Source organism: Nicotiana tabacum, chromosome 10 (genome assembly GCF_000715075.1).
Source record: "Nicotiana tabacum cultivar K326 chromosome 10, ASM71507v2, whole genome shotgun sequence".
Classification (NCBI taxonomy): domain Eukaryota; kingdom Viridiplantae; phylum Streptophyta; class Magnoliopsida; order Solanales; family Solanaceae; genus Nicotiana; species Nicotiana tabacum.
This window is the reverse complement of record NC_134089.1, coordinates 40,266,140-40,338,228: the sequence shown is the minus strand read 5'-3', so window position 1 is coordinate 40,338,228 and position 72,089 is coordinate 40,266,140. Positions and strand designations below refer to the sequence as shown.

General features: G+C 37.4%; 1 protein-coding gene across 1 annotated transcript; it reads right to left on the bottom strand.

The window, feature by feature from the left end:
* Positions 1-28,058: 28,058 nt before the first annotated feature.
* LOC107807441 (uncharacterized) lies at positions 28,059-54,973 on the bottom strand. The gene is made up of 24 exons (XM_075222811.1): positions 54,593-54,973; positions 54,365-54,474; positions 52,960-53,032; positions 52,704-52,765; positions 50,720-50,861; positions 49,704-49,922; positions 49,465-49,531; positions 46,585-46,984; positions 45,478-45,625; positions 45,232-45,392; positions 43,291-43,390; positions 41,750-41,824; positions 41,488-41,622; positions 40,815-40,904; positions 40,134-40,310; positions 39,949-40,053; positions 39,715-39,873; positions 39,180-39,224; positions 38,847-39,068; positions 30,145-30,251; positions 29,977-30,033; positions 29,824-29,884; positions 29,497-29,739; positions 28,059-28,615 (listed from the first exon to the last, which is right to left on the bottom strand). Exons 1-23 carry the CDS (start codon positions 54,731-54,733, stop codon positions 29,578-29,580), a joined length of 3,018 nt encoding a protein of 1,005 aa, XP_075078912.1. The 5' UTR covers positions 54,734-54,973; the 3' UTR covers positions 28,059-28,615; positions 29,497-29,577.
* Positions 54,974-72,089: the final 17,116 nt, after the last annotated feature.

Below are 72,089 nucleotides of genomic sequence, written 5' to 3'. Positions count from 1 at the left end.
AAGACTTAAAAATGATTTTTATTGATTAATGGTTAATTCGGGAGTTGTGTCGGCTGGCCTAGTTTCACGATAAGCGCCATCATGATCGGGTCGGTTTTAGGGTCGTGACAAGTTGGTATCATAGCCTAGGTTACATAGGTCTCACGAGTCATGAGCAGGTTTAGTAGAGTCTCGCGGATCGATACAGAGACGCTTGTATTTATCCTCGGGAGGCTGCAGAACCTTTAGGAAAAACTTCACATCCTTGAATTCTCACCGTGCATCCTTGATTCAACTTGAAATGTAACTCTTTGAATTCCTTCCACGCATTTGTATACGCGCATGAGCACTCGGTATCGGTTGTGCATTAATGGCTTGTGATTCCCTGATCGAGGGGCGAGATGTGATTTTTGTGTGTTGATGTTGGGCCAGTCTGGAGGACTTGAGGCCGGGTTTTGCTTGTAGCTGGAGCACTGAGGTGTTTATTGTGTGAGCATGTGCTTTTTGAATTTATATGTTCGATAGTGTCCCTATTAGTGGAAGTGATGGCTGGATGACTATGTGATGAGTATGATGTGACTACGAGATGTATTCATATGATTTGGAAGCAACGAGAAGGGAGTGCTTGAGGATAGAAGAACTATTTGGTGCTTGATTTCCATCTTGACTTGATGTATAGCCCCGAGTTATAGGTGTGTGAAGAATCTTTTCATGTTGTTTAGTTGGGGAGTGGAGTAGATTACATGTTACGATATGAGTTCAGACTTATGAAGATTAAATGATTATGTAATGTTTATGACGGTGGAAGGGTATGACGAGCTATTAGTTTGAGGCGAAGCAGTTGGATTACCTCCTTCAAAATGTTCTGAAGTTTGTGTGAGCCTTACGTTGTTTGTTGGGAGATCTCTTTTACCAGTGAAATATATGTATGCAATTTGAATTTAGGTCGCTTAAGAGAGTGGGCTTGACTGTTGCGAGGGTGAATGCGAGATTCGCAGAAGATTTGAAGTACGAGATTGTCTGTGTTGCACGAGCTTATGAAGTATGGAGTTTAATCTCACTATGGTATTATGGCAGTAATTGAGTATATGCATTATGAGTTATTGTGTGTTTTGATCTATGGCTTTGAGCAAAGTAGGGGAGTCTGCTATTGATTAGTTGATTACACGGTTATATTCTATGTTGGTTCCAGTTTGAGGCGTACTGGTGAATCAATTATGGCTTACGGAGGTTGAGACCGATTATGGCTCGAGTAAAGGAAATTTTAATAAAGGTTATGTTATGCTTTATGGGTGTATGAGAATCACAGAATGACTTGAGTTGTTAATTGGTAAAAGATGTACGGTGCATAAAACAAGAAGTTGCTTGGTTACATTAAGGTAAGGTTACATTCTGCAGTGTCGGAGTGCTAATGGAGCACAGGTCGTCCGGTCCGTTTGATCGGTCTAATTGCGGTTTGAGTAGAGTGGAGGACTCTCGAAAATGGTTCTAATGGGTTCAAGATTTTACATATAATAATTGGAGATTTTTAGGTTATATAGTTGGCTAGAAACTGAGGTTTGCATTAGAGGGTGTCAAGACTTGTGGTATTTCTATATCAATTAGGGGGTTCTATATATCAGTATCAGGAAGGCGAAGGTAATGGCTTTGGATCCGCATGAAGTCTTTTTATGGTAGGTACTATGAATGTGGTACTTTTGGGAATATCGAAGAGAGTATTCAGCAGCTTATGGACCGTAGGACGGTGTGGCTTTATGCTTGGGTCTCGTATGGCATGTCTGTATCGAGGATTGTGTTGTTATAGCAGGAAGAACTATCAAGTTGAATATAAATAAGAAGGAACTTGGATAGATGGGATAGCTTGGTAATAAGCCGGATGGGCATGGTAAGGATATGATTAGTTCTTTGGGTGCTTACGAGGTAATGAGTTTCTACAGGTGTTTCGCGGCAATGCTCTAGGGTTTTAGTGGTCTGCATAGCTTGGTTGAGTTAGAAGGATTTAGTCCTGACGGTTTCGTTTTGTGCAAATGGAATTCAGAGAGTTCTTGATGGTTTCTACCACGGTTAGAGATGTATATTTTCTACGAGCGTGAGGAGCATGGGATGTATAGTGATTTTTTCTAGATGGGATCCCTGGAAAGTTCTTGGCTAGTTGAGTACATAGTTGTTTGTGGCTCGGAATGGATATGAAGTTCTCATGTTTATCCTAAGATAGTATGGTATATGCGGTATGTTATATAGGATTGAGATTTGCATGTGTAAAGTCACGGTTCAGTTTTGAAAGGAAGGTCACAAATTCTTAGGTAGCATGGACAGTTTCAGATGACCAAATAAATGAGATCACTGATTGGTGTGGCTTGATGAGGTTATACATTTTAGAAAGGGCAATGTGCTTGAGTTGAGGATATTTCATTAGTATTGTGGCACTCTCTTGTTGGATCGACTGCTGATATTCGAGTTTGCTTGGTGGTACAGAAGAATTATAGGAGTACCTCTCGTGGAATGATTAGGTACTAGAGGTGTGTTGCATATTTGGATGGTGGAGTTGGGATCGGATATAGTGATTCGCGTGCTGTATGGATTTGGAGACTGGGAGTCCTCATAAACAGGTTAGGTCGTGGTTGTGGACCGCGTATATCGGTCTTGTATGGTAACTATTGGAGGTTTGGGGACCCGAGTGGATCCTTGTTTTGGTCTTGTTCGGTATTTCATGTTTCGATGCTCCGGAGGTATCACGATGATCCGTCGCACGTGTTCAGTTCAGTCCAGTTGGACAATGATTAATCCTATGTTGAGGAGCCAGTGGCAATATTGGACAGGCAGGGTAGAAAGCTTAGGTCAAAGAACATTGCATCAGTAAAGGTTCTATGGCGGGGTCATCCGGTCAAGGAGGCGACCTAGGAGACCAAGCAGGATATGTGCAGCCGCTACCCTTATCTTTTCATTACTTCATATATGTCTCTATGCTCGTTCGAGGATGATCGAATGTTTAAGTGTAGGAGGATGTGACGACCCGACCGGTCATCTTAAGAATTAACGCGATCCCCTATTAACTGCTTTCCCCGTGTTTATTTCTGCTATTTTGATTTGCCAGGATGTTCGGTTTTGGGTTTAGGAGAGTTTTGGGACACTTATTCCCTAAATGAGAGCTTAAGTTTGGGAAATTTGTTCGTAGTCGGAACAGTGTGAAAACGGCCTCAAAATAGAATTCTGATGGTTCTGTTAGCTCCGTTGGATGATATCGGGTTTAGAAGCATGATTAGATTGTGTTTTGGAGGTCTGTAGCTAATTTAGGCTTGAAATGCCGAAAGTTGAATTTTTGAAGTTTTCGGTTCGATAGTGAGATTTTGATCCGAGGGTTGAAATAGAATTTCGGAAGTTGGAGTAGCTCCGTAGTGTTGAATGTGACGTGTGTGCAAAATTTCAGGTCATTCGGACGAGATTTGATAGACTTTTTGATCGAAAGCGTAATTTGTGAGTTTTGAAGTTCTTAGGCTTGAATATGATGTTAAATTGGTGTTTTGATGTCGTTTTGAGCGTTCTGAAGATAAGAACAAGTTTGAATGATGTTTTAGGATTGGTTGGCATGTTTGGTTTAAGTTCCGGAGGCCTCGGGTGAGTTTCGGGTGCTTGGCGGAAGTTGAATTTGGACTTAGGAAGATTTTGCATTGCTGAACCTATCATAACCGCACCTGCGTGTGTGGGACCGCAGGTGCGGCGCTGCAGAAGTGGCTATTGGACCGCAGAAGCGAAAAGTTGGTCCAGCTCCAGGAGCCGCAGGTGCGAGAAGGGTAACGCACCTGCGAGACCGCAGGTGCGGAAAGTTTGTCGCAGAAGCGGAAAAGTTGATTTAATGAGAAGTCGCAGATGCGACCTTGGCTCCGCAGAAGCTGGACCGCAGGTGCGGTCCTAGGGCCACAGATGCGGTTTAACTAGGCAGAACATATAAATACTTGCCTTCGCGAATTTGAGTTATTTTCACCTCTTTTCAAATGGGAAGAAGCCTTGGGGAGCATTTTCAAGGGAGATTTTCGAAGGAATTCATTGGGGTAAGGTCTTTGGTCCCTAAACCATTATTGGGGTAATTTTTTATCATTATAAACATGAAAATTTAAGGAAAATCAGTGGTAATTTAGGGGTTATGGCTTGACTACTTAGAGGCTTTTGAGTGATGATTTGAGGGATCATTTGAGGTCCGATTTTGGTACTTTTGGTATGACTGAACTCGTGAGAGTATGAGAATTCTGGAAATGTAAATTTTACCTGATTCCGAGACGTAGGCCCGAGGGGAGTTTTGATCATTTTATCTAATTTCGCGCATTAGCTTAGAATTTAATTGTAGAATCAGTTACTTGAAATGTTATTTACATTATGTAATTGAATTGAATAGATTTGGACCATTTGGAGTCGAGTACTCGTGGCAAGAGCGTGGTTTCGGGTTGATTTGAGCTGGTTCGAAGTAAGTGGCTTGCCTAACTTTGTATGGGGGATCTTCCCCTTAAGATTTGGTATATTTAATAATTGAAATACCTTGTACGTGAGGTGACGAGTGCGTACTTGAGCTAATTGTTGAAAATCTGATTTTCTTTAAGTAATTTCAATTGTGTTCCTTTTTCCTATTTTATACTACTTGTAATTTAAGCATGTTGTTAGCTTAGAAAAAACATGTTTAATTGACTTGATTGCTTATCTGCTTAAACTGCCTTAATTGTATTATGTGAAGCATGTTAGGTTAGAATTACTTGTTTACTTGGTACGAAATTGAGCTTAATTGAGTATTCTTTGTGTTACTGTTGTGCGTTATTACGTTGGGACTATGGGACAGTATCCCGGGAGATCCCCTGTATGTATTTATGATTTGAGCTGAGGTGCGGGATACCGAGAGATCCCTGGCACGTATATTGAGGATACCAAGAGATCCTCGGGATACCAAGAGATCCATAGTATGTATTGAGGATACCAAAAAATCCTCAGGATACCAAGAGATCCCTAGCATATATTGAGGATACCAAGAGATCCTCGGGATACCAATAGATCCCTAGCATATATTAAGGGTACTAAGAGATCCCCGGTTATTATCCTTGTGAAGAGTGGTATTTTCTTGTGATTGTTTTTTATCTCTGTTCCAGTTATTGTATTCTTTATTATCCTGCGTTAAATTCTTATTGTCAGCTTTCAACTGTACTGCTTATCTTATTCTGTCATCCCTTATATTTTCTTTAATCTCAGTAGGGCCTGACCTTCCTCGTCACTACCCGACCGAGGTTAGGCTTGGCACTTACTAAGTACTATTGTGGTGTACTCGTGCCATTTCTGTGCATGTTTTTCATGTGCAGATCAAGGTACCTCCACGCAGACTTTCCACGCTTGAGACGAGGCGTTCGTAGAGACTCCGAGGTATATCTGCCGCGTCCGCAGACCGAAGAGTCCCTTTTCTACTCTCTCTTTTGTATTAGCCCTTCCGTACTTTGTATCTTTGTTAGATATTCTGGAGCTAGACGTTGTACACTTTCAAAGGCTTGTGATCATGAGCTCCAGGTTTTGGGAAATGTGTTTAGCTTTCGAGAGTTATTATTGTGTATGCCAAGCGGCACTTTAAATTACTGTTTTATTTCACTACTTTGGTTTTAAATTATTTCTTCCTCAAATTGGTTTATTTTTTTCCGCATTGTTAGGCTTACCTAGTCGTAGAGACTAGGTGCCATCATGATGGTTCACAGAGAGCGAATCGGGATCGTGACACGAATTAAGGAAGTATCTTTATTGCAACATGGACATGGCAATTTGCTTTTTGTATTCCATCCAGATAAATTTTCATATGCTGGAAAGTCATTAATGGTCCATAACAAAAAAGCATGCAACTTAAAATTCTGTCTAGCTGATGCATCAAAGGTCTCAATACCAACTTCCCACAACTCCTTTAGTTCTTCTATTAAAGGTTGAAGATATGTATCAATTGCATCTCCTGGACTATCTGGACCAGGAATAAGCATTGACAAAATAAATTTTTCCCGTTTCATACACAACCAAGGTGGTAAATTATAAGGAATAAGAACCACATATCAAATGCTATATGAGGTATTTGAACTTCGAAATGGCTGAAATCCATCACTAGCAAGTCAAGTTGAACATTACGAGGTTCGGCCGCAAATGAAGGATGAAGTTCATCAAATGACTTCCATGCCTTTGAATCATATGGGTGCCTGATTATTCCATCATCAACTCTTTTATCCTTATGCCATGTCATTAGAGTAGATGTCTTTGTAGACATAAACAACCACTGAAGTCTAGGCTTTAATGGAAAATAACGTAAAATCTTTGATGCTATCTTCTTACCTTTTTTATTCCTTGTTTCCCAGCTATGTTTATCTATCTTCCATCTGGATGCACCACAAATTTTTCAAGAATCGAGTAAGCTATCCCTCTTCCAGTATAACATACAATCATTAGTACAAGCATCAATCTTGTTGTAAAAAAGTCCAAGGTCTTGAATTATCTTCTTTGCCTCATAATATGATTTTGGAAAATTGGTGCCATTAGGCAACAACTCCTCTTTTTAACATTTTCAATAACATTGTAAATGATTCATTACTCCAACGACCCATAATTTTGATGTGAAGTAATTTAATTAAAGAGGAAAGCTTTGAAGCTTTTGAATTCTGGTACAATGGCTGCTTAAAATCCTTCAATAGCCTGTAAAAAAATTTTGCTTCAACATTTGGTTCCTCCTCAAGTAAATCGTCACAACCAGTATGCATAGTTCCTCCATCAAGATTAGGATATAAATCTCTCAACAGTTCTTCTACTTCATCGTCACTTTCACATTCTTCTACTTCATCACCATCTTCATCTTCGGATTCTGACAGTGGCTCACCTAAAGTATCCCCGTGATGATATCAAAAAGTATAATTTTGAATTATTTTATATACTTTCAAATGTGTCTCAACTATCTTACGAGTTACGAAAGTTGTATTACAACATTTAACACATGGACATCTTATTTCATATTCTTCTCTTATTTTCTGGAAAGCATAATTCAAAAAATTTTGCACTTCGATTAAGTAGGCTTCATCGAGCCGATTATCAAAAAGTTGCATCTATTACTTACTAGGTGCCATAACCTTGGAGAGTAGATAAAAATTAGATTAAAAAAATAAAGGATAAGAAAAATACTAAGATGCACACAACTTATTACGATCAAATGCACACAACTATGTTGAACTCTAAGGTCACACTAGGAGATTAGGCTCCTTTTTTTCCTGTATATGCATTGCAATGTACAATCAGTTGGCAAAAAGATAAATAAAAGATTATAAATTAACTTGTAATTAAGATGCTAGTTCCTGAAACATGTATACATGGTTCCTTCTGGCATGCCCCGATATTGAAGTAAGTATTTACACTCAAAAAAATGCAAACAGTATACTTTACGACACAAGATCATCCAAAATATCGCTTGCAACTAAAAAGACTGCTTGTTAGTGAATTTCCCTGAGTTCTTAACATGTATCAAACTCATAGCTAAAGTTGAGAGTGAAGCTAGATTTCGCTGCTTTCTGGCGTAACAAATAACTTCTAAGATTACTGTTCGGAATCTCATATAATTGCCACAATCATTATGAGCCACAAGGCTAAACCTTAAATTGAATAATCATATTGCACATTTACAGTTGTCTTTTACAATCCTTAATTAATCTAATCAATTCACAATGCAAGTGGCGCAAGGTTTGAAATTCGGTGGAGAATGGGCCAACACCTTTACCCGTCTCTACTTATATACCGGACTTTTAACTGTGTAAGGTTCGAGTCTGTGATGTGCCCCTAACCTACACGTCACATCATGCGTTTTTACCACTAAGATCAAAGCCCTGGGGCCTTATATTGTACTACAAAGTTCATTTACCTGTCTATAGTGTATATGAGTAGCTGTAACTCTTAATTATCAAATTATTTATCTCCTAATGTACAACAAATGGTGACAGTATCTACAGTTTAGGACTTCAAAAGGGACAAGAAGCACTCATTGTCAATTTTACTGGCTTATTACTTCTTCTATTTGGGATCTTTATTGGCTTAGTTCTTCTTCTCCCTGTTTCATATTATTAGTCAAACATACTTCCTTTTTTTCTTTGTACATTGTAATTTTCACCAATTTTGTAATAATCTAGGTATTTCTATATTAAGAGGAAACCTGAATGTGGCTCTAGTGCATTATATTCTATTTGGATAACAGTTCAATTTAGTTCTTCCAATTTTATGTGCCATATTTAACTGAATATGAAATTTAATATGTTAATCTGATTTATTTTGTATTATAAAAGTAATAGTACACAAAACAGAAGAGTGCGCAATTTCTTTTTTCTTATAGACACACTCATATTTCTCTTGCTTAGTTATATGGAAGAAATATATCTGTGAATACACTGTTAAAATTTCTTATGGTATAAATACATTTAGTTTAAATCTTTTTAGATGTAAAATAAAAATTTCAACAGGAATAAAACCACCTTTTTGAAGCAAATCTAGATATTCTTCATTTTAAGAAATTGATCAAAGACAAAACAGACTCACATTAACTACTGCTATTAGATAATAATAACAGTATCGCCTGTTGATCTCTTCAATAACAGAGACAAAACTTCAATTTTAAAGTAATAATTAAGAGATCAGAACCTAAGCTTAGTAAAAACCAACGGTTTTTCCCAATCTCAAACATTTTCTCAAGCCGAGCTTTAGTTTCTTTAGCAGCAGTAACCTTCTTATCACGAAACTGAATAACATCGACACTAGCAACATCCTTCATATCTACATTGAGTGTATAACGAGTCGGCATAATGTGATTGTAATTAACGAGCTTAATAAAAGCCTTAACTAGTGATTTCTTCGCTTGTTTTTTGGCTGAATCTTTTCGAATTACTTTTTTGGGGTATTTGCTTATACTTGTAACTAAACAATGGCCGTATGGTCTGCAGCTTCTGTACGACGCATTGATTATTTTTATCTCAACACTTAAAACATAAAATTAAATCTACCATTCATGAAATAATTTGCTTTTTCAAAATTGATATTTACTTTGTATGAAACATAGTATTCAGACACACAATACACTACAAACTTTAATACACTTCAAAGAAATCAAATTATCGAAACAGGAATCCCAATCCAATAATATTTTCATTGACTATACAAATAAAAAAAACCAAAAATTGTAAAACCTTTTACAGATTTAATGTTAAAGAAGAAGAAGAAGAAGAAGAAGAAGAAGAAGTCGTCGAATAAAGCAACACAAAACAGCGAATTCCAACTTAGAGAAGAAAAAGAACAACTCAGAAGAGGAGGCATACATGGGATTCGCAAACGAGCGAGGTTGAAAACTGGGTAGACCTGCGATTCACAAACCAACAGATTCGCAACACTTGCTTTGAGAAAACACAGATTTTGAGTAGTGAATAGATATCTAGGCAGACGAGAGTTATGCGTGGATGTTTAGAGACTAGGGCAGAGCTGGGCAAAACAGAGAGTTTCTTCTAATTTTAGGATATTAGTTTTGGCGCCTATTGTTTAGAAAATAATTTTTTAATATTATATTTGGCACTACTCCTCCGCTCATGGCCCCTCAATTATCATTTGGGACCAGGCTAATTTTTTTTGGGACCAGATTTAGTACCTTCACAGTAAAATATAAAATTAAGGACCACAATATAATCTCGTTCCAATAAATATACTTTTAGAGACGAGATTATTAACTCGTCCCTGAATGTTGTTCGCAGATAAGACTTTTTCTTGTAGTGAATGCAGCCGATTTTTTTATGTCTATTGCAATAGTTTTCATGATATATTGCAATGGTTTTTGTGATATATTGGAACAATTATCAGTATCTTATTGCAACGGATATTATAACATATTGTAACGATTATTAGAGGCTGCTATTATTATTTGCTAGGTCTATTGGAACGGTTATATTCTCTATTGCAACAAATTATAATGTCTGATTTTATAGAAGCAAAATGAGAAATATTTTCCTATTCTATGAAATTGTTTACACCATAACTTATATGAACCACGAAATAAAATTAAAATATCCACCTAGCATTATCCATATACAAAAACAAAATATGAATACATTGTTTGATTAAAAATTCAAAAGTCAAAATAGATGAGTTTGCATACAAAAAGTTCTAAACTAAAATATCCTTAAACATAATAATAGAAAGTCTAACAACGATCAACAACACTCAAGTAAGGTCTTTGTCACTGCTTTCATCTGCAATCGATGCACCTACAAAAGACAATGAGAAATAATTAAACAAAAATTTTAGGATAATTGAATCACAAAGTAATTGAATGACCAATTTGATAACTCAAATATTCTCACTCTCTAAATTCTTAAATTTTTCAACAGAGTTTCCTTTGTAAATATGACTATCCCAAAAATTTTAACCTGCTCAAAACATCATTTGTAAATACGACTATTCCAAATTTTTCAACCTGCTCAAAATATGATACAATTTTCATGCAGAATCTAAGACCCATCCACAGATCACAAGATGAGTAGCTGTACTTTAAGCAACACACAACAAACTAGAATTCGCAACAGACAAACCAAAGCAAACAACTCTCCAGTCTTTCTTTTTAAGCAATACAATCTACCTTAACATCTTCGAACATTATTACATCACAAAATAACATCACCTAAACAATATTAAGTCTGACAACTATTGAACCAAAATAACAGCAGAATATGCTATTACGAAAAATAACATTACAACCAACAACTGAACATACTATGGCTCATGAACAAGCAATACTTGAACATGGTTAGATTTACAAAGCTTCTCACAAGCCCTCAGTGTATGCCACACCAGTACTTTATTTCATGCAATATTAAATCAGTACTTTTTCCATTTTAAATATGCAATATTAATACCTGGAATGAGTTGGCCTTCTTTGTTTCTATCAATAGATGGACGGCGGATTGGTTGCAAAGTTATTTGCTGTGCAGAAGAAGCTTCTCCTGGAGAATTATCACCCAATGCCGCTAGAATAAAGTTAGCATCAATATCAATTCCTGAACGCTGAAGTCGTGCAAGGATATCTACAATAACTTCTTGACGGATAGTTGCCTTTTGTTCCTCAATTTTTTCCTCCATTCTTTGTATCTTCTCCACCATTTTTTGTAGATAATTTGTAGTATTTGAAGAGGATTTAAAACATCCTACTTTCCTTCTCAAAGAAGTTCTTGTAACCCCTCGCCCATACAATCTCAGACATCCCGAATGTTCAGGCCCCATGACAGATGCAAATGCATCTACGGGCTCATTGCCATTTTCGTTTTGTTGTGCTTCAATTTCCTCTATTTCAGCCTTCAAAGCAAATTCAAACAAATAGAACAAGTAAATAAAAAGTAAACTAATAAAAATAAATAATTGATCTCGATATAATATCAATTTAATATAATTCGCACAATTTTATTAGTTGTATCTTCATCCGAGCACTTGTATAATCGCCCATCTTTTCTTCTTTTTTTGTAGCTACAAAGACGTCATTTGCTGATAAAGGATCCGAAGTTTCCTTATCGTTTTCCTAGTTACATGAAAGTGAGTTAGCATTCCTGATGATCTACCATGTACTAAACAAGAGCCAAAATTGAGAAATTGTTCGCCATGATTTACTAGTTACACACCAACTTAGAGCGGACTAAAGCAAAACTTCTTTTTCCAGCAGTGTGAGGATTCTTCAATTTTTTCCGGTTCTAAATATTAATTTGGGACATTCTCTGCAAGAAAAAAGAAACATCAAACAACAACTTACAAGTAGGACGTGATAATTATATAGTAAACACAGTAAAAGCTAAATGGAAGAATATTGAAAGAAGCACCAGGTATGATGGTTCCAAGAAAATTCTCCAACAGAAAGGCAGATTCATGCAGTAGCCAAAAAGCAAACCATGACTTTAGTTTTTTTGGTGATATGTATAGCTTTTACTACTTGGAAACCTGAAATGCGACCCGTGCTTTCGCACCATCCCCGGTACTAAATCACTAAGCAATTATTCAACCTGGCAAGCAGCACATTCAATCTAGAAGCTAAGGACCTAGTATTAGACAAAGTGAACTGAAGAAATATCAGGACACCTCATTTGCCAACAAAAAGAAACACTGCATACTTGGTGTGTAATAGCCTTTAAATTATATAACTATTTATTAGCCAATGAAAAAATTAGAATCATGTTATTTTGCAAAAGGAGTAAACGAGAGATCGATCCAAGTGAAAAAACTATATGTTGAAAGAGTGAGTCGTTTATCAAATTCTAGCATCAGAATTTACATTTTATTTATTTTATACTATTTGTCATCCAACCGTTACTCCTTGACAAACTTGAAAACTAACAGAGTGTTGAATAGTGCTGACAAACTTGAAAACTAACAGTGTCATCCAACAGTTACTCCTTGACAAACTAACCAGTTGGCTAGTCTTTACAAATAGAAGCAGCAGCGAACAGAGTATATATGCAGTAGCAACAAAGTAAAAAGCGCAAAAAACAGCAGCAGTTAAGCAGAGAAAGAAGGAGGAAACATCCCCAGGAATTTTAAGAAGAAGAAGAAGAAGAAGAAGAAGAAGAAGAAAGAAGTATACATACCTGGAGTTTCTCTGAGTTCCAATACCTAAGGAGTTCCTTAATCTGAGAAGCTGGAACAGCTTCCGGGATATTTTGCAGTCGAGTTTCATCATTGTGATAGGCGTCAAAGTGATCTTTTTTCAATCTACTCTTGTGCTTTATCCAGGCAGCTTGCACTGATTCCAAAGTATATTTTTTTCCAACTTCAGGAATATCATATTTATCCTACAATTGATGTCAAATCTGTTAGTGCAGAAAATATGAGATTTTTAACCAAAAATTGAAAATTAAGAAGTTCAGACCTTGGTATATTCCCATATATCCTCTTTTGTGTCCATCTTCCTCCAATCCAAAATATCAAGAGGACATAGAGTCACATTCCTTGTCAATGTGTCGAGGAACCTTCCACACTCTATCACAACTTTATCACTAGGATTGTTAAGTAAAATCAATTTATGCTCCTGGCGTCCATGTATATTTTTCATCTTTGTTCTACCTCTTTTTCTTGGATGAATAGAAGGGCCTACAATTATATGAACCAAAAAAAAAACTACCAAATCAGTATTGTTGATACGTTATTTATGACTGCAATAGGATGCAAATATTTTTAGATAAAATCTATATGTTCTTACCTTGTTCTTCACATTGTTCATCTACAGCAGGAGTTGTAGAATCCAACTGAACTTGTTCCTCCACGTGTTCATCTATTACTTGTCTGGCAGGAGTGGTTGATCTAGTTTGTACATGGGCTGCTACTCCTGAATATTGTGACAGTAGCAGATTCTCTTCAATGATATTTGGACGCTCCGTGTTTGATTGTTTAGCAGGAACAACATATTTTGTAGAAGTGGTTGATCTAGTTTGTACATGGGATGTTACTCCTGGATATTGTGGCAGATTCTCTTCAATAATATTCGAAAGCTATTTCTTTGATTGTCTTGGGAGAACATCATATTTTTGGCTAAACGAACTTCTTATTTGATTTGCCAAAGATGCCATTGTTCCAGGTTTTGCGTATGTCGCACTTGTCTTTCTTTTGGGCTTTGAAGGTCTTTCTTGACTCATGTCTATCAGAATATGATGAAGAATAAAATAAATAAATCATCTCTAATAGGTATTATATAAAAGACAACAGTAGGATTTAAAGGATTGAGATATTACCTCCACAGTAGACCTCTTCTTATGAGTTTCCTCTTTTGCTATTCACCTGCCAAAGATAAATAAGATAGAATACTTATGAGATTACACAGTAGATGTAGATTTAAATGGAGTTAAAATGCCAATGTCATACGCAAGAACAGAAAATTTAAAACAAAATATGTCAGGTATCATGACTTACTATCCTAGATACATAATATATTACTGAATTTTAAGTCTACTCAATCATTCAGTAATCAACCTCTGCTCTTTCTTTGCCTTTCTACCTTTCATAAAAACTTGTTGTAAATTGTAATGCTATAGTGAAAGTGGTAAATAGGATTTAATTTGCTGAACTTAAGGGCTTGGATATTATAAAAGCTTGAAAGGAAACTGTAATGACCCGGCCGGTCGTTTTAAGAATTAATGCCCCGATCCCTTATTAATCATATTTCCCCGTGTTTGTTTATGCTATTATGAATTGCCGGGAGGATTTATTTGGAGTTTCGAAGAGTTTAGGGACACTTAGTCCCTAAATGAGAGTTTAAGTTGTGGAATTTGGGTCGTAGTCGGAGCAGTATGAAGACGACCTTGGAATAGAATTCCGACGGTTCCGTTAGCTCCGTTGGGTGATTTCGGTCTTAGGGGCATATTCGGATTGTGTTTTGGAGGTCTGTAGCTAATTTAGGCTTGAAATGCCGAAAGTTGAATTTTTGAAGTTTCTGTTTCGATTGTGAGATTTTGATCTAAAGGTCAGAATGGAATTCTGGAAGTTTGAGTAGCTCTATAGTGTTAAATATGACATGTGTGCAAAATTTCAGGTCATTCGGACGAGGTTTGGTAGACTTTTTGATTGAAAGTGTAATTCGAGAGTTTTTGAAGTTCTTAGGCTTGAATCCGATGTTAATTGATTGATTCGATGTTGATTTAGGTGTTTTGAGGATTGGTATAAGTTTGGATAGTATTATATGACTTGTTCGTGTTTTTAGTTGAGGTCTCGGGGGCCTCGGGATGATTTTGGATGGTTAACGGAAAGTTAGGAATTTGGAGTTGCAGCTGAAGTTTATGGCTGCTATCATAACCGCATCTGCGGTTGAGAGGCCGCAAGTGCGACTCCCGCAGATGCGGAATCAAACCGCAGATGCGGCCAGGTGCGTAGAGGACCAGAGTCGCAGGTGCAAGTGTATGAACGCACCTGCGGTACCGCAGGTGCGATATGTCGGTCGCAGGTGCGGAAGCTTGAGGTTTAATGAATTTTCGTAGGTGCGGTCCTTTGCTGCAGAAGGGGGACCGCAGGTGCGGTCACATGACCGCAGAAGCGGATTCGCTAGACAGAAATAAGATATTTCGAGGGTTTGAAATCAAAAGTTATAAAATTGATTTGAAGCTCGGGAGAGGGCGATTTTGGGAGGATTTTGAAGAGAAAATCAGTGGGTAACGATTCCTAATCCCTTTCTAGTTGTATTCTTATAATCTAATCTTAGTTTTGTCATTTAATTTCGGATTTGGGATGAAAATTGGGGGGAAATTTGGAGAAAGTTCTTAGACTTAAATTTCGAGTTTTGATTGGGAATTCGACATTGGATTTGGATAATTTTGGTATGGTTAGACTCGTGAGAATATTAGAATTTTAAAAATGTAAATTTTACCCGATTCCGAGACGTGGGCCCAGAGGGCGTTTTGGTTATTTTTCCTAATTTCGCGTATAAGTTTAGAATTTATTTGTAGAATCAGTTACTTGAAATGTTATTTACATTATGCAATTGAATTGAATAAATTTGGGCTATTTGGAGTCGAGTATTCGTGGCAAGAATGTGATTTCGGGTTGATTTTGAGCCGGTTCGAGGTAAGTGGCTTGCCTAACCTTATGTGGGGGAAAATCCCCTTAGGATTTGGTATTATTGATATTTGAAATGCCTTGTACGTGAGGTGACGAGTGCGTACTTGTGCTAATTATTGAAAATCCGATTTTCATTAAGTAATTATAATTGTGTTTCTTTTTCCTGTTTATACTACTTGCAATTTAAGCCTGTTGTTAGATTAGGGAAGCATGTCTAATTTACTTAATTGTTGTACTTGCTCAAACTGTCTTATTTGGATTATGTGCGGCATGCTAGGCTAGAAATACTTGTTTTACCTTGGTATGGAATTTGAGTTGAATTGTGTATTTTTCGTGTTGTTGCTGTGTGTTTACTTTGGGACTACGGGACGGTATCCCGGGAGATCCCCCTGTATGTTTACTTTGGGACTACGGAACGGTATTCCGTTAGATCCCCCTGCACATTTACATTGGAACTACGGGACTGCACCCAGTAGATTCCCCCTGTACTGAGTATTTATATTTGGGACTACGGATTGGTATTCCGGGAGATTCCCGTGAACTATGAGTTGGACTACGGGACGGCACCCGGGAGATCCACTGGATATTTATATTTGGGACTACAAGACGTTATCCCTTGTTGTTATCTCTGTGTTGAGTTGTATACCTTCTATGATTATTTTGTCTATGTGGTAGTTGTTGTTGTTCTTTCTCTCCTATGTTACTTCTTACTATTGCACTTAATTATGTTGTCTTATTCTACACTGCTATACCTTGTATTTCATTTAACCTCAGTAGGCCCTGACCTTCCTCGTTACTACCCGACCGAGGTTAGGCTTGGCACTTACTGAGTACTGTTGTTGTGTACTCATGCCCTTTCTACGCATGTTTTTCATGTGCAGATCCAGGTACTTCCACTCAGTCTTATCATCCTTGAGGCGAGGCGCTTTTGTAGAGATTTCGAGGTATATCTGCCGCGTCAGCAGACCGAGGAGTCCCTTTCTATTTTCTGTACTAGTATAGCCCCTCTGTATTTTCCCTTTGATAGACATTCTGGAGTTAGAGCTTTTTATGTATCTCTTAGCGTGTGATTCATGGGGTTCCGGATTTTGGGAGTGTTAGGGTGAGATTCTTGTACTGTTTTATGCCAGGCGGTTTCTTAAACATTGTTTCATTTTGTTATCCCGATTTTTAATTATTTTCTTTTTGCAATTATTCTTTTTCTGCATTTGTTAGGCTTACCTAGACGTAGAGACTAGGTGTCGTCACGATAGTTTACGGAGGGCAAACTGGGGTCATGACAAGTTGGTATCAGAGCTCTAGGTTCATAGGAGTCATGAATCACAAGCCGATTTATTAGAGTCTTGCGGATCGGTACGGAGACGTCTGTACTTATCTACGAGAGGCTATGTAACTGTTAGGAAAATTCCACTTCATTTGATTTCCTTATCGTGCGAGATTTTGATATCACAATTCTAAACTTCTTTCTTCTATTCTCTCATAGATGGTGAGGCACGTGCTACCAGGGATGATCAGGAACCCGTACCCCCTACTAGAGCCGTCAAAGGTCGGGGAGGTAGAGGTCGCCCTAGAGGGGGAGGCCATGCCAGATATTATGCCCTTCCTGCCCGTACCGAGGTTGTTGCCTCCGATTGTATCATCACAGGTATTGTCCTAGTTTGTCATAGAGATGCATCGGTTTTATTCGATCCAGGCTCCACCTATTCTTATGTGTCTTCTTATTTTGCTTCGCATTTGGGTGTATCTCGGGATTCTTTGAGTTCCCCTATTTATGTTTCTACTCATGTGGGAGATTTTCTTGTTGTGGACCGCATTTATCGGTCGTGTGTGGTTGCTCTTAGTGGTTTTGAGACCAGAGCCGATTTATTATTGCTCAGCATGGTAGATTTTGATGTTATCTTGGGCATGGACTAGTTGGCACCCCATTATGATATTCTTGATTGTCACACCAAAACCGTGATGCTGGCTATGCCAGGTGTACCGCAAGTAGAGTGGAGGTTTACCTTAGATCATACTTTCAGTAGAGCTATTTCTTTCCTTAAGGCTCAACGTATGGTTGAGAAGGGGTGTTACGCGTATCTAGCTTATGTGAGAGATGTCAGTATTGATACCCCTACAGTTTATTCAGTCCTAGTAGTACTGGATTTTCCTGATGTGTTTCCAGCTGATCTTTCGGGCATGCCGCGAGATAGAGATATTGATTTTGGCATTGATTTGTTGTCGGGCACTCAGCCCATTTCTATTCCTCCGGATCGTATGGCCCCTCCTGAGTTGAAAGAGTTGAAGGATCAATTATAGGAATTGCTTGATAAGGGTTTCATTCGGCCCAGTGTATCACCTTGGGGTGCTCCTGTCTTGTTTGTAAAGAAAAAGGATGGTTCTATGCATATGTGCATTGATTATCGCTAGTTGAACAAAGTTACAGTGAAGAACTGTTATCTCGTGCCTCGTATTGATGACTTGTTTGACCAGCTTCAGGGCGCATGAGTGTTTTCTAAGATTGACTTACGCTCAAGTTACCATCAGTTTGAAGATTCGGGAGCCAGATATCCCGAAGACTGCTTTCAGGACTCGGTATGGTCATTATGATTTCCTTGTTATGTCATTTGGGCTAACCAATGCCCCATCCTTTATGCATTTGATGCACAGTGTGTTCCAGCCATATCTTGACTCGTTCGTTATTGTTTTTATTGATGATATTCTGGTGTATTCCCTGAGTCGGGAAGATCATGAGCAGCACCTAAGGACTGTGCTTCAGACTTTGAGGGAAAAGAAGTTATATGCAAAGTTCTCAAAATGTGAGTTTTGGTTGGATTCCGTGGCATTCTTAGGCCACGTGTTATCGAGTGAGGGTATTCAGGTGGATCCGAAGAAAGTGGAGGCAGTGTAGAGTTGGCCTAGACCATCCTCAGCTACAGAGATCCACAGTTTTCTTGGCTTGGCGGGTTACTACCGTCGTTTTGTTGAGGGGTTTTCATCGATTGCAGCTCCTATGACTAGGCTAAACCAGAAGGGTGCTCCATTACAGTGGACGGAAGAGTGTGAGGTGAGCTTTCATAAGCTCAAGACAGCTTTGACTACAGCCCTAGTTTTGATATTGCCTACAGGTTTGGGGTCTTATACTATCTATTGTGATGCCTCGAGAATTGGACTTGGAGCGGTATTGATGCAGGACGGTAGGGTGATTGCCTATGTGTCCAAACAATTGAAAGTACAAGAGAAGAATTATCATGTCCATGATCTCGAGTTAGCTGCTATTTTTCACGCCTTGAAGATCTGGCGTCATTATTTATATGGTGTGCCTTGTAAGATCTATACTGATCACCGGAGTTTGTAGTATCTGTTCAAGCAGAAGGATCTTAATTTGCATCAAAGGAGGTGGTTAGAGCTGCTAAAGGACTATGATATCACTATTTTGTATCACTCGGGCAAGGCTAATGTGGTGGCAGATGCTTTGAGTCGCCGGGCAGAGAGTTTGGGGAGTTTGGCTTATTTACCAACAGCGAAAAGGCCCATGACGATGGATGTTCAGGCCTTAGCCAGCCAGTTTGTGAGATTGGACCTTTAGGAGCCCAGTCGGGTTCTAGCTTGCGTGGTTTTTCGGTCTTCCTTATTTGATCGTATCAGGGAGTGTCAGTTTGATGACCCTCATTTGCTTGTCCTCAAGGACAAGGTTCAGCATGATGATGCCAGAGATGTGACTATTGGTGATGACGGGGTATTGAGGATGCAGGGTCGGATATGTGTACCCAATGTTGATGGGCTTCGGGAGTTGATTTTAAAGGAGGCCCACAGTTCGCGATATTACATTCATCAAGGTGCCGCGAAGATGTACTAGGATTTGAGGCAGCACTATTGGTGGAGGCGGACGAAGAAATATATAGTTGGGTTTGTAGCTCGGTGCCTCAATTGTCAACAGGTAAAGTATGAGCACCAGAGACCGGGTGGGTTGCTTCAGCAGATAGAGATTCCGGAGTGGAAGTGGGAGCTGATCACCATGGACTTCGTAGTTAGACTTCCACGGACTTTGAGGAAGTTCGATGCCATTTGGGTGATTGTGGATCGACTGACCAAGTCCGCATATTTCATTCCTATGTGTACTACCTATTCTTCGTAGCGTCTGGCGGAGATTTATATCCGGGAGATTGTTCGTCTGCATGGTATTCCAATTTCCATCATTTCAGATAGAGGTACTCAGTTCACATCACAGTTCTGGAGGGCCGTTCAGCATGAGTTGGGTACTCGGTGGAGTTGAGTACAACATTTCACCCTCAGACGGACGGACAGTCCGAGCGCACTATTCATATTCTTGAGGATATGCTATGTGCGTGTGTGATTGAGTTTGGAGGGTCTTAGGATCAGTTCTTGCCATTGGCGGAGTTTGCCTACAACAACAGCTATCAGTTTAGCATTCAAATGGAACCGTATGAGGCTTTATATGGTAGGCGGTGTAGATCCCCGGTGAGTTGGTTTGATCTAGGTGAGGCTAGATTATTGGGCATAGACTTGGTTCAGGATTCTTTGGAGAAGGTTAAGGTGATTCAGGATAAACTCCGCACATCCCAGTCCAGACAGAAGAGTTACGCAGACTAGAAGGTTCGTGATGTTTCCTATACGGTTGGAGAGCGGGTTCTGCTTCGGGTTTCGCCTATGAAGGGCGTTATGAGATTCGGGAAGAAAGGGAAGTTGAGACGGAGGTTTATTGGTCCTTTTGAGATATTGTGGCGTGTTAGGGAGGTTTCTTATGAGCTTGCCTTACCTCCCAGTTTGGCAGGAGTTCATTCGGTATTTCATGTTTCGATGCTCTAGAGGTATCACGGTGATCCGTCGCACGTGTTGGATTTTAGTTCAGTCCAGTCGGACAAGGATCTATCTTATGTTGAGGAGCCAGTGGCAATATTGGACAGGCAGGTTTGAAAGTTGAGGTCAAAGAACATTGCATCAGTAAAGGTTCAGTGTCGGGGTCAGTCAGTCAAGGAGGCGACCTGGGAAACCGAGCAGGATATGCGCAACAGTTACCCTCACCTTTTCACTATTTCAGGTATGTCTCTATGCTTGTTCGATGATGAACAAATGCTTAAGTGTAGGAGGATGTAACGACCCGGCCGGTCGTTTTAAGAATTAACGCTTTGATCCCTTATTAACCGCATTTCCCCGTGTTTGTTTCTACTATTGTGAGTTGCCGAGAGGATTTATTTGGAGTTTCAGAGAGTTTTGGGACACTTAGTCCCTAAATAAAAGTTTAAGTTGTGGAATTTGGGGCGTAGTCGGAGTAGTGTGAAGACGACCTCGAAATGGAATTACGACGGTTCTATTAGCTCCGTTGGGTGATTTCGGGCTTAGAGGCGTGTTCGGATTGTATTTTGGAGGTCAGTAGCTAATTTAGGCTTGAAATGCCGAAAGTTGAATTTTTGAAGTTTTTAGTTCGATAGTGAGATTTTGATCTAAGGGTCGGAATGGAATTCCAAAATTTTGAGTAGCTTTGTAGTGTTGAATGTGATGTGTGTGTGCAAAATTTCAGGTCATTCGGATGAGGTTTGGTAGACTTTTTGATCGAAAGCGTAATTCAAGAGTTTTTGAAGTTCTCAGGCGTGAATCCGATGTTAATTGGTTGATTCGATGTTGTTTTAGGTGTTTTGAGGATTGGTATAAGTTTGGATAGTGGTATATGACTTATTCGTGCTTTTGGTTGAGGTCCCGGGGGTCTCGGGATGATTTCGGATGGTTAACGGAAAGTTAGGAATTTGGAGTTGCAGCTGAAGTTTATGGCTACTGTCATAACCGCATCTGCGGTTGAGAGGCCGCAGGGGCAACTCCCACAAATGCGGAATCAAGCTGCAAAGGCAGCCAGGCGGGTAGAGGACCAGAGTCGCAGGTGTGGTATGTCGGTCGTAGGTGCGGGAGCTTGAGGTTTAATGAATTTTCGCAGGTGCGGTCCTTTTCCGCAAAAGCGGGACCGCAGGTGCGGTCCCATGACTGTAGAAGCGGATTCGTTGGGCAGAAATAAGATATTTCGAGGGTTTGAAATCAAAAGTTAGAAAATTGATTTGGAGCTCGGGAGAGGGCGATTTTGGGAGATTTTGAAGAGAAAATCAGTGGGTAATGATTCCTAATCCCTTTCTAGTTGTATTCCTATAATCTAATCTTAGTTTTGTCATTTAATTTCGGATTTGGGATGAAAATTGGGGGGAAATTTGGAGAAAGTTCTTAGACTTAAATTTCGAGTTTTGATTGGGAATTCAACATTGAATTTGGATAATTTTGTATGGTTAAACTCGTGAGAATATGAGGATTCTAAAAATCTAAATATTTCCCCATTTCGAGACGTGGGCCCGGAGGGCGTTTTGGTCATTTTTTCTAATTTCGCGTATAAGTTTAGAATTTATTTGTATAATCAGTTACTTGAAATGTTATTTACATTATGCAATTGAATTGAATAGATTTGGGTCATTTGGAGTCGAGTATTCGTGGCAAGAACGTGATTTCGGGTTGATTTTGAGCCGGTTCGAGGTAAGTGGCTTGCCTAACCTTATGTGGGGGAAATCCCCTTAGGATTTGGTATTATTGATATTTGAAAAGCCTTGTACGTCAGGTGACGAGTGCATACTTGTGCTAATTATTGAAAATTCAGTTTTCATTAAGTAATTATAATTGTGTTTCTTTTTCCTGTTTATACTACTTGCAATTTAAGCTTGTTGTTAGATTAGGGAAGTATGTCTAATTGACTTAATTGCTTTACTTGCTCAAACTGTCTTATTTACATTATGTGCAGCATGCTAGGCTAGAAATACCTGTTTTACCTTGGTATGGAATTTGAGTTGAATTGTGTATTTTTCGTGTTGTTGATGTGTGTTTACTTTGGGACTACGGGACGGTATCCCGGGAGATCCCCCTGTATGTTTAATTTGGGACTATGAAACGGTATTCTGGGAGATCTTCCTGCACATTTACATTGGAACTACGAGACTGCACCCGGTAGATTTCCCATGTACTGAGTATTTACATTTGGGACTATGGATCGGTATTCCGGGAGATCCCCACGCACTATGAGTTGGACTTCGGGACGGCGCCCGGGAGATCCACTAGATATTTATATTTGGGACTACAGGACGGTATCCTGGGAGATCCCCGATTGTTATCTCTATGCTGAGTTGTATACCTTCTGTGATTATTTTGTCTCTGTGGTAGCTGTTGTTGTTCTTTCTCTCCTGTGTTACTTCTTACTATTGCACTTAATTATGCCATCATATTCTACACTTGTTATACCTTGTATTTCATTTAACCTCAGTAGGGCCCTGACCTTCCTCGTCACTACCCGACCGAGGTTAGGCTTGGCACTTACTGAGTACCACTGTGGTATACTCATGCCCTTTCTGCGCATGTTTTTCATGTGCAGATCTATGTACTTCGACTCAGTCTTATCATCCTTGAGGCGAGGCGCTTTTGTAGAGACTTCGAGGTATATCTGCCGCGTCCGCAGACCGAGGAGTCCCTTTCTATTTTATGTACTAGTATACCTCTTCTGTATTTTTCTTTTGATATATTCTGGAGTTAGAGCTTTTTATGTATCTCTTAGCTTGTGATTCATGGGGTTCCCGATTTTGGGAGTGTTAGGGTGAGATTCTTGTACTGTTTTATGTCAGGCGGCATCTTAAATATTGTTTCATTTTGTTATCCCGATTTTTAATTATTTTCTTTCCGCAATTGTTCTTTTTCCGCATTTGTTTGTCTTACCTAGTCGTAGAGACTAGGTGTCGTCACGATAGTTCACGGAAGGCGAACTGGAGTCGTAACAGAAACAAACTAAGCTTGAATTGAAACATATTAAAATAGCTCCATATATCAGACTAAAGTTTCAGTTACTTAGCATATTACAAAAGCTTGAAACTGAAACAAACTAACAAGTCCAAGAGCATATACAAGAACAAAAAATTGTTCGAAAGAAGACAATGAAGTTTAAAAATACAAATAAAAATCAGAAGTTCCTTCTTCAATCTTTAGCCTCCATCCAATCCCAATCCGTATCATCTAACTCATCCTCCTCTTCTGATATTTCCATATCTGTATCTTGAGAATGTTGTGAATCAACTGACATATCAATAACATCAAGAGGTACATCTTCTCTCGACCATCTAATATCAATATCGGCTAATCTATTTGATGGACCGGCGTCATCATTAGGCTCCCTCCAAAATATCTCCCCAATATTAGGAATATTTTCTTCCTTCAAATCCTACAAATCAACAAGGACTTTATTCCTTATATAATAAACATCTTTCTCAATTGGATCCTCCACATAAAAAATTTGATGCACTTGAGATGCCAATACAAAAGAGTCATCAGTACTACATAATCGGTTATAATATACCCGAGTTAAGCCATATTCATCAATTTCATCACGAAATCAATCACATCTAAACAATATAACACTAAAGCGGCCCCAATAATCAATCTCAATGATATCCTAATCTAGTCTTCTTGGGTTGCAAGGATGTTATCTCTTGAGATATTTGTAATTTGGGTTAAGTACAGCTTGTGTGATTTTTAATGTTCACCACTAACGTTTACAGAGTTGGTTTTCACTTGCTCACCAACAACGAAGAAGGGTTGGTTTTCACTCGCTCACCAACAACGACCCTTTGATTTTCACTCGCTCACTAAAGAAACAAACAATGACATAACCTCTCAGGACACACTGCCTCTCCAATATTTTTTGTCTCTCTTTTCTCTTTGTGTACACAGTAAATCTACTAAAAGTGAATTACAATGCTTGTTAAGAGTAGAATAAAGAACTTGTAGTTGGGTAGATAATTGTGTAGAAGGTTGCTTGAATTTTTCCGTCTTTGATCGCTCCTTCTTATACTATCTTTGAATCCTTTCTAGCTGTTATACTTCACAAATGTAGTAGCATTTTTGTGATCATGTGTCCTGCTTGATTTGTGCAAACTGATACATTCTCCAACGATTCATTCTTTGCTTCTGTCAGCTTGCACTTCCTTGTCCATGTTCATTTGCCTTTTATATCTAAAGATGATTAGATTTGACTAAAAAGATATTTCATAACAATATTTTTTTTGTAAGCTCTTGCTAGATCTTTCTCCATGTGCTATTTAAAAACTCATGATTGACTTTCCATAATTCTTGTCCAGAGATATAATAATCTTTACATAATCAAAGACCACTCTTCAATCTTCCTTTCTTGCGGCTTTTCAACGTGCTTTTCTTTCCTCTTCACTAAACCAATTTATTTGCTTCGTACTACACATCTGCTCTTTTTATAGTGAAAAATATTTCTTTTCTTGTAGTACAGTTTCCTTCGGACAGCTTCGTTGCCTTGTAAACTCCTCAGACTTTTTTCTTCCTACAACTTCATTCTTCCTTGATCATATATTCTTTTTGATCTCCTCCCCACGTTGTATCACTTTGCAAATAGATATTTTATAATCTTTCTCTGATTGCTGAAATATTCTCGTACTCTTCTACTTATGGTAGATTTATGCATGTACAAATTTGAGCTCTTATTTAGACAACCCAACAGAATTTCAAAATCTTCTTCCTTTGAGTTTGGATCATGATTTTTGTCTTCAATATGAAGATCTCAATAACCATTTATTATTTCCATAATTATGGGAATAATTTCCTTTTGAGAGATCTCAATATATCTTTGACTCCTTCCTTGATCTTGAAAAATAATCTCTTTCCGTAATATAGAATATACTATACCCATAATATATTTTATTTTCACAAAAAATATATTCTTCCTTGGCCTTGTAGTATCTCTTCCATATAGTATTTTTCTTCCACAAAATAACAGATCTTCTCCATGATTTAAGCAGCTTTCCTATCAAGATATTGAAAAATTTTCCTTCCATAATTTCCATAGATTGTTCTTCTAATATTGTAGTAAGTCATTCAATATTTGAGATTTGACTTTCAAATATTATTCCTTCTACGACGCTTGGAGATTAATCTCTGGAAAAAAAAATTCTCGATAAATTCTTCACATGATATTCTCTTTCCCATATTTGTTTGGATCTTTACCAGCGTCTTCTTTCTTGAATAAACCTGTGCAAAAATAAGATTACCACAAGTAAATATTCTTTAATTAATAATTATGCCGGTTTGTTATCATCAAAATTAGTACGTGAAACCTGGAAGCTAACACTTATTTTTATCTCCTTTTCAACTCTATATAATGGATGACAATGTTGTTTTCTTGATATGGGTATACCTGAAAAATGCTTTCTTCTGGCTGGAGTTGGAGGGGTGAATACTAACATCTGAATATGTAATTTCAATACTTTAGCTTATATTATCTCTTTTTGAACTGTCTTAATAAATGACAATGCTGTTTCTTTGCTATGGTTAAGCCTAAAATTGTTTTCTTTTGACTAGAATTCCAGGAATGTGACTGCTGACATCTATTTTTGAGTTTCTTTGTTGCTAGAAAGGTTCCTTTTGATACTTTAGCCTGGAGGAATTAATCCACAATATTGGGCAACAGTAAGGAGATTAAACTCCTTAAGACGTATAAGAAAATAATTAAATATACTGAATATACTGAATGAATATTTTGTAATTTAAAACAATTTTTTCTGTTTTTACAAAAAAAAAATTCAATTTTTACAAAAAAAAATGCTTTAAAAAAACTGAAAAAAATATTTTTTTGTAAAAATTGAATTGTTTTTTGTAAAAACTGAAAAAAGAAGAAGAAGACTTTATTAAGGGCATTGAAAAAAATATTTTTTTCAGTTTTTTTAAAGCATTTTTGTAAAAATTGTAAAAACAGAAAAAAATTGTTTTAAATAAAAAAATTCGTTTTTGAAAAATATATTTTTTTTAGTTTTTTTAAAGGATTTTTTTTGTAAAAACTGGATATGATATGGTATAAAAGACGTAGCATGTTCAAGAACATAAGAACAATTTCATCAATCAAAACTAACTTAAATGCACTCATTAGCAAAAAAGTTCATATTTTGGGTAGATATTTTGGGTAGATATTAGCAAAAAACTAACTACTACTAGGCTCTTTACTCTAAGAGTAACTTTGGAAAGAAGAAATTAATTCTTTCTTGATATCTGAAAAAATCAAATATTGTGGACTGAAAAACAATATTGTAAAACTAAAAAAAATTAGTAAAACTGAAAAAAAATATTTTCGTTTTTTAACAAAATGTTTTTGTTTTTTAAAAACTGAAAAAATATTTTCGTTTTTTTTAAAATATTTTCGTTTTTTTAATAAAATATTTTTGATTTACAAAAAAAAAATCCTTTAAAAAAACTGGAATTTTTTTTTTCAAAAACGAAAATATTTTGTTGAAAATATTTTATTTAAAACAATTTTTTCTGTTTATACAAAACAAATCCTTTAAAAAAACTGAAAAAAAACGTTTCCAAAAACGAAAATATTTTGTTGAAAATATTTTTATTTAAAAATATTTTGCAAAATATTTTTTTAAGTAATTATTTTTAATTCAGCATTGACCTAACGGTCAAAGGGCATAAATGAACCAAAAAGGTGGATTAAGGGGTATTTTTAGCCCAATAGGTGAATGAAGGCATTTTTAAACCTTTTCCAATAGGTTAAGGGCATTTTGAACCCTTTTCCGTTAAATAAATTTCTTGTTTCAGCTGGATCAATTGAATTCCCTTCATCGGCAAATTATATTGCGCAAATAGAGCAAAACTGAGTTTTTCTTTTTTGGTAGTGATACATTAAATGTTGAAGTAAGGGAAGAATCTAGTATAGTGACAAAAAGGATTAAAAATTTTATTTAGCTCACAAGTTCAAATCCCCAAGTGTGATATTCTAATATTTTTTTGAATCTGCTTACATAAATTGTTGGCTACGCCACTATATATCGATAAATCTGGCTTTTATTCTCTTGGACCAGTTTATAGTTGTCTAGGAGTGCTAAGTATCTAAATTAAGCTGAATAGAAGGAAAAGGTACTACTACATTTGATCCTATGTAATAATATTCCCAGCGTAGTATTCTTATCCGCGTAATATCCAGGATATGAAAAATGAGTAAAGCTGTAGCATCCTTTTACCGCGGAAATTATGAAGATTCATATAATCCTCCTTCAAAAAATATTGTTTCAATTCCTTTCTTCAACGAGATCTCACGTCTATGAACGTGATGTTACTTCAAATGCAACTACTTGTAGCCCAATGGTACCGCTGGAAGTCTTGCACAATGTGTAGATTTAACTCCCTCTGTCCCTCTCCCTCATGCAATGTCCCTCCTCTTCCCTTGGCCCCCAACTAATGATAAATGAACTCAAAAGTTCTTGCTTCACTTCTGTTCTACTAAGAGCCTATAAGCTGAGGTTTTTGGACTCTACAACATCCTCCGTTGCTTAGTCTATAAGCCTAGATTATCATTCAAAAAGACAATAAGGCTATTTTTGAAGCTTGCACCGTTTGACCTCAAAATAATGCACACGCAGCTTTTCTACATTATTGCATGCAGCGCTCTGTTGAAATTTGAACCAATGTAGCCGCTAAATGCATTGAAAAATATATTGTTTCAAACACATCAAAGAAATTAAAAAAAAAAAAAAAAAACCACAAGCACACAACTAGAATAGTCGGATAATGTCGTTAAGCCAAATTGTCGTCTCTAGGAGTGGCTCCGCCATTGTCCTTGCCTGGTTGAGCAATGGTAAAATGCCGTCACATTTTCACACATGAAACATGAAACTCGGTATACCTTTGAAGAGGCGAAGAAACTGAACGCAGTAATCTAAACTGCACACTATAAAGTATTTCATGCACTTGAGACCTCAAGCTCTGATCCTTATGCCTTAAAAACCACGACATGAGAGGATCATGCTATTTACAATGTAAGCCCGAAGGCCAAATGGAGAGAAAAATTGGGTCAACACCAGCCCCCCTGCACAACTAGGGCCCAAAAAGTGAACAAATTGGTGCTCACCCATCCAGAACAACAAAATCCAACCAAATCATAGGGGCGAAAAAATGGAACTTTCGGAATATTTCATTAATAACCGGGCAGCATGCTTCTAAGTGAGACCTGGACAGTAGAAAACTACATCAGTTTTAATCTTGGTAAAGATAGGAAACATAAACAGATGCAAACCAAGAGCTCCCTAGCAATCTTACATTCATCAACAAACGAACTTTCACCTTCAAATGATACAAGGAACACACACACACAGAGTTCTGGGAAAGAATATAAAGCAGGCAGGCGGGGCGATGCAGGTCAATGTTAGGGTGAAGATAGTCTACTAAAGCAAAATGTTACATAGCAAGTTAAAGTGAGAGGCCAAATGGAAGTTTTGCAGATTGCGAGGATCAAATGTAAGTGTCGAATAATCAATCAACTTCAGAAACCTACACCTTACCATTTCCAAAAAAAAAAAAAGGAACTTCAGAAACCACTGTACTACATTTTGAAATAATCTCCATGATATTAGAAGTTATTCCCATTTTTGTCAGCTGTTTGGTTATTTTTTTCAATTTGCAAGCAAAGGTGAGAGGAAATCACTGACTTGAGCTTAAACAAAACTAAATCCATAAAATATGAAAGAAATCTTGCAGCATAATGTCCCCCCTCCCGCCACCCTTTTGTCATTTTTGTTCATACTTGAGAGTGAATACCAAAAGACATTTGAGACATACATGTGGTTTTCCATCGCAATCAAGACAAACACCCTATATATCAAGATTAATAGAGGAAGTTTACGCAGAATTTCATAGTCAAAAGCCTTGAGCAAGATCCGTTATAATAATTCACTACTGCATGTATTCCTTTAAATTAATACAGATTCATTGTTGTGACATATACACCCCCCTTAACATATGTCCAAAACACATCAAGATGAAATTTTTCTGTATTTGGGGATCAAGGAGAAGGAAGAAACTTAAATGCATGCATAAAAAGAATAGACTCACCTTCCTTACCCTTGGTGGGATCATTGGAACTCAAAGACCAACTTAGAAAATTACATCAAGAATTGACACCCAATATTTAACTCATGGCATCTTCAATGCTTGTTTTAATTGATTGAGTACTGCAGGGTGCAGTCTACCAATGGCTGCACTAAAGGATTCCCCATGAAGAGCTGAACAAGTCTGAAGATTGTCTCTCACTGAGTTCTCCAACGAAATCTGGTTTATTGGGTCTGAAAGTTTCATCTAGAAAGAAAATCTCCTAAGAAACTGATTCGGTAAAAAGCTACATTGCGCTATTCATTTATAAGTACTAGCACCAGGGGTTACCTGTCTCCTCCTCAACTCCTTGCTCGGCACATGAGGCTTGCTAGAGTTTACACTGTCACTACTGTGGTTTCACATTTTATAATGAGAAGAGAGTCTCACTAGTTGTCAAAACCTCAAGAGCCAGTAAAGTAAAAACAAGATTATAGACCATACCTAGACTCTTCTTCACTTAAATCCTCACTTCCACCTAGTATAACACTAGTGCATACACTAGAAAAAGCATAGAGGTTAGATTGGCATAAACAAAAAGTACATATCAGATTAGGATAATTAAAAACAAATACAGAAATAAATTTCATGAATACAAATTCAATTGGATACCTCATAATCTGATCTAGCTTATCAAGTACTTGAGGCAACCTCAAAGTTAGAATTATAGAAAGGGCCAAACCAATTGTCTTCCTCTGGAACGAAGTAACATTGTCAACCTACGAAAATTTCAGAAAACAAAAAACCAAGGATAACATAAAACTTCAGGTACGGAAACCACACAAAGTCGTTATCAGAACTAGGTTCAAAGAAGAATTTCAAGCTAAGCGTCCCCAAACTTTCTATAAAAGGATGGAGAAGATGCAAGACCTCAAGTGTGAGCAATACAGGCTTAACAACATGAACCTACAATGAAGATGGATAAATAATTCACGGACATAGGTCAAAATCATAAGAGGTGCTGCTACAAACGAAATATGTATCTTACTTGCACAGTAGCTAAAAAGTCATACTTCTGGCATGTACAGACGCGCAATTTACCATTAGAACAGATCTTTTACTCGCTGAAATTTCATCTATTGGACATTTTGTTGAAACAAGAATAATTGCTACCCTTTGTTGACATATATAGTTTTACTAAGGATGCAGGATTGTAAGTTCACTAATGCTGGAGTGGCACTGGCTGGTCCGTGAACTTTAGAAGGCAATATTTCAACTGGGAAGTGTCAATGATGGCCTTACTCTTACAACAACAACAACAACGACCAAGTAAAATCCCACAAGTGGGATGGCCTACTCTTACATGAACTGGAAAAGGTGATTCTGAGTGCTGAAGAAGTAGGCTGTCATCCGGAAGGCGCAAAGGAAATGGGAGTTGAAGGATCTATTGTCATTGGGGTAAAGGAAGGAACAAATTGATGAAGAAAGTTTGGAGGACAATCCCAGATCTGTGATTGTTGGGCATTATGGATAGAAAGAAATTCCAGGTGTTTAGAGGGTAAACAAGCTTTGCATAGGTATTAAAATATAGATGTTCATGATATGTGGGTTAGGTGCATGCCACGGGTTCGAACCCTACCGCTGGCAAAAGCCTAGAAGGAACAATCTACCTATATTATATTAAAAGTGGAAAGCCCATAAATTAAAACTTGAATTATCAAAATATCCTTCTAAAAATCCAAAAACCCTATTATTAACCAAAAATATCAAGTTTATTGAAGGATGCAACCCTTGACGATTAGTTACTAATGTTTAGATTATTTTCTAACTAACGATTCCTAGGTACTCTCTAATTTTATACTACTCTTCAAATTAGGGGCCTTCCAAGTACGACTGTGCCTTTGTGAAACCAAAGAGAAGATAGTTACAAAGCTACTCATGAAACAGCCTTCCATAAGACGAGAAAAAGGAAAATGCAAAACTGCACTCTGAGTACAATACAAAACAATTGCTCTTCAGATTAGAGGGAATAAAAAATGAGAATATAGGCATTGTCGAATTTTATATAGTACTCGTGTTAGTACACATGCCTCCATAATGAAAGATATTGTTTCACCAACGGTTGCACAACCAATATTGGTACATATCGATTCCCAGGAACTAGAAGATCAAACATGTTTTGACTTTAGATGATGAAATTACGCGGTCTTCAAACATTAAGACCCAAGTTCATTGTGATTGAATGAGATGCCTCCTTGAATAAATATCATGTTGAAGAGGGGAAAAACATGGTCTTATAGATTGAAAGTTAAAGCAATTATCTTAAAGGCACACATTTAGAAAACAAACCCAGCAATTTTAACGATACAGCAAAAGTAAAGAAATGAGGGTGGAGGAATTGAAATGAATTTTAAGAGCACTGACACATCAATACAAAAAGAGATCTACAAAGGAGCGGTGTTTGACTCTGCGAAGTTGGCTATGAATAGTGCTCTGGTAAAATTACATCAAAGTAATACGATTTCATGAAAGAAGGTTTCAGATGACATTGGCAAGGATTCTACCATGCCAGGCCATTATTTGGAGAGATTGGAATGGTTTGATGACGACAAAACAAGTTCTATTTTCTTTTACTCGACTTTTTTACTCGATTTATATTTTATTTGTTGTTTCCTACCCTTAGTGGTTTATGAAAGACAAATTCTATAAATGTTAGGGTAAAGGATCATGGTCTCATAATATATATTGTGTCTTGCATACATGTTATGATTAGAAACAAGAAAGTTATATTATTATTTTTTTAATGAAATAAATTGTTGTATTAAAAGGCATCAACAAGATGCAAGAGTACAAGAAGCTACTTACAAGAAGCAGATATACAAAAAACAAAAGTGAGTTGCTAGCCCCTATACAATATCTCAATCTAGGACAAGAGAGCTAATAAACTCCAAAAAGTGTTCAGTACTAACTATTGAGGACAGCTTTGTCCAGCAAAAAAGATTGGTTAAACATTTGGCTTTAATAGAGTGGTTTGGAGTTGAGTTGCCATCAAAACATCTTTTGTTTCTCTCATTCCATAGACACCAAAAAATAACTGCAGGTATCATAATCCAGATCTTTTTGATGGACTTATCAACTGGCCAAAGACTCCAAGTCAAGTACACGTCTCTCAGATTTTGTGGCATGACCCAACTTATCCCAAAAATACTATAGAACATGTTCCATATATCAGTGGCTACTGGACAGTGCAGGAAGAGGTGACTGATAGATTCCTAGTTCCTCCTGCATAGATAACATCTATTAACCAGTTGAAACCCTCTTCTGTTGAGATTATCTTGAGTTAGGCAAGCTTCATGCAGGGTTGTCCAGTTGAAACCAATGACCTTTACTGATAATTTGGTCCTCCATATCAGCTTCCAAGGCCATGCATCAAGAACTTGATTCCGAGAATTGAGTTGCCTATAACATTCTTTGACAGTGAAACTACCCTTACTGCCCCATCTCATCATGTCTGAAGCATTCCCATCAATATTGTAAGCCTCCACTTTGGCTATCATTTCCATCAAGCTTTCAATCTCCCAGTCTTGAGCTGCTCTTCTAAAGTGCACATCCCAAGTATTGGTAGTTCAGTTTTGAAATTGAGGAGTTCTTGTTCAGGGCAAAGTGGAAAAGATTAGGATAGTCCTCCATAAGTGTAGAATTGTTGAGCCACTTATCTTTCCAGAATTTGATGTGTGCTCCATTGCCCGGCTTGAAATGGACATTCTAGAAAAATTCATTCCCTAACTTGCTAATATACTTCCAAGGTCCTACTCTGTAGGGGGCATTGATAATTTTAGTGCTCCAATTATCATTTTCCCCATGTTTAGCATTCATCACTTTCTTCCAAAGACTTGTATCATCTGTACCATACCTCCATAACCACTTCATTAGCAGACACTTATTTTGCATGGCAAGATCTCTGACCCCCAACCCCACCATTGCACTTGGGCTGCACGACTTTGTCCCACTTTACCAGATGAAATTTGTGAGAACTGCTATTCCCCTCCCATAAAAAGTCTCCTTAATTTGTCCAGTTTTTTAGCACCTTTATAGGGATGGGAAACAAGGACACGAAGTAAGTAGGAATACTGTCAAGTACACTGCTAATAAGAGTTATTCTCCCCCCCCCATAGATAGGTATTGCAACTTCCAGGAAGCCAACCTCTTCTCAAAATTTTCCACAACTCCATTCCAAATCTCACAGCTTTTGAATTTAGCTCCCAGTGGTAGGCCCAAGTAGGTACTAGGTAGTGTTCCAATACTGCACCCCAAGATTTCTGTCGGGTCCTCAATGTTAAGTACATTATTGACAGGGTAGATGATACTTTTCAGTTTGTTGACATGTAGACCTGATAAGGCTTCGAAGAGAAGTAGTGTAAGATTCAAGTACATGATTTGAGTTCTATTTGCCTCATAGAAGATCAGAGTATCATCTGCATACAGTAAGTGTTATATAGTAATAGTGTTCCCAATGTTTGTACCTACATTGAATCCCTGAATCCACTGCATTTGCCTGGCCTTTTCAATCATTTTACTTAAACCCTTCATGGCTAGTATGAACAAGAAAGGAGAGAGTGGATCCTCTTGCCTCATTCCTTTTTTAGGAGAGAAGAAGCCCACAGGACCTCTGTTTACTAAGACTGAGTACTTGACGGTAGAGATGCAATACTTGATCCACTTCAACCATTTGTCCCCAAACCCCATTTTCCTCAAAATAGAAAGCAAGTAGGACCAATTAAGTTGATCAAATGCCTTCTCTATGTCCAATTTACACATCACACCAGGTTCCCCATTTTTAATCCTCCAATCCAAGACCTCATTAGCAATTAGAGCTGCATCAGTTATCTGTCTTTGCTTGATGAATGCATTCTGGTGAGCAGACACCAGCTTTCCTACAACTTTCTTCAATCTTTCTGCCAGCAGCTTGGCCACAATCTTGTATACACTACCAATAAGGCTAATTGGTCTATAGTCCCTAAGTTCAATAGCATCATTCTTTTTTGGAATCAGAGCAATAAATGAAGCATTGCATGATTTCACCATGTAACCTTGCTGATGGAATTGATTAAGTGCAGCCATGATCTCTGGTTTGATGAAATCCCATGACTTCTGGAAAAAAGTCATAGTGAAGCCATCTGGTCCTGGGGCCTTATCAGGGGAACATGACTGAATGATGGCATATACTTCTTCTTCCTCAAAGCATTGCTCTAGCGTCTCTCTCTCTTCTTCTGATAGGCTGGCAACATCATCAAAGCTGGAAGTTGGTCTCCACTCTTCATTTTCTTTGTAGAGATTCTGGTAGTAGTTCAAGATCTCCTTCTTGATCAATTCTTTATCATTTGTAATCTCATCGCCTATCTTGAGCTTGTCAATAGAATTGTACCTCCTGTGTGAGTTGGCCATTGTATGGAAATATCTAGTATTCTTATCCCCTTCTTTTAACCACAAACATCTAGATTTCTGCCTCCATGAGGTTTCTTCTGCTTTAGCAATCTTTTCCAACTCCATTTTCAGAGCTAAGAACCTTTGCTTTTCAAGCTGGACTGACAGATCATCTAGCGCTCTGCTTCTCCTCGTGTCTAGCTTACCAAAGACTTCCCTGTTCCAGTTGGTAATATCTTTTTTCAAGCACCTCAGCTTCTGGATGAGTACAAAATTTGGACTGCCACCTATTGTATAGTTCTGCCACCACCCCTTCACCATATCAATGAATCCTTCTTGTTGCAGCCACATATTTTCGAACTTGAAATAAGATGGTGTTGTGTCCCATTCTCCACTTTCTAACAACAAAGGTTTGTGGTCTGAAATAACTCTTGGAAGAGCCAATTGTTTGACATCATTGAAGCTTTCATTCCATTCTAGAGAGACTAGGAATCTGTCGATCAGTGAGGCTTGGAAAATGTCCTCCCCTCTTGACCAGGTATATTGAGCCCCTTGTAGAGGCAAATCCATTAGTTGCAGGTCCACAATTGTTTCTGAGAAGCTCTTCATAGCTTTGGTCCTTCTAGTACAATTCAACCTCTCAGATTCGAACCTACAAACGTTGAAATCCCCTCCTACGACCCACTGATCACCCCAAATTCCTCTTATTGCACCTAGTTCCTGCCAAAAGACCTCCCTCTCTGTATTGTTGTGAGGTCCATATACACCTGTAAAATCCCATCTAAAATCTTCATGTAAGCTCTCAAGGAAGCAAGTCATTGTGAAGCAACCTTGAAGAGAATCAATACACTTCCACATTCTCTTATCCCACAAGATAAGAATACCACCCCTAGTGCCACTAGCCTTCAATTATGCCCAATCTACCCACCTATTCCCCCAAATTTGGTAAATCATAGAAGTTGGAATGCTCTCCATTTTGGTTTCTTGGAGACACAAGATGTCAGGTTTCCATTTTCTAACTATAGATACAAGAGTACTCCTTTTATTTTTCTTGTTCAGACCGCAAATGTTCCAACTGAGAATTTTCACTTTCATGTGGACATATTCTTGCCATACCTGCACCGATCCCTTTTGTTTCTTCCCTCATAGTTGATATTGCAAATAAATTTCGAACCTCTGTACCACCTTTTTTCCTCCCTTTCCCCTTTCTACTAGTTGAAGATGGTGAACCCCTGTTTTGCAATTGAACCTGTCTTTTTTGATCCATTCTCGTAATTAAATCGAAAATTTCATGCTCAAACCCCACTGTATTGACCCCAAATGTCTTGCAAACTTTTCCCATAACCAATTTGGTCCACTTGGAGGTTTCTATTGTTGTAGGTTGTTGAATACTCTGTTGGATTCCATGAACTTCCAATTGCTCTCCTTCATGCCATGGTAAAGGAAGTGCCTCGGCGTAGGAATCAGATTCTGAGCACATTATTTATTCATTTTGACGTATAAAATTAGCTTATTGGTATACAATTTAGTTTCATGCAAGTATTATGTGAAAGATTATATTCCAAAGTTAGTAAGACATGGTTAGTCTTACATTAAAACTTGAATTTAAAGGTTGATGATCTGTTATCATGAATTTGATACCTCTTGAGAGATAAAGACATAATACCCTTTTTTTTAAATACTGATTATATTGTATTTCTCTAAATAGTTGTGTTTCTTTCATTAGTACATAAATTTTAAAGAGACAATTTAGCATTTAGGAAAAAACTTTTCAAAAGGTTAATTGTTTTATTAAAAGGCACGACTCTCTATGAGAGAAAAGATACAACATTTTATTTATATTGTTCTTATTATTATTATTATTATTATTATTAAATAATACTATTATTTATAGCTATTCAATCTGATTTTTATGATTGGTGTTACAAACTAATAAATTATATTGATCTATGAAGGAATAGTTTATTTCTTCTCCGCCATTTGTACGGAACATTAAGAAAACTAAACATAAAAGGAGAATGAAATTAAGAATAACGTCTAATATTTCATGCCAAATTTGTAGAACAAGTGGGTGAGAAGAAATGAACAAAATAGTCAATAAGCACTATCAAGTCATGTTTATTTGCAACAAATTCAAACTTAAATTGCAAAAGACGCATATTCAAACTCCTAAATAATTGGGTCTTTTGGGAACAATATCAAAAGGATCCTGATGATCCTTAATTAGTACTCTGGCACTTGAATAATTACTACATTTTAAATTCAAATAAATTAAATTTGTGAGCAAATGAAGAAGATTATGTTGAATTAGCATCAATTAAAAAGAGTCCCTGTGGGTATATACAAATCTAAATCTATATTATATTATTAAAAAAAGTTTGAACCCTAAAACTAAAAAGTTAAAGACCTATTCTAAATAACCTAAATACCTTATTTATAAAATTGAAAAAAAAACGAGGCCTACAAATATGAACTTCACATCTTCTTTCCTCACTTTTTCTTTCTGGTGTATTTGATTGGTAATGTCAATATTGAGCTAAAATTTTGGAATTATGGGTGAAGGTGCATGGTGTGAGTATGGATCCAGTGGATCGGGAATCAAAGCTCTCCGTAGAAGTGATAGGCGATACACTGGGCCTCTTGAAAAAATCACACGTATCTATTTAAACTTGGATTGTTCATCTTTGTAGGTTTCAGATGATACTTAATTATCTTTACCTCGATAAACAAGCCTCTATACGAAAAACCATATTTAGCATTCATAGAAACTTGTACTTAGTTCTTTCATGTATAATTAATTACTCAAAGATTTGACTTAATAATATTAATATTATTTTATAAAACTGTGTGATACACGACTAGGCATACACGTGCAGCAAAGCACGTGTCGAGACACTACAACAACAACAACAACAAACCCAGTGAAGTCCCACTAATGGGGTCTGGGGAGGGTAGAGTGTACGCAGACCTTACCCCTGCCTTTAAAAAGGCAGAGAGGCTGTTTTCGAAAGACCCTCGGCTCAGGAAGGAGAAAGGGGAGAGGCAATAACAAGCAAACCAATCTGACAACCGAAGCAAAGCCGAGACACTATCATATATATATATATATGTGTGTGTGTGTGTGTGTGTGTGTGTATATGTATACATGCATGTGCATATATATGTTCGTGTATGTTGGCATCTGACAACCGAAGCAAAGCCGAGACACTAGTGTGTGTGTATATATATATTGTGTGTATATATGTATATATGCGTGTGCATATATATGTTCGTGTATGTTGGCTTTATGGTGTAAACTTCAGGAAGTACATGAGCAGCAAAATATGGTAGGACTTCATTAGCACTTTTCTGGAGTTATTTGTAGAGGTGATCCCAGTCGTCGTTCTTGCACAGGGGATGGCCAACTTTTGTAAAAGGCCAAACACCAACGTGATTGGCTCTGATCGTGAACAAAATCATTCTTCGTTACTGATAAAAGAATACAAGCATACTAGCTTCCTATAAACTGATAATACCATAGACCATCTTCAGGTTCAGGAAACTGTCGCAACTCCTGTTACTATAGAAGTGTATTTATGGTAGAAGTGCATTCATAGCCATACAAGTTCACATGATTGATATGTCAAATAGTTCATCTTATACTGTATGATTTTTGTGATAGGTCATCTTATACTGAATGATGCTACGGCCGAAATGTCAGTTATACTATTGTAACTAGTAGCATCTCTCTGATAGTTCTGGAAAGGCCTCTCATCTATGTTTGTGCTCAACTGGGATCGTAATGGATATGGCTCCCATATTTGCACCTTGATACAATATTTTGATTGAACAAACAAACCAAGAACACATTTACCATCATAAATACCAACTCAGGTTTTGTAGAGGTCCTAAAGAAAACCATCAATCACAATGATATCTATCAAAACTCAAAATTTAATCATTTAACTTACCTTTTCAAGCCATATGTCAACTAGGCAAAGTAGTATATTTTCTTCACCAGGAAAACCAGATTTCTGAAGGTGTATAGACAGTGATGGATCAGAAGTCAGCTGTGCAAGATAATTGGTGTTCATCACCAAAACCCTTGCCAGCAGGGCTGCCGATGATGCTTTTACAGCTGCCTTGGAAGGATCATGATCATCTCCCCCAGTCAGGCACGTGATTATTAATTTCTGGCAACATTCATGGAACCACATCAAATCATTCCATAAAAGAAAAGGTAAACAGACATGTTGGAGTGCCTAGAAAAAAACAGAAAAGACATAGCAGAGAACTACAACTACCTGCAGAGTGGAGCTGATTAGCTGAGGCGCTTCCATCGGGAAACACTGCCACATCACAAAAGCATCAGCACATATCATTCATAGGACGCACCCTTTTAGGTCTATATTATATCCACTAATGTTCTAGTGGGAGTTCATGAGAAGTTTGTATTGAAACCTGGTTTTGATACATTTTTATCTTATCAAAGCACAAAATCATAACATGAGAAGCTTGTACTGAAACTTAGTTTTGATCCGTTTTAACCTTATCAAAGCTCAAATTGTAGAACAAACGGAATTGAGGGTTTTAAGAATCATATCAACTACTCTTTAGCCTTTACTTTTCTCTTATCTAAGCTCAAATTCAGAACATATGGAATTATACATTTTAAGAAGCATGTCATTACTTTTTTAGTCTCCCTTCATTTCTGAGCATTTGCACTCCTGTTCAAAAGTACACTGAAACTAAAGCAGCTTAGGTAGCATATTATTTATTTGGTTAATCCACAGCCTTCCAAATACATAATTTAATAAAAGTGACAAAGAAATCAATCACCTGAACTAGAATGTCAATGACTGGAATAACTGAGAGTAATCCCTTGTCGTTAACATTCCCAACCACCAGATCTAGAAGTTTAGCAACACTAGACGCATGCAAATTGAGAAATTCCCTTCCACCCAAAATAACATAGTCTTCAATGATATTGGTGGCAACCTACATGTCAATGGAAGATCAGCACAAAAACCAATCGACAACTGAAAATATTAGTTCGTTAAATCTCTCCTCAACCTTCAAGTGATCAAAACTTCTTTCCAAGATTTCCACAAGACATGGGAAATATCCCAACAAATCTGGTACCATAGAAGGCGCATTGATTAGTGTTGCTTCCCATAACTGCATGATAACCTGGCTGGAATTAGAACACCGTTTTAACATGAAATTAATCAATTAAATGGGCCACGTGTAAAACATGCCTGCATGCAGTCTTCTAGAAGTTCATCAGGGCTGTTTACGTTAATTCCACTTTGCAAAATCGGCAACAACATGCTGTATGATTTAGTTGACTGATAACCAAGAGCAACTACGAAATTTTTCAGTGCAGTAAGAAGTTGAATCTGCAAGATGCTTTCACTAGAAGATTCTTCCCATGCCTGACAAAGGAACAGCTCTAATCAGCAAAAAGAAATAACAGTAAAAATCACGCAGATACAACATAATGGAAACAAAAACACATGGAATTCTTTAAGAATCCCTGCTCTCACATGCAATTCTCTCAACAAAGTCTTCTCTGGATGTATTTACATGTCCTCCCTTACAAACTAAACAAAACGAGAGTAAGGACAATAGAGGTAATCAAGTTTGGGTCTCCAAACAAGATGCTTGAGAAACAGCATGAAGTGACTCATAGATCTACCACTCACATGGATACTGGTCCACCAGTAGTAATTTCAAAGGCATTACCAATGAAAAGGCTTTACTATAAAGTCCTGAGCCTTTTCCTAACATCTAAAAGAAATTTCAGGAAAATCTTAATTCTTACAGAGATTGTACTCTGGAATGGTAACGCAATAAAACAAAACTTCAACTACACATAAATTTTCATACTTAAGTGAACCCATCAACAAGAAGTAGCAGAAGAAAGCCCAAAAAGATACCTTTTGGAAAAATAGCACCAACTTGTTTGCATATGGCATTATTTCAGTAACACGTGCTATCAGAACAGAGATAGTATTCAAAACTTGAACCTGAAAATTTTATCAAAAAGAAAACACTGTGAACAGAAAACTTAAAAGCAACTGTAATATGTAGAAGATTCCGTAATAAAATGAAAACCGAAGACGGATTGAAGAACAGATCATAAGTCGAAAAAAAGGATTTCCATGATGCTAAAAAAGTGAAAGGGACAAATCTTGTTACTTTTTCTTCTCCTTTTTTGTCCATTTTCTGACAACTATAACATGAGCATTTCTTTATACAGAACAAAGAAAAAGAACAAGGAAAGAGATAACTCGGAGATGGATCCCTCCTTCTAACCTGCCCCTCCAAATATTTGTGTGTCTCCTCAACCATACTAATCTAGTCAAGCATCAACAAGTAACAACCACAAATAAAACCCAAAATATGTTGAAAAATTAGCTTAAGTGTGTGTATTAAACCACTGAATCAGTACTGCTTCCCCTTTACTGAAAGTTATTGCGAAGGTCCATGGAACTAAGTATACCAGAAATAGGATAGAATTACACACAGGAAAAAAAAATAATAGATGAATGAATAAATGAGAACTAAATAGGCTGTGTGAAGTTACGAAGAACACCAGCTGATATCTACCTTCGAGTCAAATTCCTGTACTTCGTCCACCAATTTGAAACACAAATCCCAACATATGGGAAGAAGATCTAAGAACTCTTTCTCATTAAAATTTGCATCTTCAATATGAAAATACAAGGACCGGCATGCTGTCAGCTAAAGAAGAGACAAAGTAGCTTCAGTATAACATAAAGTGAATCAATGGGAACTCAAAGTTCAGAAAACAATGATAGATGTACAACTTGTTTCAGAAGGCAGTTGCTTTGAATAAAATGTGGCATACCCTTACACACAAGTCATTTTCCTGAAGCAATCTGATTAGAGCACAATAAACTGCTCTTCTGGTGTCATCTTTAATCTGCCAGAAAACATAGTTACACAAAAGTATGTGCGATCACTAGCTCCAAAAAACTATGGGTAATGGCACATATAACAAAGCACAGATACATCATATAGAAGTCTTGACACTTTAAAGCTTACATATCGAACTTAACCTCCCTTGATCAAATAATCTGGGTGATGGTCAGTCAAATGCACTAGCAAATTTATTTATTTTTTGAGAGGCTTAATAACATCTGAGAAAAAAAATAACCAAAAACGTGATGGCATGACGCCAGCATTGAACCAATTCCTCTATTTACTCTTCCCTGAATCCCGGTGATATTAGGACAATGGAAGAGGTTCACAACCTACAATTGCCAGTGGAAGGATAGCATATGAATGGAGCAAGAAAATTAGAAAACAGAAACACTCGAAGATTTCCAATTACAGATCCAGATACAATACTAATTTTAGATTACCAAGAACCAACAATGATTCACCATATTAAAAAATGTCTTACCAGATCTGCTGATTGAAGAGAGAAGATTGCATGGACATTTCATAGAATACTCCTCTCTTTATAAATTCCCATAAATACACCTTATACATACTGGGAATCCAACACCAACTACATAAATTTCTTATGCTTGACTTCCAAGACAAGTATGAGCACAATTGCGATAGAAACACTTTGCTTGACTCCATTAAGTGATCATTAAACTTATAGTCTGGCAAATTTTAGTAAAAACCCAAATAGTACTGCAATTGATCCAAGAAACCCAAATAAAGTAACTTAAAATTAAAGCGGAAGTATGTAGAAATGTGAGGAACAGCATATAATCTTTCCCCTAGGGCAGACGCTTGTTAGGGTCTTTTGGACAACTTGTCACTCATGAACTCTCACTAACAGAATGCTGAACTTCTTTTATTAAAAAGATTCTTGAATAACGGTTTTCCTCTTTTTCCTGTATCTCTGTGATGACAAAAGAGAATTAAAATTACTTGATATCGTCCTTAGTGGTTGCTGTTGAAGTTATAGATTGGTAAAAAGAATAATGAAAAGCATTTGTTTGACCTATTCAAGAACATGGAACTGGGGACAACCAAGAGTTACGATAAGTTCATAAAGGAAACTTCAAACCTCAAAGATTAAATAACTTATTATCACTGCAGTGTGGAGGCTCAATGAGATTCATCTATGCTCAATCTCAACAAGGAGAAGGAAAGTAATAGTCTTGTGTAATAGGATTAAAAGAGGAGCTGCAGAAGGGGAAGTTATTCAACCCAAAAGAAGGGAAGAGAAAAGCTTCATCTCCCTTGTTTCTTAAGGAAGAAAAAGTGGAAGGTAAGTAACTCTTGCATTTCAGCCCTTCTAACCCATTCCAAAATTGACAAAAATGAAGAAGCATACATCTTTAACTTTCCATCTACCCTTCTTGATTCAAACACTGTGTAAAGGGATTTCCGGGCAATTCTCCTTTTTTATAACTGCAGTCACATTACCTCTGAAACCCATTGTCCAAGTATTAGTGCTACTTTTCTGTGTATGATCCGCATATTGGGATGATCATTTGACAACTCCAAGGACAATGCACCATTGAACCTGCATAATATGTTAAGAGACTGTGAAGACCTATACTGTCAATAGAACTTGACTTTCAACTTTCAAACCCAAACAAAAATTTCTAGTGATATATTGAATAATGATGACGTATAGCAGAGTGGTCTCTAACAGCTGAGTTTCACTCTAAGTTGCGCGAACTCTTCGATTTTGGTGCCGTCCCCATCTCGTATCTGAGTTTCACTCTAAGTTGCGCGGACTCTTCTATTTTGGTATCGTCCCCGTCCCGATACGAGACGGGACGGGAGCGGGATACGTCCCGGATTCGGTCAACTGACTTCGGACACTTTGACCGGAGTCCATCAACAAATTTGGGAGAAAAATTGAGATTTTGATTTCTCAAAATCAAAAATAAAACAGATTTAGGAGAATGAAAGAATAATGTCCATCTTGGAGAATGAAAGGTTGAATTCTACAATATTCATGTAAGTTTTTCACAGAATATCTCTCAAAATTTACAATATTTTTTATAGCTCTATTTTTACTAGCCGAATCCCCGCACCCGTATCCATATCCGCACCTCCGAATCTTAAAATTTAGATTTTGCCGAATCCGATACTCGAATCCGTCCCCGTATCGGATACCCGCACCCGAGTCCGAGCAACTTAGGTTTCACTATCTTAAGCAATGGGAGAACAAAACCATTCAATATGCACGGCACTTAAATTTACTTTAAGATTATAGGAGAAAAGTGCTTAATAAATCATGATGTTGAGAAAAATGTTGTTGACTTTATTCATTCCATTCATATGAATAACACATCAACGCGAAGCCACCTATCATTTGCTATTTCTTTTATTCTTCAAAGAGTATTTCTAACGAGGAAATGCAACTTCATCAAGAATTTATAGGACAAATATTGGTGCACAAAAAGTTTCCTCCTTAACACGTACAAGATCTCTCCAAAAAGTTTCCTCCATACAAAGCAAAGCAATAAACATGTACAAGATCTCTCCAATTTGATTTGGACATCAAAGAGGTTCGATTTAGGGCTAAATTTGTAAGGTCTTGGGGCAGAAAGCCAGAGAATAAGAGGAAAGAAGAAGAACCTAGTAACTCCAGAGTTCCCCGGGAACAACCTCCTAGGATTGCATTGGGCAAAACACACACAAAAAAAAAAATAAAAAAAAAATAAAAGCTTTATCAATAACCACGATTTACATTTTGTGACTGCATCTACGTTGCTTTCACCAGAGATTTGTCTCTCATGATTTAAGCTTTTTACAATACTGGGGTATGAAGTTCTTCCTCTTTTGTCTCTACTTCTACAGATTTCTTGTCGCGAACTACATAAATGAACTTCCTTTAGGCTTAACATATTTTTCACAATTTAATATGTTGTGATATAGGCTAATGAAATGGTGAATAATTGAGGATTTTCATAACTGATATTTTCTTTTATGGCACATCAACTGTGGTTTTTTTTTTTTGATCGGTCACATTAACAGTGGTTCTTCTATCAGTCACATTAACAGTGGTTACTATATCCATCCCTGTACTTTGTTTTTGATAAAGGGATTTATTAATAATAGCAACTTCCATTCCTGTACTACTTTGTGGCTTGTTTTTATTGTAATGATGGTTAACTGCCACTTTGGAAGGACCAAATGGCTCATTCCAGTGCTAGTGTGGTTGCTCTAGCTAGTTTTATCACCACTGATTTAACTTTTTGACATGTTAGGGTTCCTTTATTTGGAATTTTAAGAGAATCCCCTGTTTCAGATGCCATTGGTAATATAGTAGAGGATAGAAAATTCTAGAACATGTCTGAGGGGTCAAATCTATTTGATTCAGCAATATTTCCAGCATATAAAAGCACATACCAATCCTTGAAACTCAAATAGTTCGAGAGCTCATAGTAAATGTATGCAGCAGCACCATAGGCAGCGTCCTTCAGAAGCAGTGCCGGAGTTATTTCATTAACTGCAGAAGGGCAACCACTCATAGCCTCTTGCAGAATAGAGACAACAACAGGTCCTAGCAACTGAAGATCAAATAAAAGGTTCATACGGGGATTAAGGCAATATGTTAAGATTGTCGAATAACACAGCGAATGGGGGTAAACATACCTGACCATTATTTTCAAACAAGACAATATATAGAGCTTCAGCACATGGCCTTAGTTTCTCTGACCATAGTACTGAATCCTGCTCGTGATAGAAAGACTCTGGGTTCTGGTACCATTCCTCCATATCACTTGCAGTCAGAACAAAGTGCCTACATTTGGAGAAATTGCAAGAATAAAGAGACATGTCACAACAACATATTTTAATTACAAGGGGTTAAATTTTCTCTCAGAAGATTGAACCATCAATTCATATTCAAACTACCCCCTTTCCTCGTAGCTTATGGACATTCAGATGATACCTAGAAATTAAGAAAGTAATCTCCACCTTCACTCCCTTCTTTTGGTTTTCTTTTTGATAAGTAAATGCTCTTTTCAGTTTATTGTGCAAATTGGAGAGTGTTTGAAGTCAACAGAAACTGAAAGTGTTTGTCAGGTACCAAAATTAAGTGATCAAGAGGATATTTTAATTATTCTAATGTCCTCAGAAGTCAGAATAGGCCATCTCACATAGCAGAATAAATCTCCACCTTCACTCCCTTCTAAATGCTTGTTTCAGTTTATTGTGCAAATCGGTGAGTGTTTGAAGTCAACAGAAACTGAAAGTGTTTGCCAGGTACCAAAATGGCGCTTGGAAAGACAACACAAGTGATCAAGAGGACATTTCAGTTATTCTAATGTCCTCAGAAGTCAGAATAGGCCATCTCACATAGCAGGATTTATCATTTTGCACTGTCCTAAAAGTACAAGTGTACAACTTTCCTAAAAGTAGAACTACCCTTTATTGCACCTTCTCCACCTCCTTCACACCCTACACACATCTAAAATAACCCTGTAAGACCAAACGATGTAATGAGTGGAACATCATCTAATACTACTAGCGAGCTACGGCACCAAAAATTGCGCCACTCAAGTTGGACTATCTAGATTGATTAAGGATGTTATGACTGGTCTACCACAAATGAGAATGGAGATGAGGACCAAAAGATCATTAAAAATTGTTAATCTTGTTCATTTATAATGTGGTGCTTGCAAGCCTTAATTCAGGAAATCGATTTCTTCACATAAAAATAGCAACAACAGAAGACCATAAAGAGTTGGGATGCCTCACCTCCTTATCAATACATTACACAGGAGCACAACCCGCTCCGTAGGCAAAAGGGAAGTAAGAAGGCCAGCAACCGTACTAGATATGTTTTGCTTCATCTGCTCAAATGTTACCCTATTTTCATCAACGACACGTCCTGTCAATCTTGTCTTATACTCTTTACATTCCAAAATGGTTTTCACCATTACCATACATTGAATCATGAATTGCTCAAAAGACATAATATGTGGTTCAGGATCTATAATCTTGCTTAAACAGAATTTCATGAGAAGTGGAAGGACACATTTATCCCCGAAAGAATAAGGATGTCGCTGCTGGATAGCGACTAAAATCTTCATTAACTTTGTACAAGCCCTTTTTAAGAAGTCCCAAAATTTAGGATGATGTTCCCCGAAAGATGAATCTGCAAATTTAAGTAGTGATAAGGATATCTCCTAGTTCAGAAGGCATTAATAAAACATATTCCCTACTTTTGTTAGGCAGCATCAAAGCAATGGAGAAAAAATAGGAAGCAAGGAAAATTTTAAAAACTTTTACCCCCACACACCTCCACCCCAAAAAAAAAAAAGTTCAAATCTCATTTTTCTTTTACTTTTTCTCTGTTATATTATCAATCAAACAGAAGGGAGACAATGAAAATTTGCTCATTTCTACCTTTTCATTCTACTTTCCTTTGTCAATCTTCCTTTCCTAGTATCCAATAAAACAAGAATTCGGGTTTCCACTATATACTGTCTGAGGGAAGAAAAGTTGAGGCATAATATCATGCTAATCAACATTTAATAGTGTAAGGTAGCAGTAATTTAGCAAAATTGTAGTATTTAAGGAGTCCCAAGCAGCTTCAAAGCTTGTCACTAGAGCTGCAATGAATCACTTGTCAGATGCAGAAACTTTGGCATAGCAAGGCACAATCAACACAAGCACTTTTTATTAAGTTACTCTATAAGGATGCTATGTGATAGAAGGATGCCTATAAAAGTGAAAAAGGTAAGTTCTAAAAAACAGTTACAAGACCGGCAGTGTTCTATCGTAGTGAAAGTCGGGCCGCTAAAGTACAAGATATCCACAAGATGGTGTTGCAGAGATACGGATACTAAGATGGATATGCAATCATATAAGATTAAAAATGAAAACATTCCCCGGAAAGTGCAAGTAGCACGCATTGAAGATAAAACGAGAGAAAGTCGTTTGAAATGGTTTGGTCATGTCCTACGTCAGCCGACAGATACACTAGTCTGTAGGTGAGAAACTATGATAAGTGAAGGTGTTAAAAGGAAGAGGTAGACCTATAATCACATGAAAGGAATATCAACTCCTAAAAACACACATGAAAGGAAGTTGCCTGGAAAGACATACAATTTCTCGGAATCAATGCAGACTTATATGTATATATACATGTATATATGTATGTATGTACATACATACATACATGTATGTACATACATACGTACATACATATGTATATATGTACGTACATACATACATGTATGTATATATATAGAGAGAGAGAGAGAGCGCTTATTTTTCACTTTTTTTTATTTGGTCTCGGAATCAACGCAAACTTAGCTAAAGATAGGGCACAAAGAAAGAAAAAGATCGATATAGGTGATATCTACTAGTTGGAAATAGGTTTTAAGTCTTGTTGGTATGTCGACTTTGAACCTGATGCTTCTTTAGGAGTATTTTGACTTTATCATAGATTTATACGCTAGTAAAGTTATTGAGAACTTTTAATATTATTATTATCATCATTGTTATTATTATTACTATTATATATATATATATATATAGAGAGAGAGAGAGAGCGCTTATTTTTCACTTTTTTATTTGGTATGATGATAATATAAGTTGAGCTTAAATGAAGAAACAGGGTCGCTAAGGATTCATATAGCCGACCCAACTTGTATGGGACTGAGGCGTAGATGTTGTCGACCCCAACTTCTTTGGGATTGGGGAGTAGCTGTTCTTGTACTCACTTAAAGGATGCATGCTGGCCTTTATAAAGGTTAGTAAGTTAATGATGTTGTCATTTGTTGAATGATATTTCCTAGTTATAGATAAAATCATAAGCATGCCCCAAAGACTGTCACGAGAACGTCAATATCTGAGACAAGCAAGTTGCCTTAAATTTCTTAAGTGCATTTGTGGTTGGATTGAAATATACTTTTTAAGTTCAGGAATGAAACCGGTGCAGTGGATTGAAATATACTTTTTTAATTCACAAATGAAACCAGTGACAGAAATTCTACTCTATATATAAAGTATATGTACAGCCAGGGATTACTTGAAATAACTCAGGAAAGTTTACCAACAGCACAAACACCAATTTTCTTTTTTCTAATGAGAAAGTACAACACCATTTTTCTCCACATAAGAAAAATAACATCTGCACCTGTAGCAGTAAACTGACAAAACATTGTGCACCGCGAGTTCTCCAATCAGGTCACATGAAAGAGGATAACTTGTGACACAGTTAGTTGTTTGTGGAGAGAAATAGAAAGAAAATAGAGAAAAGACCTCTTTGTTACACTTGGCCAACAATGAAGCACCCGAAATAACCAACAAAAAAAATTCCGAGTCAACCACAATATTCTTTGAGTACCTCACAGTGTTCCTTCCTAGTAGAAGTCAGCAAACAACACTTTAGTTAATGACCCCTAGGAGTACTACGGCATAAGCAAACAAATTTAAAATTACTCTGGAATAGCATTTCAATGCATTTTCTCCAGGTGGCACTTAGGGGAAAGAATTAACGTTGCCTGACCTGAATACTCTGATATGATACACTAACACTAGAATAAATGCAAGTATATTCAAACAAAAAATAATCATAGAGCAGAAGTAAATACGAAGTTTAGATAAGGATCCAAAGTCAGTTCTCACAGTATGGAAGTAGCGATTGGATGGCATTCAACAGCACCGGAGCAACCTCTTTGACATTCCGCACCTCCTAAAATTTGTGGGGGGAGAGGGGAAGAAAAAGTCAATAAACCACTCTGACCAACGGGAATTAGCTAGAAACCCCCCTTTTTCTCTCCTATTGATTTTTTTTTTTTTTTGGGGGGGGTGGGGGGGTGAGGAGTGGGAGGAGGGGAGTTAGTTAAGAAAGAATTGATCCATACTTGTAAGGTTTTGGCATCACTTGGAAAACCAGAAATTATCAACTGCCTTATTATCTTTGAACATAGAAACCATCTCTCGCATGTAAGGTAGAGATCATCATGATTCAACTCAGCAGCATTCCCACCAAAAGTTTGAGCAAGAGCTGAGAAGCCATGGAGTATTGTCTGCACATCAGTCTGCCAAAGATGCCAACTGTAATCGAAGAACTGGGAGGATATCTGTTAAAAGAACACAAAATAACAAGTGAGACGCCTCAGCAAGTGCAATCCTTCATATTAAAGTTTATGACCACAATCCACAGCAGACTCAAAGAGCCAAAAGTATGTGATGACCGAAAATTATTAGGGAAATGGTGGATAAGATAGTTTACTTCGATACTCAAAACTAAGCTGTCACCTAATGACCAATAAGTGAAATGAGAAAGAGATTTCAAATGAGCAGTCAGCAAAATAAAGCAGAAAGTGATGGGACAGATGAAGAAGAGGAGGATACGCCAAATTATGATTCACATGGACAAAGAGTAGGCATTCTAACACCTTGGGGTAAAATTATATGATGACCTCAGGATGCCAATGCAACAACACTAGCTAATGATACATGTAATGTACAAACATCTAAAAGCATGTGTGTGAATGTCGTCAAGCTAACTTTAGGCTATATTATTTATAAACAAGGTGGAAAGGTTCTATAAAATAGATAGTAGCAAGCGTGCTGTGTCATATTTGAGCTCTTACCTACAATTCAGCTATTGAACCCAAAAGTTGACAACACAAGACTCCCACAACTCAAAGAAAGAAAAACTAGCTAGCTGGAGATAGATTTCTTAGTGTTCTCTTCCCAAATGAGGACTAAATGTCTTAGTTATAAGTCTAATACTTAATGCAACTTTGAGGAGATATAGAGATGCACTGCCAAACCTTTTAACTTTTCAGAAAATCACTTGGTCCTCAAAGATATAAAGAGTATGCAGGAAGAAGAAGAAGAAGAAGAAGAAGAAGAAGACAAATGACAGCACCTCAGCAAACGTCCTTTGGTCTGATGTAAGCCGCTTTGTAGACAACTCCTTCAAGGTTCTGTAAAGAATCATGAATATTCTATGCGAAGTAAGAATATTGGCCGATTGAAGCTGTTGTGCTAAAAAGGAAAAGAGATCTGGCCTGTACAAGAATTCAAAAATCAAAGATAAGTGCATAGATAAAGATGGAAAATACCAGAAAGGTAATTAGACGATAAAATTTCATTATAACTATCAGAACACAACCAACCAAAGCATAGAGAAGCAAGCCCATTAAGGACCGGGAGAGATCTTAGGGATTATGGCAATCCACAGTATTGCCAATATAACCACCTAGAACAACAGCATTATCTTCTTGACCACCAAGACTGAATCAGGATAGTACTAGAGAACGAGGTATAATATAGAGCTCAAGGTGGAATGCTATAGTTCTAATATGCAATAATCAGCTATTTTAATACCCCTGGTGGGTTTGAACACCTGATTTGATTCAAATGCAACTGACTATGCTCTTTCCGCTTGATTTGACTGGTTAATATTTGATAGCTGATAATAAGCTATAACAAGAAAAGGTATGTTTGTGAAATTGGCAGTAAAAGGAAAAAAAAAAAACAAGGACCTCTACAGAACCAAACTTGTTAATTGAGTAAAAATGAATTGAGTCTAAATTAGTAATAATTTATAAGGATCATATAAATGGATAATAACTTCAAAGCCCCAGTCTATCTCCATAATGCCTTCATTTGTTTTTTTTTAATGAGTAACTGTCAATTGATTAACATGTCATCAAGAAGCAAGTAATTAGAACGGTGCAGCAAAGATCTATATCCTTCAAAAAGAAGCTAATATCAAAAAGAAGCTCTAGCAGATAATCTCTTTATGTTGGATAACTTTTGAAAAGGGAACAAAACAAGTGCTGTCGTAACCAACACTATAACACTATTAAAGGACAATTCTTCACCTTGACACACTCTTCAATTCCATAAAAATCAAATGTATCAAAACAAGAATTATGGCAATTAGGATGGATAAGTCACATAAATGTAAAAGCTGGTAGAAACTTAGTTTACATCAGAACCAACACAAACAAAAACCATCAGTGGTTAGTTTTGCTTTATAACTTAAAAATATTCATCTTGGTGGTCAAGGAAAAGAAATCAGGTAACTACAGTAGTACAGTTGAGAGACCAAAACCATTAACTTCTCTAGGGCCTCTTGGATGACTCCAGCCACTCTTTAACTCTATCAACTAAAGCTATATAAATTTGGATTTGCACTTAAACCAAAAATTATCCCAATAAAATTGAAAGCATGAGATTTTTGGCCGAAATACATGGTACAGAATCACCATTCTGTGAAAATTTGAGACAGCTCTGGCAAGATAACCAAGCGATTTTCAATTCTGGTCGATAGGTTGGGGTATGGGCCAAGTGATTCGTCCATCAGATGAATTACATGTGAATTACCAATTAAAAAAACTGATTATGTTAAGAGTGGACAAGCAAAGGAATCCTTTCACTAGAATAGTTCAAATCTTCAGAATGAGCATAAGGAGGCTGCGTCTACCCCAGACAAAAGGAAGTTAATTACCGAGAAATCCCTCTGGAGCCAACCCTTTGGGCCAATCGCAGCCTTCGAAACTCGGGTATGATGGGCTCTCCCCTCTAGCCTTCTCTATTTAAATACTTGTTAATTTGCTTGGCGTAGGGCTCGAACCTTTAACCTAAGACACAAGTCCCTCAATCTTTGCCAATTGAGCTATAACCCCTGGGCGCCAAAAGGGCCTTGTAATTGTCAGTTAGGGTTTAACCCTTTGACATCTAAAATGTGAACCACAACATCTTGTGATTTCATATTTCTTTCTATAATCTCTTTATGTTAAAAAAAAAAATCTAAGAAGTCAAGACAATAATCATAAAAGACAAAAGATAGAATAGTTCTTCCTCAATAATTTATCGTAGTTGAATCATAACAAAAAAATTACCATTCTTTGGGGTAGTCAATCCGAGCAATCTTTGAGATGATCACAGACAACGTAAGGGCAATCTGCATCATGCAATCATGCACCCAGTTGAGAAATCAGGCAAGCACCAATGACAAAATTATGCATATATCTAAGTGGTGATAGCAGTTGAAGCAACAAATGTCAATAACAGGAATGAACAAATTTTAGCGCAAAGAGAGCTCCAGCTAACTGTATACTCGTTACTAAACCAAAAAAAAAAGTAAAGCAGCATCACCTGATAATTCTCTTCCCCCAAGTGTGACAACAGCTTTTGTCTTAAATGTAGTTTCTCCTCGCTGCTAATTCCCCTGCCAAGATGTTTCAGAAAGAAGCAAATAGTCATTTACAGCAGTAATACAAATATAAAACATGCGGGGAGGAGAAATCACAACATATGGAACATAAAAAGCAAATCACCCAAAATAAAAAGATGTTTGGAGTGTGCTAGAGTCCTGGGAAGAACAAGCAATCTGACAATTCAATCCACATTCATATGTTGCATCCACCAACAAATTGGATAATAACCTACCTAATCACTAAAATTTTCCATCATTATATTGACAGTAACGTCCAACTTTCCCATATGGTGACTTCTTATCCCACATATTGACTTCTTTAGCATTTATAACTATACTTCCATAATTTTATTTTAGCACAGAATATCATCTATCTGTGTGTGTGTGTGTGTGTGTGTATATATATATAGAGAGAGAGAGAGTGAGGAAAGGTACATAGTTTGATTTGATATCCCGAATAACACTATCAATTTACCTTTTGACAAGTTCCAAGCTAATATTACCTTGTAAGCTGTAAATGAGTAATTTCTTTGGTAAATATCTTGGAAATAAATTTTATAAGTCTAAATGCATTCAGAATGGTTCCTTCACAGGAAAAATAACAAAAGCTCAACAATATGATCTGATCATTTCCTTTGCATGATTACTTCACTTTAGACAATGAAGCAGGAACGTATGCTAATAACTGATACAGTGATACTCATCAATCTCAATTTACTGTCTGTTACCCAAAAGTCCCAATATATGGGGGTCCATTTCCTTTAACGAATAACTATTCAGTCAAACATAACTTAAGGCATCATCTAGAATAGCTAGTTAGGAAAAAAACAGGGAATTTCTGCAGCATATAAGACAAAATTTTCAAAGGACATGATCACTTTGGGATATAAGGAGTATAATAATTCCTAGCATTCCCAAATCCCAGTGGAGGCTGAAAACACAAGTTGATTTTTTCCCATCTACCTAAGCATTGGTTGGCAAGTTATCGGTAATAGTGTTGGTGGAGGTAGCAAGTACACAGTGGAATAGTCTAGATGCGCAAGTTGTTTTACAAAATGAGAAAATCAGAAATAATAATAATAATAATAATAATAATAATAATAATAATAATAATAATAATAATAATAATAATAATAATAATAATAATAATCCCCAAGCAAGCATGCCATTCTTTTCATCTTCATCCCTAAATTTCCAGAATTTGAGAACTAGTTATATCTGTTAAGCAATTTCGAAGGATTTTTCTGTACAATTCGGGGAGTACACTAACTTATCTTACACACACAATAAACATAAATGCATATGTGTATTAGTAACAAACTCAAAGCAAGGCGAAATACTCACGAGGAATCGCGCCTGCTCCTCCAATACCGATTAATGCTATTTTTGAAGTAGACGGATGCCATTAATCGAACATCCACTTGAGACATTAAGTCCTTAGCAGTAATCACTTCCTACATACAAATTGGCAACAAAACATCACCATTTCCACAAGTTTATCATTCAATGTACGTACTTCAAAAACCCTAAACAACAAAATCGAATGCAAAAAAAAAAAAAAAAAAGGTTTACCATGAGACAAGAACAAAAACCAGGGCGGTTTTCTGATTGAGCTAGGGCAGTTTCAGCTGGTTTACGCACGTTTTGTTCGCCACTGAGTGAATTTGTCAGCAACGAATACATCGCCGGTAAGTCGGAGGCTGACAGAGCCATGGCGTTAAGGTGTTGAAGATTCGGTTGAGTTCCGGCGTTGAGTTGATACTGAGTCGAACCGTAGAATGGGAAAATGCGAAGAATTTGGGGATTCTGCGGAGGGTTTTGAATGGAAATGGCAATGGATTAGCGATCCGATAGGAACAAAATGGAAGGAATGAAGGAGAACAGAAAAATGTTGTAGTTCTGCCCTCAGCAAAGGGCCTGCTCACGTTTTGAAGAGTATATCCGTGTACTTATAATTTGTATATGGTCAATGCGACTTAAATGGATTTCTCATAATCGGACTTGAAAATGCGACTAATAAGTTGCATTTTAAGTGAGCAGTATTTGAAATTTAGAATTATGTTTTAACATAAATATAATTTTGGCTTGTTTTTAAAGTTTTGTGAGTGATTTGAGTGAAAATTTTGAAAAACAATTTTGGAGTTTTTTAAAATTTTTGAAAATTTTCAAAATGCATCTTAAAGTGAAAATTGAAAATTTCATGAACAAACGGTGATTTCGGAAAAAAGTAAAAATTTTTGGAGGAAAGGAAAAATTTTCTTATGTCTAAACGGGCTCTAAAAACGAGATACGCCATATATATCTCATTTACAAATTGGCAAATCTTTTACTCGGTGCTTTCTCCTTAAATTGTATCTGTTATGAAACAATAAAGGAAGAAGAAACGTATTGCGAAGAAAAGCAGGGAGAGAGAATTCTTATTGAATTTTGGGATGAATTACAATGGAATAGAACCCTCTATTTATAAGGAGAGTGTGACTTAGTCACCAAGTAATAAACTCTAGAATCTCTCTAAATATAGACATTCATCATAAATAAAATTCTATTTATAACACTCCCCCTTTAATGTCTATTCAACAGATAATGTGTCTCGTTAAAACCTTAACTAAATAAAATCCAATGGGAAAAAATTCTAGAGAAGGAAAAAGAGTACACATATCTAACAATACGCCTTTTGGTTGCCTCATTAAAAACCTTGCAAGGAAAATCCAGCGGACAAAACCTTGTAAGGTAAAAGGAGTACAACGCAATTAACGAGAGCATCAATTCACATCCTTGAGCTTTCACATTCCAGTCTTGTGCACCATCTTCAAAAGATCGTTGGTAGAGATTTGATAAACAAATCAACCATATTAACTTGAATGAATATGTTGAACCTTGAAATCATCATTCTTGATAGATATATAATGTCTTCATAAATATCATGGAATGGCTCTTCAATATCTCCGTAGAGGTATTCTCACTATCACATTATCATGCTTATAGTTATAGCAAGATACATTTGTGCATAAATTGCATGGTACTTCAAGATCAAGAATTGTATATGCTTTAAGCAATTTAAATCCTTTAGGGATTATCATATAAGTATGGTCAAATAAGCCATATAAATAGACTTAGATGTATATCAAGTTTTTATGTCATGCCTAGACATATAAGATAGATAAAGGTGATTTCACATACCGTTGACTTTATACTTTCAAGTTTTTGAACTACATGTATTTCATATGAAGCCAATTCTATTCGAATTGTTTCTTCAAACTTAAGATCCTCGTATGTATTTAGTGCTATCATAGATGTCATCGACGAACATTTTATATCAGTTCCAACCTCCTTATTTTTCATAAAGACATAACATAGAGATCTCTTCATTCATATATTCAGGTACCTGAATCTCTCATGAGATTTTATGAAGTGTTATGTCATGTGATCTTCTAGATCACTTGCCTCCTTATTATGATCAGTTTGATCATTTGCTCATCTTCTTTATCAAGAAGTTTTATTTGAAACCGATTTGTCTATACGCTTTAAGCGAACCACAGACTTTGTCCTTCTAGGACTTAATATGAGCATTTGCAATGAGAATATAGTTACTTTCTTTGGGTCAACAAATACGTATGGCATGCTTTGCAATATATTGCAAACGAATTATCTTTTATGAACTTCAAGTTCATATTATCGTATTCGAGAATCTAGATATACAAATGATAATTCATTCCACGTAACTTTTTCTCAACTGTTTATCATGTCTCCCCCTCATGTTAGAAAAACTAACTTGTTTCCTCGACTTTAAGAATCCACCTTTGTGCGTTATGGTGTTAATCAAAATGTACACCACACATCAATAATAATAAGATGGAATTATTTGGTTCCTGATCCTGAACCACTTGTGAGGGGATAATGTAATATACTTTCGTATATAACCTATATCAAACTGATATAGATAACTTTGTTCTCATAAGAAATTGTTTAGCTATTAAGTGGAGGCACTCAATAAATCACTTTGCTAAACCAACTGTGATGTAAACCAACTTATCAAGATGAACTATCTTAAATATAAAATTTGGAATATGCTCTAAATAAAATTATTGAGCAAGTTACCTCGCAAATACCAGGTTGTGGGTTAATACTAATTGCACATGTAACCATCTCATAGATGTATCTTATGTGTACATGGCAGGTGAATGGGCCCATATTCACTTTTGATATTTCCAGCATTCATGGGATTCAATCCCAATTTTAGTTGGTCAACTAATTAATGAGAACAAGCAATATAAGAGAATTCGTAAAGAACTTTCTAGTTCTTTAATATTTACCCATGTAAATTCTCTATTATTTTTGCACATCATACTTAAATTGATATGGCTAAACTGTTTATGCCAACTGAATAAATTATCAAAATTGATAAACTTCAGGTTTACACCATGACGTGTGCAATTATCAATAAACTTTAGGTTTATTATGATATGAGTTTTTATATCAATAAACTTCTGCTTTATTATTGTATTATTTTATTTATGTAGTACAAATTGGAGAATAAAGCGGGTAGCTTTTCACATACATATTACCTATTGTAGTAATAGAAGATATTAAATCTTTCCTTTATTTATAGTCTCAATATAATCAAGCGCTTTCGCGTATACTTTGGAAACTAAATAAGTTTCTTTGAGACTTACTACAACATAATATCTTATTGGTAACAATTGTGTTTCTCCAAAATAGTATAATTAGCTCTTGCAGAGTTCTCAATTAATTTTGTAGTATCACATATTCATCAACATCCATATGGTTATCTCTTTGAAGAAGGAAGCTATACCATTATGGTTATGGTCAAAATTATATGCAAGATCTGTTTCTTGCATTATTGTTGTCTTTAATAATCACAATGCCAAAATATTTTGGTGTACAATAAGTACGTGACCAATGACCATTTATGTCATAATAATGACATTATTTTCTTATATTATCTCAAACCTCCTTCTAGAGGTGAGTGTGGTATATTCACTACTACTAGCACGTTCATACTCTTCCAAAAATGAATATGTATTCATAAATCAGATGTTGTCACATTCATATCATGAATCGACCATAATCATCTATATGCGCTTTATCAAATCTCATGTCAAATCGATGACAAATATTACTTTCACAGAGTGAAGGATTATTTTGAGAATCCTTATTGTTCTCATTACCACAATAATGACGATTATAATTTCGTCTATTTTCCACGTCCACATCCATTGATACATTCATAGTAATAATTTTGTCTTCTTTCAGACTTATCACATACTACTATCACATTCTCTTAAGGGAATAAGAATGGACCAAATTCAATGGACGTGTTTTCAATTCTTTGCCCACAATCATACATGAATTTGATCATGGCAAGACATAGAAATTTTAACACTTTAGGTGGTTATAATTTCTTTCAAACTCTATTAGAATTACAAGCAAAATTTATCGTCTTTGCTTGTATTTAAAATCAAATTATAGAATGTCAAGAATTTGAAAGAGAAAAGTAAAATACTTACCTAAAATCTAGAATTTAATCATGAAGGAAGTTCATGGAATAATTGCCAATCACTATGCTCAACCCCAAGCTTCTACTCAATTGAGTATTGCGGAGAAAAGCAGGAAAAGAGAATTCTTATTGAATTTTGGGATGAATTACAATGGAATAGAACCCTCTATTTATAGAGAGAGGGTGACTTAGCCACCAAGTAATAAACCCTAGAATCTCTCTAAATATAGACATTCACCATAAATAAAATTTTATTTATAACAGTATCATATTAATGCATGTTGCATATTTTTTTAATTAACATACCATTGAAATTGTTGAGCCGAAGATACACATTTTGATTTGATATTCCACTTTCTAAGCTCAGACTGAAGGTTGGGATGTCCAACATTCAGTGTTTGTATATTGTATATGAAAGTACAAGGGAGAAGGGAATTATTACCCTTTTTAATTTTCTTGATAGTTGAGTAGTTTACCAGTTAATCGAATGTAGATTAGTGCATGAGTATAAGCAGATACTAAGTGCAGAGTTAAAGATGTAGAAAATTAAATGATATGGGCGTTTTTATACTGATGTGGATTCAATGTGAATTTGTATTAGGAAAATTAGCAAATGAGAGGTGGATGTTCGTCAAGTAAACACGTGGCAGTAAAAACACGTATGAGATGAGCCAGCAAATAAGTGATACCGGATCTAAGCATGTGGCCGGTATTGCATGAGTCTTGATGTCATTAAGACATGAGAGAATAATTTGAAAGCAAGATATCGGTTAAAGAAAGCAACATTAAAGGTGTTGCTCCCCCTTTTTCTTGCAAAATCGGGTTTATGACATTTGGAGGGCAACTCGTTCCTTTTGGGAACTGGGTTTTGCATTTTGAAGAGTCGCCACCTAATGATTTGAGGTGCATTAGGACACCAATGGGATTCAATTCTAAGTTTGTTTGGATAACCAAATATTGGGTAAGAGCTTGAAATTATACCGAGGGGAAGGTGTTAGGCACCCCTCAGGATCCACTAGTGTGGTTCCCGGCCACACATTTTATTGTGAATTTAGCAAATATACAAGTACGAGCTCAAATATTAGGGGATTTAAACACATAAAAGAAGAACAATTAAAAGAAGAGTAAAAAGAGTTTGCTAATAAAGGAAAAGGGGGGGGGGGGGTGAGCACGTGATTTTTGCCCTATATGAATTACTCTCATGAATTCAAGAAAAGAACAAATTTCTCCCATTATTTGCAATTTCATAGATCTTGTAGCATTTTGTCGATTGTTCGCATTTTTGTGTGCACGTTTAATTTCACAAATAATATAAAAAAAATACATTGCATTTTCATTTAGGACTTAATATTTCATTTTAGGTTAATTAGTAATTTAGTTGTTTTACAAAATATGAAAAATCACAAAATAGTTCATGTTGCATTTTTAATTTTCAAATTGTTATAGTTTTTCTCCTAATTTAGGAACTGATTATTTTTTGTAATTACCATGAAGAGCAATTAGTTTATTTTTTCTAGATTAATTTAGTTTTTAGAAGATAATTTAGGATTATTTTAATTTGGAAAAGAAAAAAGAAATTAGAAATTGAAAGAAAAGGGGAAGAAATGAAAGCAACCCGGATTTTGGGCCTTTTAATTAATTTTCCCCAGCCCAATCATTTCCACCCTTTAACTCGTCCAATTCCAGGCCCAATTTTAACCCCAACCCGGTCCGTGTTCAAATGACCAAACGACACCGTCCCGAGTTCTTACCATTTAAACTAATCTGAACCCTTCATCTACCCTCATCCAACGGCTCAAATTCCTTCCCCCACATTGCTTATATCTGTCCGAAATCCCCCATCAGTTAAACTAGTCCAAACACCCTTCTTGTCTCTCATCTCCTCCAACTCAGAGACGAAGAAACCCTAGCGCCGCCTCTAGAATCCGCCATTTTTACCGGCGGCACCACCTCCAACCAGACCCAAATCAACACCACAACACCCCCATGACTTCTCCTATCCAAATCCCTAACTAGTTTTCCTCAAATCCTTTCGAAACCTTTCGAATCTTGAATCAAAATACCAAACCCTAAAATCCCAAACTCCCAAATCGGCAAGTCAGTGAAGGATTGAGGCTGAAATCGACTTTATTCGTGTGCTTTCATTGAGAACACACGATTAATATCCATTTCGGTCAAAATCGAAGGTTCGAGGAGTATTTTTCAAGACCTTGTCTGCCTGGTTTTTAGGTATTTCAACTTCTTTTTCTTTCTTTTTTCTTCTTCTTTTTCGTTTAGCTCCAGTCTTCATCTCTTCCTGCTTCGTCTCTTCTGTTTTCTCTATTATTTTTTTTCGTTTTGAATCAATTTTGCTCACATGTTTAAAATTAAAGTTTGTTAGTTCATGTTTGTTTAAATTTCTTTGTTCTTTTGTGTAATTTCATTTTTTCTGGTTTTCAAAGGAAAGGAACTCTGATTTTCTTTTCTTGGAAAATTCTGCTTGGCACATTAATTTCATAATTTCTGATTGAACTTGGGCTTTGAAATCAGAAGCCCAAGAAAGGGATCTAATACGGGTTTGTAAAGCCCAGGTTTGGGCTGGACCTTGGGTCAATTTGACCCGTTTGGTAGGCTGGAGTAAAAACAGAGAGTTTAAGGGTTAATTTAAGAATTTTAGGTTGAGGAATCTTGTGTAACTGACTGGGGAAACTTCTAGGAAGGTGGTTTTGGGGTTGTTTTAGAAAACTCATTTTTAAATTAGGGACATAGGAGCAAAAATAAAAATTCAAAAAGGATCAAAGGGCAATAACTGAGCCCATTTATGCTGCCCTAAATCCTCTCTATAAAGGCATTGTTTCTTGACTCCAAAGGGGATTTTTTTTAGAGATTTTAGAGACTGAAAAAGACTAAAAAAATACTGAAATTTCAGAAGCAATTGAGTTTGTTCTTCAAATTCCAAAAAAATACTGAAAATTGCTCAAATTGGTTTTGGTTTTTGGTTCTCTGAATCCCTTTGTTAGTTTAGAACTTCTGAAAATTCCAAATATTGTGTATCTGGGTGAAAGTTAGTTTGCGTTTGGGTTTAGAAATTTGGTTTGGATTGTTGTTTGGGTACTGTTCTATTGCTAGATTTTAAGCTGATTCTGCTGCCGTTGAGCTTTTCTTTTCATTGCCTTTATTTCTGTTGACATCCAGGTACCCTTTTGGATCTTATGAGTTGATGAAATATACTTTTGAAGCTTTGTGATCAGCTTGACAATTATGGATGAATGAGAATTTGCTGCATATTAGGCTTTACTTTCCAAAGATTAATTGTGTTCTGTTCTCTTTTATGAAATATTTTTTGCTATTTAAGTTATTTGCATTCATTAGTGTAGAGGCAGTATGGTTTTTCATCTGGTTGAAATTCATTGCCCTAGTACTCATATTTGTTTCAATTATTGTGATGGAAACCAATAGACAATAGGTTTAATCGAATCAGTAGCTAAACTTTGTATTCCATCATGTTTAGATAGTGAGTATTGGACTGTATTAGAGTTCTTTTTGTCATGTAATTCAGTGGGACTGTTATAGCATGATTTGTTGTATTCGAATAGTATTTTTGTTTTCTGAAGTAGATAACTGAAGGGTTCCTAAGTAGTAGTTAGTATACAGTCATGTTGAATAAGGAAAATAGTCTAGGCTATTACCTTAGGAGTCGAGCTATGCACTGATTTACTCCTGGTTTGCTTGTAAGCATGTTTAAGTTGGGATTGAGGTTTAAATTCAGAATTGTTCACCTAACAGTCTCATGAGGTTTGATTTGCATTTATATGTGTTGAAGAGGGGTTTAATTAGATTTGAACTCTCACATGATTGTCTATTGAGTTAGCTGGAGACTGATTTAAATCTGATTGCATATACAGTGGTGTATTGTTGACAGCCAGTTGGGTTCATGTTGATACCCCTGATGTTCTGATGTTTTTTGCGTGCCCTGGAGACTCGACCTCGAGTTCTGCACTCTTTAATTCTTAGTTCTCAAAAGATTTGGGTCATTCTTTGGGCCATAGACCTTGAGGCCACATGAAACGGAATTGCAGGCCTCATTTTGCTTGGGTCTGCCTTCTTTAATTTCTCCGTTAATTATTGTTGATGGCGCAAGCTATTTGTTAAATAATCATATCTGTTTTCATTTTTAACGCAAAGCCTTTTTTTAGTTAGTATGACGTTAGTTTTAAAAAAATAAAAATCCCAACTCTTTTAGTGTTTAATTAATTAGATTCTGTTAATCAGTTGAGGTGTGCCATAGTAAACAATACCAATAGCTTATGGCCCTCATGAAAAGAAATAGGAAGCCACTTGAACAATTAGATTTGAGGCGTGCCATTAGTTGAACGTTCCATGGCCCTCGCAAATTTGAAAGTGCGTAGTTGTTTTAGGCGCGTAATTTAAATTAATTTCCTAAACTCGGGTGTGCATTTCATGTGACCCAACTACAATTCCCAACAACACTAAATAAAATGTGTCATGGACCAAGGGTGCATTTCATGTGGCGTGGTTCAAGGTGTGTTTTAAATAACGTTGAATCTTCCTAAAAATAATAAATAAAAGCGGTTTTAAAGTTAAAGGGCACATAGGCTTAAAACGTGTAATTAAATCAGATAATTAGGCCAATAATAATAGTTGTGCGACCGTGCTAAAACTACGGAACCCGAGAATGCCTAACACCTTCTCCCGGGTTAACAGAATTCCTTACCCGAATTTCTGTGTTCACGGACTGTAAAACAGAGTCAATCTTTCCTTGATTCGGGATTCAAAACCGGTGACTTGGGACACCATAAATCATCCCAAGTGGCGACTCTGAAATAAATAAATAATCCCATTTCGATTATCACTTAAATTGGAAAAAAACTGTCTTATACCCTTTCGGGGGTAGGAAAAAGGAGGTGTGACAGCTCTGGCGACTCTGATGGGGATCGAACCCAGAATCTGTGGTTCAAGAATTCGAGCTTAGAATAATTGTTATATTTGGCTTTATTTATTATCTAGTTTTATTCACATATTTGGGCCTAATGTGCTAAATGTTGCTTTTTACCGTTTTGATATTGTTAAACTCTATATAAATTGCTACGAATCCCTCCTCTCTCTGAGTCTTCTAAATCATCTAGGAAATGTGCACTTCATGTGACTTCTTTTCTGTTAGAGTCATTCCAATTTTAGAACGAGGTTCGGACAAGTTGCAAAGCCGGTGAAGCTTCTGTATTCCCGGTACGCTGCCCCCCCGGCTCGAGCTGTTCGCTCGGGTTAGCCAAGTCTAGAATGAATAAACCCAGGTTTTGAACCTAGTATAACATAGCCTCATACCGGATCCCTAGTAAGAGCGCTTATTTGCATCATGTGCATTTGACCTTGGGGACTCAACACAGGGGTTGGGTCCGTCTAGGACAGGTGCACCTGAAATCAAAAGACCATCCTGATACATTTTGCTTGCTACTTGCGCATTTATTTTATTTGGAATGCATGTTGGCCGACTTCTCGAATAAGGGAAAAATTAAGAAAAACCAAATTGAGGTGAGAGAGAGGAAATTACCTGCCTGTGGAAAAACTGATGTCCAAATTACCCCGAAACTCCGCTGAATTTTTTCTGAAAAAAAAGTTGTTTCAAAAGTATGTGTTTTTTGTTGCGTCAAAATTGGCCAAACTACGCAAGTTTGATTCTCACCGGATGTGGGATACGTAGGCAACCCTCATCGGGTCCAACTACTTTTGCAAAAAATAACCCAAAAAAATGTGAAGTGTCGTTGTTTTGTCATAAATAAATTAGGTGGCGCCATTCTTGTCCAAAATAGCCAAAAATGCCCCAGAAGGCGCTGGAAAGTTGTTTTTGCAAGAATAGCCACCTAGGGTCCTTTTTCAAAATTTTGGTTGATTAACAAAAATAGTCCTAAAATTATTTTTTTATTGTCTTGAGGTGCTGAAGGGCTGTATTCGCAAGAATGTTTTAAATTTTGTGAAAATGAGTATTTTTTGAGTCAAAGTAAATCATGGTCTTTTAATCAATCACCTTAAATAAATGTGCAGGATGAGTACAATTGAAAATGAACCTTTCACAGTCCACGAGAAAATCCCGTTAGAGCTGCATATGTGGTGGCATGATTTGGGAGAAGTCAGCAGAAAAATTGTGATAAAAGCTTTGGGTGGTCTTGTTGGGCTTCTGAAGATTAAGCCAAGGAAGGATATAATTGAGGCCTTGATACCTTTCTGGGACCCAACACATAATGTGTTCCATTTTGCTGATTTTGAGCTAACTCCTACGCTTGAGGAAATAGCGGGCTACGCTGGCTTCAGTGAGAATCTTTGAAATCAATACCCGGTGGCACCTAGAACAGTGACTCCTCATAAGTTTTTGGACCTGTTAAGCATCAGTCGGGAAGTTCAAGACAGAAATTTGGCCGAAGGATTTTGTACATTCTATTTCTTGTATCGACGTTACGGGAATCCCCATGGTTTTGAGATGCCAGATACCGGTCTTACTCACTCGGGGGACAAAGATAGGTGAGAAACTCGGCGAGGATTGGCTTTTATAGTGGCATTTCTGGGTGTTTTGATTTGTCCCAGAAAAGATGGAAACATAGAGTTGGGGCTTGTGGGGATAGCCGACTTCATGACTAAAAAGGCAAACAACACCATTGTACCAATGATCTTGGCGGAGATTTACCGAGCTCTAACTGTCTGCCGAGAAGGGGGAAAGTTTTTTGAAGGATGCAATATGCTTTTACAATTCTAGATGGAGGAACACCTTTGCCACCGTCCGGGGTACATGAACTGCGGCATGACCGGTCTTGAATGCATCAAAAAACATGAACAATGGGTGGAAGGCTATGAGTTTCCGGATGGTACGGAAGCATGGTATGCACACTTGAGCTCTCTGACTACAAACAAGATTGAATGGACATTTTGGTGGCTCTCGGTCAGTGAAGTCATTTATATGTTGGCCGAGGTGTGTTTTCTTCTATTGATGGGCCTCCGGAGCATTCAGCCTTATGCCCTGCACAGAGTTCTCCATTAGTTAGGCAGGTACCAGACCATCCCACATGATGAGGACTTGAGTCGGCAGATTATCGAATTAGAACCAAAAGCTGCTTTTCCGGAAGAAAGGGTGCGTCAAATTTGGTATCAATGAGAGGCGAGTTGGAGCCTAGTTACATAACTTGGTACGGTAAAAGGTCCCAAACCCATCTAGAGCCCGAACGACCTGCAAAAAGGCCCCATGTCCAACTATTCACTGATGGAGCGCAGGGGCAATGGGATTGGTTGGGAAAGGAGGCAAACTACAGAGCCATCATAAGCAAATTGGAGGGACAGATCCGGGATCTTAAATTTGACAGAAGTGTACAGGCCGCTGCTGATGAAGGGGAAAAGAAGAAATTGGCTCAAGAAAACCAGGCCCTTCGAGCACAGATTCAAAAGATAAAAATAGCTGTCGAGAATCAGGAAAGGAGCCAAAAGGATGAAAGACTCATAAGGGGACTCAAGAGGAAAATAGTTGAGTATGAGGATGATTTGAAAAAATCCGAGGGTAATCTGGCGAAAGCTCGAGCACAGTTAGCGAAGAACACAGAGGGACGGGCAGCGTTCATTCAAAAGATGAAAGAAAGATATGAAAAAGGGGTCACAGGTTGGGAAAAGGAGATTAGCAACCTCGAAAGTAAAATGGATAAACAAGCCAAAAGTTTCAAAGTCGAGAGAGAACATTGCTACGCTTTGATGGCACAGTTAGAGGGAGACCTACAACACTTGCAGGAGTAGAAGTATACCGCTACCCATATCTTAGAGGCTAGATCCCAGCAGATTGGGCATTTGTTGCAAGAAAAGGGCATCATAAAGGAAAGGATCAGGAGGATCGCCGACTACATTACGATGAAATGCAATGAGTGTGAGGACATGACCAGATCCATGTTCTTCGCCATTTTAATGACCTTTGTCCGCCAGATAATGGAGGATCTATATCATCTCCAAGGGGATCTGACTCATAGGCCCGTGGCGAGACCGAGTGATGTCCCGCGGGCCCCCGGAGCAGTTGAGGCATTGATGTATTCATGATTTTTATTCGAGTCTGTATTTTTGTCTTTCTGTTGGAGTCTGTTAGTCTGTTTTCGAGTCTGTATTTTCATCTTTCCGTTGGAGTCTGTTAGTTCCCCTTTTCGAGTCTGTTAGTTTTTATGATTAAATTTAGTAGAATGAGTCGTTGTAATCAAAACGTTTTGATTTTATGAAAATTTGAAAACCCCAAAATGTTTTTTATTATTTCATTTTATTTTTACACTTATCCCCCAAAACTACGCTTGGTCTGATTCATATGGCGTCATGATACGTAGGCAATCCCCATAGGATTCGATCACAATCAAAAAAGAAAAAAAAAGAAAAAAGAAAAGAAAAAACAGGGAGAGAAGAAGAAGAAAAAGAGAGAGAAAACAAGAAACTGTGGGAAGGAAACAAGGGCAAAACAATGAGAGAAAATGAGGGAATAAAGAACAACGAAAAATCAAGCAAAGAGAGGCAGGAATAAAAAGAGAAGTTGCAAAATGGAAATAAGGGAAAACTGGGATGATGCAAACAACCGATCAAATGCATAATAGAAATGGTTAACTGTTTAGGTGCATTGCATCCCCAATGTGCGGTTGCCTATATGTTAAGCTCTAATCGTTAACAATTTTGTTGTTGAAATCAATCAGGCAGGTGGTTAGTTTGTTTTATTCTGGCAACTCACCCGCACAACACCAGGTCCAAAACTAAGTTGGTCATGGCTAACCAAGAATTGAATGCAAGTGTTATTGATCCATCAAGAGAGGGGGAAGAGTCTGAGGTTAATCTGAAAGAGGAGTTGTATAAGCTGAAACAACAGATGGCAGAGATGTACCAGGCATGGGTGAAAGGGCTTCCACCACCATCCTACCCCGCCAACCCTGCTTTCATCCCGCCGTTGGCTCAACCCCAGGAACCTCCCGTTGTTGATTCGTCTCCAGGCTTTCCCGTTTACCACCACTACCAAGGCACCACTTCCCAAACACCACCAGCTCCACCACCCAAACCAGTTCCATACCCTCATCTACCAGCCACCCCTATTTTCGTGTCACCCCACCCGCTACACTCCACCGTTCCTCCAGTGAGCCTTTATTCCAGACCCAAGATAACCAATACTATCCACCGGAGCCTACTTTCAAGGCCCCAGAACCTTACTCCTACACTCCTCGTTTCGACCTCCTTGTTGAGACTAAGAAACCACCTAAAAATCCAGAACAGGAGGAGATGTTCAGGAAGGTTAAAAGCCTGGAATAGTCGTTCAGAAACATGCAGGGATTGGGAGGCTAGGTGAGCGTGGCCTGCAAAGATTTGTGTCTATTTCCCGATGTTCAACTGCCAGTGGGATTTAAGATGCCCAAATTTGATCTATATGATGGGCAAGGAAACCCGGTGGCCCATTTGAGGGGATTTTGCAGTAAAATGAGAGGAGCCGGTGGGAAGGAAGAGCTATTGATGGCATACTTTAGCCTGAGTCTGAGCGGCGCGGCCTTAGAGTGGTACACTCGTCAGGATCACAACAGATAGTATACATGGGATGATTTGGCCCAAGCATTCGCTTGTCATTTCCAATACAACCTCGAGATTGTTCCAGATCGTTTGTCTCTGACTAAGATTAAGAAGAAACCTAGCGAAAGTTTCAGGGAGTATGGTTTTCGTTGGAGAGAACAAGCGGCAAGGGTTGACCCTCCGATGAAAGAGAGCAAAATGGTGGATTACTTTCTGCAGGCCCTGGAGCCCACTTACTACGACCATCTGGTATCGGCCATAGGCAAGTCCTTCAACGAGGTAGTGAAGATGGGTGGCATGGTGGAAGAAGGGCTTACATCAAACAAAATCATGAGTTACTCATCTATTAAGGCAACTACCCAAGCCATTCAGAACGATACTGGGGGAGTGATTAGAAAGAAAAAAGAAAGAAGATGTGGCAACAGCTGAATCAGGATCATGGTTTAAATCTAGGGGCCCGTCACACCAATATACCCAGCCTCGACCCCATCACCGAACCTACACCCAAACCCCATATAATCTACCCCAACACTATTTCCCATTACTAGACCCTCATATTTCTGTCCACCACACCCAAGCATACACTTAACCTCCTACTTATGCACAATGGCATGCCCCAGCCCACAAAACACCTACCCAGCTCCACAAAATGCTTACCCACCTCCACGAGCCTACCGAAACCCTACCGGCCTAGGTTTCCGACTCAATCAAGCATTTAAAAATGAGAGGTTATAGTGGAAGAAAACCTTTACCACGTTGGAGGAGTCTTATACCAGTTTGTTCCATAGGCTGAGGCAATTGGATATGCTGGCTGATTGAGTCGAAATTTCCAAACCTCCTCTAAAGAATCTTGATTACTCCGTAAGCTGTGAATATTGTTCCAGTACTCCGGGGCATGATACGGAGAATTGTTGGCACTTAAAAAATGCCATCCAGGAGCTCATTAACACAAACGAGATTGAAGTTCAAACTCCAGAGGCACCCAACATCAACCAGAACCCGTTGCCAACCCATCAGGAAACGAACATGATCGAGATAGTACATAAGGAGGGGAGCCCAAAAAGCCTTTGCAGACCGTCATGATGATTCGATCCAGTGAGGTCAAGCCAGTCAAAAAACCCATGATTAAAGGATCAGTGAACAAGTTGAGTGGGACAAAAGGTGAACCATAAGCGGTAGTCAAGAAAGGGTCCCCAAGTGATGGTGCAGCAAAACAAAAAAAGTCAAAAGTGGTTGTGCCAGGAGTGGCAAGCAAGCCTATTATAATTATAGAAGGTGCCCGTACGAATCCTGTCATCATCAAGCCTATAACCCAGCTGTCGATAGTCAACAATAAGGCTATCCCATGGAACTATGAACGGGTGATAGTGACATACAAGGGAAAGGAAGTGAAAGAAGAAGTCAATGAGGCCCATGGATTAACTCGTTCGGGAAGATGCTTTGCCCCGGAAGAGTTAAGAAAAGCTAAAACGTCCAGAGATAACCCAATTCTAGTAAAGAAAGCATTGACTGAAGAAGAGGCGAAGGAGTTTTTGAGGAAGATGAAGGTGTAAGATTATTCCATCGTGGAGCAGTTGAGGAAGACGCCTGCTCAAATTTCCTTGCTGTCATTATTGATCCACTCAGATGAGCATCGTCGAGCCCTGATGAAAATTCTGAACGAGGCTCACGTCCCCAACAAAATTTCAGTAAACCATCTGGAAAAGATTGCCAATAAAATATTTGAGGTGAACAGGGTCACTTTCTCTGATGATGAGTTGCCTGTGGAAGGTACTAAACACAACAGAGCTCTCTATCTTACGGTAAAATGTGAAGATTCTATGGTTATCAGGGTATTAGTTGTCAATGGTTCCAGTGCAAACATTCGCCCTCTCTCTACTCTGAATAAGTTGAAAGTGGATAATGAGAGGATTCACAAGAATAGCATCTGCGTTCGGGGATTTGACGGTGGAGGGAAAGATTCAGTCGGTGATATAGTGCTTGAGTTGACAATAGGACCGGTGGAATTCACCATGGAGTTCCAGGTGCTGAACGTAACCGTCTCCTACAATTTGTTATTAGGTCGACCTTGGATTCATGCACCAAAGCAGTCCCATCCACTCTACACCAGATGATCAAGTTCGAATGGGATAGACAGGAGATCGTCGTGCATGACGAGGATAATTTGTGTGCTCACAGTGATGTTGTTGCCCCGTTCATTGAGGTTGAAGATGACAAAGGGCCCTGGGTCTATCAGGTTTCTGAAACAGTGTTGGTCGAGAAAATTCCAGAAGGGAAATGCGTTCCAACTCCAAAGGTGACTGCCGCATCAGTCATGGTGGCTTTTGAAATGCTGAAAAATGGCTTTGTACCTGGTAAGGGTCTCGACGCATCTCTGCAGGGTATCATACAACAAGTGTCCCTCCTTAAAAACTTGGGTACATTTGGTCTAGGATTCAAACCTACAGCGACAGATGTGAAAAGGGCTAGAAAGTTGAAACAGAGGGCGTGGGCACTTCCAAAGCTTATCCCGCGTCTCTCCAGGTCTTTTGTCAAGCCCGGTGCCATAAAACTCCCAGTGACAACAATTCCAAGTTCTGTGGTCGACATTGATGAAGAGTTAATTGAAAGGTTCCAGAGATTGTTCGATGATGTAAATATGATAGAAGTTGCAGAAGGTTCTAGCAAGGCAGATGTGCAGTTTGTCGGGCCGAATGCAAAGCTTAACAATTGGAAGGCTACTCATCTCCCTACCCGGAAGGAGTTTTGGTAGTTTGCTTTGATTTTCTTTCAATTTATCTGGATTATTCCAGGGTTGTAATTCAGATTTTATGTTCTGTCCGTTTGGATTTATAAACCTTGTTATCTTTTATTTTCAATGAAATGCAATTTCCCTTTTCCATCATTCCTGATAGTTTTATTTTTGTTTTTTCTTTTCTTCCATGTATAGTTCTTTTTATGCTGGTTTCAATGACATGACATGCATGAGAAATCTTCGGCCTAGTATTAAAAGTCAATCTAATTCTGAAATAATAATTCAAGAAATAGAGTGTGATGATGAATCAGAATATGATGAGGATGAGGCCTTTGAAGAAATTAGTAATGAATTAAATCATTTTGAAGAAAAAAACAAGCCTAACCTGAATGATACAAAAGCAATTAATTTAGGGGACCCAAATAATGTCAGAGAAACTAAGATAAGTGTCCATCTTGAACCGTAAATCATGGAAGATATAATTAAAGTATTGTTTGAATACAAAGATATTTTTGCATGGTCATATGACGACATGCCGGGTCTAAGCACTGACTTGGTGGTTCACAAATTGCCCAACTGACCCGACATTTCCTTCCGTCAAACAGAAGTTAAGAAAATTCAAAACTGACATGAGTGTGAAGATTAAAGAGGAAGTCACAAAGCAGCTTGATGCAAAGGTCATTCAGGTCACGCAGTATCCCACGTGGTTAGCCAATGTTGTGCCTATGCCAAAGAAAGATGGTAAGACCAGAGTGTGTGTTGATTACCGTGATCTCAACAAGGCAAGTCCAAAGGACAACTTCCCACTGCCAAATATCCACATTTTGATCGATAATTGTGTCAAGCATGATATTGGGTCTTTTGTGGATTGCTACGCGGGGTATCATCAGATTTTAATGGATGAGGAAGATGTGGAAAATACGGCATTCATCACGCCGTGGGGAACTTATTGCTACCGGGTAATGCCATTCGGTTTGAAAAATGATGGGGCAACTTACATGAGGGCAATGACTACGGTGTTCCATGACATGATACACAAGTAGATCGAGGTTTATGTGGATGACGTGATCATAAAGTCTAGGAAGCAGTCAGACCACGTTATAGATTTGAGAAAGTTTTTCCAGAGGCTCCGCAGGTACAATCTTAAGCTCAATTCTACAAAGTGCGCATTTGGTGTTCCATCGGGAAATTGTTGGAATTCATAGTCAATTGGCAGGGCATTGAATTGGATCCGTCAAAAATCAAAGCTATCCAAGAATTGCCACCGC

Bases quoted from the DNA above. Each gene is read 5' to 3' on its own strand.
- LOC107807441 (XM_075222811.1), bottom strand. From the start codon at position 54,733: ATGGCTCTGTCAGCCTCCGACTTACCGGCGATGTATTCGTTGCTGACA. The intron at 39,874-39,948 runs GTTGAGGAGAGA...ATTGACATGTAG, and splicing joins GAAGTTTTGATCACTTGAAG to GTTGCCACCAATATCATTGA. The intron at 39,069-39,179 runs GTAGTTGTAGTT...GAATGTTGCCAG, and splicing joins TAATCAGCTCCACTCTGCAG to AAATTAATAATCACGTGCCT.